Genomic DNA, 71,613 nt, shown 5'->3' with positions numbered 1-71,613 from the left:
GTTTTTCTTTCATGATTGACATTCTGCCCCAATCTTTGTTTGAATACATAATTGAAATGCTTGATAAATAAATGAATGAACATGGTGAACTCAGAATCTGCACTCAAGTTCCTTCTTGACGTCATAATTCTGAAAATCTCATAATTCATGTTACCTGTCTTCATCTGTGCTTGTTTATTTTGAATATTTGGAATGCATTTTCTATTTGTTTCCTGAAGTTTCTACTGCTGTTTTTCAAATTCTGAACTGAATTTCAATCACTTGATTCTCCTTTACTTGTTTTTCTTGGTAAATGCTTGGAGTTGGTTCAGTGACTAAATTACTTGAGTAAGGATAGAAACTATCTTTAAGTCTGAATGGTTATAGGTTCAGACTGTCAGCTTGTTTCTTTATTAATTAATTGGGTTATGTATTATGTGCTCATTGATACTAGGAATTATGTTTTTAAAGCTTTTGTTCCTTAATTTCTGCTTGGATCAAGGATCAAGGTGGGGGGGGGGGGTGTAATTTTTATTTATCTTCTTCTTTTTTCTAGTAATTAATGTTCAAGGATATCAGATTTTGACTTCATGCCAATTTTGGTCTCAACATTTTGCTCGTTCTGTATAATTAAGATATCATGAACTCAGTTTAAATCTAAGAGAGAGAGGGAAAATTGAAATATATGGCAGGTAGTCTCAATTGAACTTCATTGGAGGGGCCAAAACCCATGACAACTTACCTTTTTTGGGGCTAGGTGGTCAGGAGGACTGATGTTGAAATGCTAAAAATCTGAACAGCAGCATTTTTGGTGGTGTTGAGTGACCTAATTTTGTAATAAAAGAGTTTCTTTTGAGGTCCTTGGATGATAGGGTGACTGCTTTGGTAGCATACCCTTGTTATCATTTGTTAATTCTATAGATTTTTTGTTGTTGTGATTGTGTATTCTTTGTGGAGGGATTGATTCACATTTTTGTATATCTTTACATTTTTCAATAAAATTTCTTGTAAAAAGCTGCTAAAAACATATACTGGGAGAAGGGAGAGGGGGGGGGGGGGGGGGTCGTGCATACCATAATGAGTTCTACCTGGATAGTAGTGATGTGAATGGAAGGCGAGTGAAACCGAGGTTATATTGATTTAGGAATAACAGATAGGACATCCTTTTTCTACAAGAATAAGAATAGATTTTGTTAGGATCTAGACTTTTTGGATTGTACTAACAATTACTGATTTTAATGAGAAAGAAGAAAGAAAGAAAAAAGTGATGTTAGTGGTTCATTTGGCCATTGGCTAATATTGTGTAATATGAAGCTCTGAGTATTTGCTTCTACATATTTGTTGTGTGCGTTTCCCGTGTGGTTGAGAATGACTTAATTTGTTCAAGCTTCAGCATACCGATTAGATACTTTTTGTAAGATATCTGCTTTGAATATTGTCTAAGCCATTGATTGAACAGACGTTGCTCTTGTAAAGCATTTTAGACACCTCACAAAAGGAAACCTGCAAAGAATATGCTATTGCTTATTTGCTTCAAGTAAATTGAGAAATCATTGGCGACAACTTAGGTGTTTTTGCCTTGGATTATAATCGAGGCTTCCATTTTCCATGTATGTAACAGAGTTCCACCGGTGCCATTTTGTGCAGCATCATACCTATACAAGAGAATGATTTATGTGGAAAACACTACTTTTTTGGTCCTACATGGGATGACTTACATTAACTTCTTTGATCAAGGAGGAAACTCGTTATCCTGTATATGTATTTGCCCTCTCACATAAGCTTGGAGCTTATATCTATTAGAAAAATGATCAACCGAAAGGAAAGGAGGGTGAAATTCCTACCAGATCCACAAGAAAGAATGACTGGGCTAGCGGATGTCATGAAAAGGCGCCCAAGGCCCGTATGAATCTGTAATTTGAGGAGTATGCTGCAACAAAAGGATGGTCCCCAGAGTGTGTGTGTGTGTGTGTGTGTGTGTGTTGAGGTGGATGCCTCAAAGAATCTGGTTGAGGAGTTTGATCTACTAGTTGATAAGGGCCACAGTGACAAAGGTCCTTTTCCAGCCACTCTCTAATTGAAATCCCCTACTCCCATTTAGTTAAGTCTTCCATATTTACATATGGAGATGGATCCAGATAGTCTCTAATTCTGTGTTCCATGCTCGCATGAAACAAATAGAAGTCGACTACCACTTTATTCTGGATAGCTGCATTTGACATCCTTATTTTGACGACCCTGCTCTCTAGGGGGTCCTTCACCCCTTTCCCTATAATAAAGTGCAAGCCCTCGTAAATACATGTCACATATAGTCACTAGAACAAGTCGCTTATAGAATGCAGTCTTAATGTAACTTCCTAAACCAATAATGCTTTCCCAAATCTATGAAAGGTGAAATATTGAAGACCCACATCAAGTAACATGTCACTAGAATAGCCTCACAAATTGAGNCTGGGAGAAGGGAGAGGGGGGGGGGGGGTGGTGGAAGATGCCTCCCAGAAATCTTCCTTTAAAAGAGTGCTGACTATATAGATTCTATTAGTATGATTTTCATCTATAGGCATTCATTACCTTTTCATGTGTGCATGCATCAATTCTTATGTTCACCAAAAAGTAGACCACTGTGACATCACAGTGACCTGTTAACTGTATAAGAAAGCATCATCTAGTGAGAGCAATGCATTAATATTCTATGGAACTTACAGAATCTCTTGGAGCAACCTATTCTGTTTTTGTTGTCATGAGAGATACCAGTTTGGCATTCCCACTTTTTATTCAAATTTGCATTTAGTTTCACAAAAGGTTCAGTGGATGACAAACAGAAATAAAATAGATGCTGCTGTTGGATATTGCAGGGGTTATAAACGCTTCTTCAAAAGAAGTCTTCTAGAGACGTCAGACTACCTCAAAGATGATTGTCTCATAATTCATTGTTGTGTTGGTGTTGTTAAGACACAAACTGAGGGACCTAAGATTTACTCTATAGCAGTGCCACCTCCCGATATTGGTCAACATTTTGGGAAGCTTTTAGAAAGTGGAAAAAACACTGATGTGACTTTCGAAGTTGAAGGGGAGATATTTTCCGCCCACAAGTTGGTGCTTGCAGCACGCTCACCTGTGTTCAGGGCACAACTTTTTGGTCCAATGAAGGATCAAAACAGTCAGTGCATTAAAGTTGAAGAGATGACGGCTCCAGTTTTTAAGGTTATCTCTCTCAACCTCCAAACATTTGTCATAGTTTTTTTTTTTTTTTTTCCCTGGTTCAGCTGCACATTTAATGCATATCAATTAATAATAGATCTGCCGTGCCATTTATCATAAACCAAATTATTTTTCTCTTTTGGTGTAAACATAAATCAAATTGTTGGGAAGCAGATATGATTACTGATTGTTGTCTAGGTGGAAAAGCTTGGTTTATTTTTTTGGTAAGTAATATAATTTCATTAAATCTCAAAATCAGTATACAAGAAGTATACATCCATTACTTATTAAAATAAAAAGTATACAGGAACTCAGTTCAGTTTCATTGGCTAAAAACTAAAGTCATTATGACTCTGCTTTGATTGTTTTAATATGTCCTCTCATGCACTTGTGTTTCACCATACATGTGACTAAGCATTTATAGCTCTGGTGAGAATTTGTTGTTTATTTGATTCTGCTTTTAGGCTAATAGAGATTTAGAGGTTTTCCTTAAGTTTCATTTAATTTTATTATAATTGCAATAGTAATAGTAAAGCTTGCATGAGTGTAATTATTCTCTTTTCTGTGTGTATTTGATGACTGCAGGTTTTACTTCATTTTATGTATTGGGATGCCCTACCAGACATGCAAGAGCTTTTTGGTGTAAACTTTAAATGGGCCTTTACACTGATGGCTCAACATCTGCTGGCAGCAGCTGACCGATATGCCCTTGAGAGGCTCAGATTGCTCTGTGAGGTTAAACTTTGTGAGGATGTTGCCATAAACACTGTTGCAACAACATTGGCCTTGGCAGATCAGCACCATTGTTTCCAACTGAAAGACGTATGTCTCAAATTCATTGCGCTGCCTGAAAACTTAAGAGGTAAACCTTTCCTGCACAACCTCTGTTTTGGATTTTTCAATGTGCTCTTAAAGCTGTTCTATAGTTCTGTAGGAAATGATGTGTGTATATCCAGATGTTAATATTCAAACCCCACATGCTGTTCACATGAAAAGATTTTGGATAACTGGGCTAGAACCTGACATGTTAGCAAGAGAAGCCTTAAGACTTAATTTTGCGTGGGCAAACATGGTTCTAGAAGCAGTTTTCACAAAATAGAAACATATCCTGAGATTGGCTAGTGATGTTTGTTAATACTCTCTCTTTTTTTGTAATCATTATAACTTGTTCTTTTACTTGTATAGGAGCATCTATAAAAACAATCTTTATGTTGTATGTCAGTTATTTTAACCTATTTGTTACTATATAGCTTCATTTGTGGGGAATTTCATGTATGGTTTGTTAAAAATTTACAAAGTGTACTGTATGGCCAAATTATGCGTGGTCTTGTTTGGCCCCTGGCCAACAGCCAATGAATGTTCTGAGATGTCATGTGTGAGGTTAGTTCAGTGTTAGCCATCTAATAATGTGAAATGATTGGAACCTCTTTCAATTATTAGTTTGACTACCGTAGAAACCAATCCAATAAGGTGTCATCTTCTGATGTCTCAGGAAGAAAAATGCTTTTTATTCATTATTGAGCTTCAAGGGAAAAGTTGTGCTTTATTGATTAACTTGCATATTATGTTGTATTTTCCTTGTTCTTGAAGAATAATTTAAATTAGTCAATTTTTTAGAGTTTTTCTAACCCCCTTTTCTTTATGAATACCAGTTAGTGACTTATGTTGTATTGTTGTTTTTAGCTGTGATGCAAACAGATGGGTTTATATATTTGAAGGAAAGTTGCCCCTCTGTCCTCTCTGAATTGCTGCAATATGTGGCCAGGATCGGTGAGCATTCTGTCAAGGTTCGTGCATACCATAATGAGTTCTACCTGGATAGTAGTGATGTGAATGGAAGGCGAGTGAAACCGAGGTTATATTGATTTAGGAATAACAGATAGGACATCCTTTTTCTACAAGAATAAGAATAGATTTTGTTAGGATCTAGACTTTTTGGATTGTACTAACAATTACTGATTTTAATGAGAAAGAAGAAAGAAAGAAAAAAGTGATGTTAGTGGTTCATTTGGCCATTGGCTAATATTGTGTAATATGAAGCTCTGAGTATTTGCTTCTACATATTTGTTGTGTGCGTTTCCCGTGTGGTTGAGAATGACTTAATTTGTTCAAGCTTCAGCATACCGATTAGATACTTTTTGTAAGATATCTGCTTTGAATATTGTCTAAGCCATTGATTGAACAGACGTTGCTCTTGTAAAGCATTTTAGACACCTCACAAAAGGAAACCTGCAAAGAATATGCTATTGCTTATTTGCTTCAAGTAAATTGAGAAATCATTGGCGACAACTTAGGTGTTTTTGCCTTGGATTATAATCGAGGCTTCCATTTTCCATGTATGTAACAGAGTTCCACCGGTGCCATTTTGTGCAGCATCATACCTATACAAGAGAATGATTTATGTGGAAAACACTACTTTTTTGGTCCTACATGGGATGACTTACATTAACTTCTTTGATCAAGGAGGAAACTCGTTATCCTGTATATGTATTTGCCCTCTCACATAAGCTTGGAGCTTATATCTATTAGAAAAATGATCAACCGAAAGGAAAGGAGGGTGAAATTCCTACCAGATCCACAAGAAAGAATGACTGGGCTAGCGGATGTCATGAAAAGGCGCCCAAGGCCCGTATGAATCTGTAATTTGAGGAGTATGCTGCAACAAAAGGATGGTCCCCAGAGTGTGTGTGTGTGTGTGTGTGTGTGTGTGTTGAGGTGGATGCCTCAAAGAATCTGGTTGAGGAGTTTGATCTACTAGTTGATAAGGGCCACAGTGACAAGTGATCTATGCATAGTCATTCCAGGTCGACAGAGGGAGTAAGAAGATTATGGGAACTGGTTAAAGACATATATTGTTAAGAACGTATAAAAGATAACATGAAAGTACGAGATAGTACACAGAATAAGATACAACAAGCTAAAAGATATTATTAAATTCAACAACTTTTTTACATCAAATATAAGAGACATTGAAGAACATTTTACAAGGGTTTTCTTCACTCTGCCCATTACAAAGACACAAGAGGCCTATTTATAGGCAATAACTCACCGAAGTAATTTACATTCAAGTTATAATGGGTTTTTATAAAGGACAATAGGGGCTGGCTCCTTGTTGACAAATGTTAAAGTGAGTTGACAAATGCCAAACTGAGTAGGGGTCTGGCTCCCTGATGATCTTTATCTGGATATGATTCTGACAAAGGAGTAAATATCTCTGACTACTGAAGATAAGAGTGGCATGCCTGAAGACGTTTCTGGGACTTTTTATATTTATATTTATATTTTTTTTTACAAGCAGCTAAGAGATATTATTAGATTTAACAGCATTTTTATATCAGACATAAGAGACACTAAGGGACATTTTACAAGGACTTTCCTCACTCTGCTCGTTACAAAGATACAAGTCCATGCACCTATAGCTCGATTGGGTCAGCAAATAAGACGAAGATGAATCCACTGAAATGTACCATCGGGTGTCTCAGCTGGTACATTTTTGGGATTCACTGTCCATATGCTGGAAAAATCTTGAAGTTGGTTAAATAACTCGTTGCCCCCATATGCCTCAGTGCTACAAAGCCTGACAAAGACCCATTTAGATTCAAGTCCTTCCCATTTATATATACCTTCCTACAACCTCTGCACTCTCAGATTTCCACAATACCATAATTTCCTGGACTAGTCAGCTCACATAGAAATGCGGAAAATGTTTTTTTTTTTTGAGAAACAGTAATATATGTAAATTGAATATAAATATTAGGGGAATTGATTAACAAATTCTAACTCAGATAGCACTTCTTTCACAATAAAATCAAAATAAACATTTATTTTGTATATTTAATACTTATTGGGTAATTCCCCCCACAAAGGACTGATGTTGGTACCTAAAACCACCTCTCTTCTGGTAAAACCAAAAAAAAAAAAAAAAAACCTACCAAGATATTCATTTTTTTGGGTAATGGGGGGTTTTGTTTTTGTGTGTTTGGGGGAGATGGAAAAAGTGATTCTGCACATATGAGAAAATTACAACAAAAAAATAATTAAAGCAAGAAAAATTCAAACTAAGACAAACTACAAAATTTATTGACCAGTAGTGAAACCCACAAAGTTAGAAAAAGAAGACTCGTAGAAACTGCAATAAAGTTCATATAAGTACAGTAACCAAATATGTTTCTTCAACCCCAAAAAAAAAAAAAAAAAATCGCATCTTTTGACTAAATTATTGCAGAAATCCCTGCTCAAAATGTTCTACTGAGAGAGATCCATTGTTCAGAGTACAAATAACTGAGGTTAAATGATACAACCAATGTCATAGTTATGGAAAACCCAGAAAAAAAAAAAATATATATATATATATATATATAACTAGGAGAATTACTTCAATCTTGCAAAGAATGAGAACGTAACAAAAGAACTTGGAAGTCAATCAATAGCTTAGCCTATTCCTCATTCATGACTAATGACATCTTGCTATATATCTTGGTTTTTGTTATGAATCAGAGAGTGGGATCTAGGCCAGGAGTGCATATGAACCCTTTCTAAACTTCAAAATAATTATGCAAATTGCAACTTGTAGCAATCACTTCACCAACGAAAGTTGTCAGGTGCTATATTCCCAAGCACCTGTGCCAGCTCACAACTCTGATTGAATTATGTCGTCATATCTGAAGAGTTTATAATTGACAGCAGGTCAACCTGGGATGAGGTGTGACTGATGAACCCTTAAACTCGGTAGGATAGAATGAAATAGGTAGTGATCAGCCACAAAATTAACACCATGGTTCAGTACCAGAGACTTCCAGCTCCACCTTGAGCAGCGGCAACTTTCCTTGGCATATACTGAGGAGGCTTTGGCTGAAGCCCGTTAGAACTTTCAACCCCATCATCTTCACACCTCTCATTCTTGCAATTTGGGTTTCTTCTTGGATATGAGCCATTTGAAGCAGTATATTGAGTTGTACCGGCTGCATTTCTAGACATCCTCCGCTGTTCAAGAGCCTCTGCTGTTGCTGCTGCCCCACAATTGTTGTACCGCAACACTGAACCAACAACTTTCCCAGGCCTTGCAGCAACTCCTGCAGGGTAATTCATTCATAATCAGAGTTGGTATACTATGTAATTAGATATGCTAAGTAACCCAAGCGTGAGGTTATCCAAATATCAGAGGGAGGAAACAAGGAGTGAAAGTGAAGCAACATTAAACATTACTAGTTTGGATTAGTTCAAACATATGCTTAACTGTAAATTTGTGCTTGTTAAAAAATTATGAATTAGTTTCAACAAATCCTACTAGAGAATACGAGTATTTTCTAAGCACCCTAATCAGAGGTAGAATGTGAGTGCATAGATTCAAGGCATGCAAGGAATTCTGGGGCTATTCTGGAATGAGGATTGGAATTTGGAATAAAATACTTCCATCAGCCAACTAGTCAGCATGCAAATGTCTCCAAATAATAATATAAAAAAAGTCACGCCCAATGCACAATGCTTCTGCTTATGCAGGGTCTGGGATCTCCCCATAATGACATTATATAATAAAAGTTGGATCCAAAAATCTGTGGTTGTGCCAAGTCATTCTTATTAATTATTAAGATGGTTTACCTCAGATTAAAAGTTATTATCAAAATATCTTATATATTGTTAGAATAGATTACTCTAGGTATATCTATGTATTACACGTAGTAAAATTTGCCTGTTTTTGTCATGTGACTCATTAATTATTAAGATTAATTTACTTTAGGTGAAACTCTATTAGTTTCAAGTGGCTAGCTAATTATTAAGACAGTTTAGATAACATTAGTAAAATAATTTCTTTAATTTAAACATAATTAATATTTTCTTTGATTTACATCCAACTTTTAATTAATTTGTGTATCATAGGGGCAACTACTAGTATTTATTAAAAAAAAGACTCCAGTTGTTTTAGTGCTTGGTGTCATAGATTTTGTAAGCAGCCAATCCCAATCCTAGAGAAAGGAGGGTTGCAACATGTTAACGAACAAAGTAAAAGTTAACTATGAATTTGATCTTTTACAGATATTCCAGAGATTCCATAAAGCCAGCCCCAGCTTTTTTTGGAATAAAGCTTAGTTGATTTCAGTGGAGAGAGAGAGAGAGAAATCAATACAACAGTGATGGTGTAGATTATAGGCAATCATATGCAAAACACACCTTGGATACTTTGGGGTACTTGAATTGGTAGCCTAGTGACAGGGATCCCACTATTCCTGTCCATGTGCGGCTTCTCAACTTCTTTGATACTACACTTAGAAAGATCATCTGCAACCTCTGCTGAATTCTGTACTGAGTTATCTGAATATAATACACATGCCCTGCAGACACAACCCTTTTATCAGAAGACTAGATGATGCAAAATATGGATAGCAGGCAGCTCCAAAAAAAAAAAAAAAAAAAACAACTCTAGGAGGAAACATGAAAAAAGGAATAGCATCATAATTGAAATACTTGCTAAAAATGCACCTGGGTAATGATGCATGTTGCCTCTCAAGTGGAGCAACAGTTCCACCTTTTCCATAATGCTCCTCGAGAAAAGCAAATTGCTTCTTAAAATGGTCAACAGCACTGCATAAAAAGAAAAAGAAAAAAATTCAAATTTGGCTTTAGAAAACCCATCAAGTAAATCAAAGCAAACTTGAAAAGATTTCAAATCTGTTTGGTTGCATAGCATTTTGACATTTGGATTGGTTTTCAAGGCTCTGACCCCAAAAGGACTTTGGTTGCATTACCAATAAATTTACATTGAATTTATATTCGCCAATCACCAAATCCTGAACAATTTATCAGATTCCGTGGTAAATCTAATTTCACAAAATCAAACAAAGCTGGATCTTGATGGCATGTGCACTCAAATTGTAGAGGCAACAAAACTGAATCATTAACCACTAAATCTTAAGAACAAATACTGTCCAAATTGCTCAAATGGGTTCAAGAATTGTGTATTCTAGCCTTCATGGAAGTAGGCAAGGAGAATATCTACATGCTTACAGTTCAATAGATCACCATGAAAGCTTCACATAAGTTCCTGTTGGCTCAGTTTAGTCTGGAGTCGTATTAACCAGTCCTTCCGCATATATCATGGATTGTCACATCTTTTCTAGCTCGTTTTTTTTGCCTCTTTCAGGCTGTATATAAGAAATAAAAGCTACCGTTCACTTGAATGGCTAGTATTAACATCTATAATAGTATTGAGGGTTCAGATTATAAGTTCTGAAACTGACTTGGCTATCAAGCACAATTGGAAAGTGCAAGTGCAGGTGCCCAGTTGATAAAAGTCTGGTGATAGGGCTGTCAAGCACAAGTGCTTGGGTTTGAATCTTGAGAACAGCCATTTCATGAAAATTACTAAAGGGTAGGCTGTATATAGTCCCCTCCCCGGACCCCACTATTGGGTAATGGCCTTTCTAAGAGTGGAAAGCTTTGTCATTTCTTGCTGAAAAGGCCATAATGAGATTGAAGACCGTAAATATAGCAAGATGAGATTGAACCTCATGTCTGGTACAAAAGATACGAATTAATTTTTTTTTGGATAAGTCAGAAAATATGACTAAATTTTTTTTTATTTTTTTGATAAGTCAGAAAATATGACTTTATTTACTGAAAGTAGTTTGCGAAGTTAAAATTGGATCAGTGACTCTGAATAATTACTAATGTGTTCTCTATTCGGGCATCTAAAGAATAGAAGATTCCTACTTTGAATGGAATCAATGTGATACTATACCAATTAATGCATTACCATTCAAGGCTTAGAAGAAAAACTTAGGTGTCCCAGATTGTAAGCCAAGTAAGAAAAATCAGAATAACAACAAAAATTTCCATGGCATTCATCAACAAGACGATATGAAATAGGATGAGACCACAAAATAAAGGCAAGAGGTTCAAGCCACAATCAGTATTAAATTTTAAATGAAAAATTGAAAATACCTTGGATACATGAAGCCTGTTGGCTCCGATCCCTCCAACTGTTCTTTCAGCATCTTTGGATGATACTCCAGAATCTCTCGGTAGATAAGCTCTCTCACATCTTCCTTTGTTATTCTTCGCCTCTCAAATTCAAATTCCATCTTGGTAACTGGTTGTGCAGAAGGCTCCCTCTCAACCTTGGCCAAGCCCTTGAAGTATGGATCAGCAAGTGCCTACAACATGCAATACAATATGCTCCCTAAAAAGAGAAGATACATTGTAAAAAGTACGATGAAGAGGCATGAACATTTACCTCTTCAGCAGTAGGTCGATCCTTGGGTTCAAATGCCAGCATTCTTTCTAATAAACGAAGTGCAAGTGGATCTGCATTTGGGAACTTATGGGAGAAAGGAATGGGCTTCTTCTTTCTCATGCTGCATAAGTATCTCCGAGCCTTTTCATTGCGAACCTGTTCATATTGTATCAACAGTTCAGCACGAATAATCATTGCAAGGACAAGCAACAGAAAAATGGTGCATAATAATATACTCAAATCCATAAGAACAAGTTGATCACAGGAAACAGACCCTGGCAATGGCATCAGCAGATGGCGTTCCCAACATATCAGTCATTAGATCTAATTGATGGACTACGTTTTTCCCAGGAAAAAGAGGTTTTCCAGTCAAAAGTTCTGCAAAGATGCAGCCAATGCTCCATATATCTATTGCTGGCGTATACTGAAAACAAAACATAAGACGATTACAAAAGGAAATTGAGACCACAACATTATAAATTTATAATAGCAATGAAACTGACAACAGGTGATAGTTGATTCATAATATCATTTTAAAACAACTATTTTATGGGCACAAGAGGAAGAAATTAATTTCAGGGATTGGTCAAATTCATAATTCTTTCACAGTATTAAGGTCCTCAAGCAATTAAGTAATATATGTGTATCCACACTTTAAAAAAGGTGGTTTATGTCAGTCATCAAGGGCATATACAGAGTACCATATGTGCTTTGCATAAACCTTTAGGAGTAATTGCCTCAACTGACACCAGGTGAGGTGTTCTTTACATTTATTGTTCAGATCATGGTTTTGCGGGATTGTAAAGCAAGTTTTGTAGTCTTTAACATTATCAAAATCCACTATTCTTCAACTAATATTTTCAAACAAATGCCATGTACCCAAGTGCTTTCAACAATATAACATGTTCATTTTTCCTGATAATCAGATAACAAGGGATACCACACATAAAAACACACCCAACACAACCCACATCTGTGAGGTTGTCTAACTTAGTTAAGCAGAATGCTGCAAATGTTCATTCCTCCCATAGACATAAATCCAACCAAGCGTTTGGGACTTACAAGTGAACATAACATTAAGAAAAGACCACTTGGTGAGGGTGAAGAAAGGCTGTGGTTGGGCTAGTAGTGGAGAACCTGACCAACCCAGCCAGCCTATAACAATCCTTAAATGCAGGGTTGCACATGAGAGCACACATGTCCAGTTAGCACAGGCATGATAACCTGGTCGTATGTGTTAAAGCACATGAATACAATGTTCCAAATTAATTCCATAAACATGAACTGAACCCAGTTATGATCTACTAAATTTAATTAATTACTCGGAACATTCTGAGTCTAAACCTTACAAGTAACTTAAGGACCATTTTACAGACAAAAAGTCAGCTTCAAGCCAGGCCCAGCTTTGAACTAAGAGAAAAGAAAAGCTGGGCTTCCACTCATAAAAAGCATGAATGCCTGGCCTGCCAAATTGTAATTCTTGCCTGTAGGATTGCAAATGGAATCACATCCCTGTGCAAAGGCATGTTGGCCAGTAGTTAAAAACTGTCAAAAGATAGTTCTGCGAAATCCAACAAAACAGAAGTATAACAAAATGCATAGGACTACACATGAACATTTGGTTGAGTTTCTTTTGAAACTTAGTATTTTACTAAAATCTATCTCTAATATAATTAATAGTTTGTCATATAGGTTGTCTTGCTCTTAAAAATGTTCCAGATCTACAGATGACCTTGTAAGTCAAAGCTACAGTGAAAAAAAGGGAGTGAAAAAAAAAATGGTAAGTTCAACTACTATTAATCAAGAGTACCTATCCAAATTATATGGCACAAATCATAACTCAAAGGAGAAGCGTAAATTAAAGGTGTACACAAGATGAAGTTACAAAAGTCTCTTGCAAATATGGGGGTTCAGAGAGAGAAGAACAAGATGAGACAAAAATTTCGACCAAAAAAAAAAAAAAAATGAAAAAGAGTTAATAGTTTTTGCACCTTTGAAAAAAAGGATCCACACAATTCAGGAGCCCTGTACCAACGTGTTGCAACGTAGTCCTGCCACCACAAGAATTTGAAATAATCATTTCTAGAGATATTGTCGAAGAATCAGCAATTTGTGAATCATATACAAGTTAGTTCCAAAAGGCCAATCAAAGAAAAATCTCAGAAGATAATTGGACAAAAAAATTACCGTCCAGAAAATAGCTGTGGGTGTATCATTAAAAGCTACTCTTGCAAGACCAAAGTCACAGATTTTGAGTTTGCAGTCAGCATTTGCTAGGATATTTTTGGGTTTTAGATCCCGGTGAAAGACATTTGCTACAAGATAGTTAAACATTAAGGGAAAAAAAAAATCAGTCACAGAATGATCATAATAAACCCAAAACATAAGTATAATGGAAAAAAAATTGCTCTTGAAATTCCTGTAGTTGAACTATAAGATATGTTTCATTAAAAAAAAAAAAAAAAAGAACTATAAGATTATAACCTGTGTGTATGTACTTCATGCCTCGAAGAAGCTGATAAAGAAAAAACTGATAATGTTCTGGCGTCAAATCGTCATTTGCTTTAATAACCTGGTGTAAGTCAGATTCCATGAGTTCAAAAACAACATATATATCTTTGAATTCCCTCCTGGAAGGTGGTAACAGGATGTGCTTGATCTCCACAATGTCTGGATGACGCAGGAGTCTAAGAAGTTTAATCTCACGAAGGATACGAGTGGCATCAGAGACATGTTCAAAAATGTCATTTATTTTCTTGATTGCTACCTTTTCTCCAGTATGTGTATCATACGCAGAGCAAACAACGCCATAGCTTCCTTTACCAATTACTTCCTCAATTCTGTACCTGCTCCCCTCACCATATTCTGTGAAAAAGTCTACATCCACTGCTGACTGCATCACCACATAAAATCATACAATTTTATCAACATGACACCCTAGCAGAAGCCCGGAAGTACAAATTGTAGTTTACATTATCTGCAACATAAATTTTTTTAAAAAAAAAAAAACTGCTAAATATGTAATTTACAGTCAGATTTCATAAACAGATATACCTTACATCGATAGTCCACATACTATAGTTCAGTTAGAGAGGAAAAGGTCACTGACAACCTATTAGTGGTCGTCATATTTGGTTACACAAACTGTCTTGGCATCCAGCATTAACTAAGTCAATGTTTACTGAGCAACTTGCAATCATGTCTAAATGTTCTAACTTACCAAATTGATTACTAGACTTCATAAGAAATAAATAAAAATGCTTCATAACTCTATTTAGAATAGAATGTCGAAAGCTTTACATCCCCCCTTGATGAAGGATTTAGATTTGATATATACAGCAAACCACAGCAAAGTACATGCAAAGGGAATATGACTTAAAGTGAGTTACCAAAACATAACAATGGGTTCTACAGTAAGTACAATAAATAGTTGTTTTGCATGAATAAATAAATTCAAGGATCCATGATAACTTCAAGACTAATAGAAGTGAAGTAAAGTGGGAAAAGTCAAGAAAACGAAATTAGAGGTTGCTTGTTAAGGTAAGTCAGATGCAATAGGTAATTAAATCAGAAAATCAAGATGTAATCTCTCACACCAGACTAACAGTTCCAACTTTCAATCACTATCATTTAAAATAATTATAAAAAAACCACCCTAACATAAAAAAGAAAAAAAAAATTAAACCCCAACTACGCAATTTTCACATAACATGAGTCAAGAATATTTCAGTGGGACCTTCCACAAGGACCACAAACCGCAAGGGTACATAGCATCTGGCAGAGAAGCTGAGATAAACATGACAAGTTATTCCATTTCATCCAGACACAAGTATAATACCCACAACACAACAAAAGGTCTAAATACAGAAGGACCACAAAAAAAAAAATTAGAGGAAAAAATTTTCAGCTTAAAATTTTATATAAGCAACATAAAAACATTTCTTGAATCTTCAATTCCCACTTAATCTTAACCAAAAATACAAACCAATATATATATATATATATATAGCAGAAATGAGTAAAATTTACCTTTCTTCTCTGATCAGGCTGCATCTTAGCAATAAAGCATTAAATCCCTTCAAAGCAATAAACTAATAGGTGCATCTAACGCCTTGACTTCACGCTCAAAACCCAGATCAACAATCAAAATTCCAATAACCCAGAAGTTCAAATCACTTCAATAAGACTGAACTGGAACTGTAACGTCTAGATCACCAAGAAAAAATTACAAATCAGTAACACACACAAGCTTGAAAACCCAATTTTCTGTGAGAAAAAAAAAAGCAAAAAGGTTGAGCTCAAAAGAAGCCACACCCAGATAAAGTTTTGAGGCAAAAATAGCAACTTTGTGGTTGAAATAAGCAACGAGTACTTACTTTGTCACTGAAAACGAATCAAATGAAGAAGACAGGAAAGGAATATAATAAAATGGACAAGAAATTTAGCGGAAGTCACTAAAATGTGGCTGGGGACAAAGAGGTTACAGATCACAAAGCAAACTTTGGAGAATCAAAGATGGCGATAATCTCTAACGTGTTGAAGATATAAATATTTATATATAGAAATATATATATATATATATAAACTATGAAGAGGAAAGGTTTGGTTTTTTCAGAGAATTCTGGAAGTGGTTTTGTGTTTTGGTGCTGAAAAGTAAAGAAAGGAAGTGGCAGATTGATTGCGGGTTGGAAGGGGAAATTGTAAGAGTGAAAGTGCTTTTGGATCCCACAGAGAAAGAGAGAGAGAGAGAGAGATGGCAAAACACAGTGGTGTGTGCTTGTGAAGTTTTAAGGCTTTTGGAACAGATAAGAGAGAGAAAGCAATATGCGACATAGAAATTCTATTTAAATTAAGGTAAGATAATTAAACATGGGATTGTAAAGAGATGCATTATCTTTTGGGTCCTGATGAAAGACCACTTTGCCACTCATTTTGGACCAATTTTACCATCATTCTTTTTTTTCTTTTTCTTTTTCTTTTCCCACTTTCATGTAAGAAGTCTTCATATAATATCTATTTCATGAGTAACTTAAATGTCTAAGTGGGATTGAGTTAGCAAGTGGTCACTAAATCTAGAAAAAGTATAAGGACATAAATTTTTTCACAACTTTTTATTACAATTACAATGTGACAGAGTGTAATTGATGAAGAAAAAATAGTAAGTTTATATGTAAATGATTGTTGACCACTTACAATTTGCCACGTCAGAATTGTGACAAAAAAATTGTGAAATAATTTATGATTCTTAAATTACTCCTAAATCTAATGTGTAAGATGTCATTATGATTATAATCAGGTAAGAAAATCACCTTTGATCACCCCTTCCCACTCCTTTTTTATTCATTAAAAAAAATACTATCTTATTAATTTTTCCAAAATTGTATTTAGTGATGTGTATTCAGCCTACCAATTCCACAAATCCAGCCCAATATATCAAGTTAGTTTTCATAGGTTGATGGATTGGGTTGGTTTGAATACTAAATTTTTTTGGGAAGCTTGGTTTTGGTTGAGTTTAAATTAACAAAATTTTCAATCAAAAGTCACATCCAAATTTATTAGTTTGATTTATTTTGGATTTTGTGGCTTAGTTTGAATATGTTAATTTGATTTATATTGATATTTTGAGAATTGTTTAATTTGGATGAAATTGGAATAGAGTCTCAATTGTGCATATCGTAATTATTTATTGAATAATAACTCTAATAGTTGAATGAAAATATTATATACATACATACATATATATATATATGTATATTTATTTATTTATTTATTAATTAGGCCAAACTTATTGGCCTCAACCCAATCCATATTGATCTTTGTGGGTTAAGTTAGGTTGTATTGAAGATTTCTCCACTTGAGGAAGTTGAGTTGGGTTAAAAATAAACTCCAAACTTAGCCCAACTCAAATTATGCGTACTTTTTCTTTTTTAGTTAGGTAGGTAGTGAGGTAAATGTAGGGTTCAATTAACAAACACAAGACACCATAAAGAATGTCATGTGGGTTCCAATTAGTTTAATTGGTAATGAATTTTGCCGTCGAATAAGAAATCTAAGATTCAAACCTAAATCATCACGAGTAAAAACCATAGGTTGAAATTTTATCCTATCAATCAATAAGAATGTCATTTACCACCTAGTGATTGTGCTATCCTTATTAAACACCATGCACACCCCTAGTTATATCCTATTAATATTATAATAGAGTACCAAGTGCCTATTTAATTGTGGGTTTAAACTAATCTCTTATTCGAAGGGGTTAAATTTGAATCCTACTTACAATAAAAAGAAAACAATTATATTTGATTTGATAATAAAGAACAATCATCATAGATTTAATATTGTAGGTTTTTTTTTTTTTCTTATTTTATTATGTACAACCTTTTTTTAATTTAAAGCCTCACCTTTTTAGGTACATTAGTATTTTTGTCGAACTAATTTTCTGCATAAAATGTTACAAAAATAAAAGTTATACTAATTTACCAAAACTAATCACAACTCACATATCTAAAAAATAAATGAATAAGTAAAAGAGTTATAAGATTATTGAGGTTATGGGTGATCACATAACAAAGTTAAAAAGAGAGAATGGTCTATAGTTGATCCAATACATATAAAATCATATTTTTGTTTTGATTTGATTTGAGAATAATCGCTATGGCAGTAATTAGTTCATGACATTGTGAATTAACAAAAAAATTAGCCCTAGAATTAATTTTCCTAGCCAATGGTGTTATTATAATTACACCAAATTAATACTAATTTAATGAATTAAGTGACATTGACACTTTGACAGCCATATGGAGGGGTCGAAAGAATTCGTCATTAAATAATGATGACTTGGTAAATAGATAATGATTAGAGAACATTTAGCTGTCGTTTTGACACCAAATAATAGCAATAACAAATAGTTTTAATCGCCGTTTGCGATTGTTCTTAACTTCTTGCTTTTAATTTTTTGGATGAAGTTCCTAAGTTCTTGCTGCCACTGCTGCAAGCCTGTAACTAGCTATCTGCATATTTTTAAGCATTAACACTAGGATTGCCACAATGCCACGTGCTCCAATATATAATTTGTTCCAATGAAAGACCCTCACAGTTCCACGTCCTTTGTGGTGTAGGTTTTTATGTCTTGAAATTATATTTATGTGTGTGTGATATATATATATATATATATATATATATATATGAGAGAGAGAGAGAGAGAGAGAGAGAGGTTTAAGTTACATCTGGTATAACTTTAAAACTAATATTTATTGAGTGGTGTAACATTATTTAGAGTTACACCACTCAATATTTTTTAATTGGATGCAAATTTTAATAAATCTACCGTTAGATTATATTATCTTTATATATTTTCCATGCTTGCAAAATTTCAAAGTAATAAAAAATTAATAGTCATGTCATCAATCAATTTTTTAAATTCAAGTTTTTGTAGTTTAAAATAATGCATAAAAGATGAGCTTATGGATTAAATGGTAAATAACATCTAATTGACATGAAAACTGATTAAGAACATATAGAATATGTAATTCAACGGTGAGATTTTCAAATATGAATTCTATAACAAGTTATTAGGTGGTGTAATATTACTTAGAGTTATACTAGGTGTAACTTAAACCCAACTCATATATATATATATATATATTTATATTGTTTGTATGTGGCTATGTGGCTACGTAACTCTGTATACTTTCATGGATGGTGTATATGATTTCTTGGTTTCTTCCAATTCTCAACGTAACTTGTTGGCCTGAGAGAGACAATGTACCTATTCGTGTTGGTATTAAAAATTTAAAACAATAATAATAGGGAAGAGGAAAAGGTAAAAGGTAAAAGGTTTCACTATTCATTGAATTTCATGAGTGCATGTGCATCACATGGGATCTGCATGTGGGAATCTTTGATTGAATTTTGTAACTATATAATATAGATTATATGGTATAGTTTTATCCAAAATTAAACTCTATCATGCTAAACTACTAGTCTATTACTCTGATAAATTAAACCCGTGATGAGTTTTTTTTGTCTTCATAACCCTATCTTCAGCTCTTTGTCTAATTTTTTGGAGTCATGAGTCATGAGACTCATGACCTCTCTTCTAACTTCTTGCGAATTTATGGGCTTAAATGAGTTAATAGAGTGTTGCTCATTAAATAGGTAAATTACACTAATCTCTCTTAATTCTTTTTTTTTTTAATTTTTTTTAATTTAAAAAAAAAATCTCTCTTAATTCTTGTTGAAATCAGGGACGAAGCTAGAATTTTGAGTTAAAGGGGGCGGCTTTACTGTTGACTGTGTGCAGTGGTTTCAACTTTTGACTTTACTACTATTTAGTTGTTGAGATTTTTTTTTTTTTTTTGTGACGACAAGAACAAAATTATTTTTGTTTAGAATTTTTTGAAGAGTGGGGTTGTTTATTTTAAATAAAATTGATTAATTGAGTTTTTTTTTTTATATAGTTTTACTAATAGTAATTTTTGTTGTCGAGTTATTATTTTTGGGCTTGTATATTTTGTTTTACATTTGAGATCTATAAATTTTTTTTATAGTCACTAAAATGAGAAAAATCTAGTGCTACAAACTTTTTTTATAAATTATTAATGTGATAAGTGGTTACTAGTAAGTAAAAAAAAATGATGTGAGTGACGTTTGCTACCAAAACAATTTGTAAAAATGTTTGTGAGTATTGTATTACTCTTAAAAGAATTAATGATGTTGTTTAATGGGGGGGGGGGGGGAAGGAATTGCCCCCCAGTCCAAAGGTAGCTACATCCCTGGTTGAAATACAATGACAAAGCCACTCTAAAGAGGCAAAATTATAACTAATATACATGTCATTATACAGTTCTCAACATTCATAGATACACATGATATATCCATGTAAATAGTAAGTGGTATTTTAATGTTATAAAATCCATAAAAAAATATAACATGTGAGGACCTTATTTGGGTAGCGAATCCACTACGTGAAAGGATTTAAGCCCAAGAAGCCCAAAGCAATAAATTTATAGAGAATGAGTTGAAAAACTGGGCTTTAGTTTATCAAACAAATATTGGAATAGATTCAAGTAAGAGAATGAATAGAAGTAGGATTATATTGAAGAAAAAACAGTCCTCGACAAGATCTGAGGTGAACTGGTCTTGTTTATTATCCTCAAATTTGGTTACAAGTTTGATTCCTAAATGCTAGTCTTTTTCTTTTGATTTTCGATCCCCTTTCTATGAAGGATCTCTCTCCTTATATAGGTCCTTCTAAAGCATCTTAATCATACACTTATTGATCACCTGCATTACCACTTGAGTGCTTGTCCCATCAGATACTCTCTCTGGTTGTATAGGCTTTGGGGCAGCCAACTTTATACTATTCAGGAGTTTTCTCTACATTAATGCAGTTAGAAAAATAGCTGCAGAACATTAAATACGGTGGTGACAGTTTTCTTCCTAAGATATCTAAAACCTTCTCTCGGTCTAATGTCTCCACAATGTCTATTCATATCAACAGAACTTTATAGGAGGTTCTCTTCCAAGAAGACATTTATTTTCAGCTCGTCTCGTTGAGCTTTTATGGCCAAAACCAACTCTTTTATTCGTTAACATGGTCTCTAATGACGAAGATTCTTTCTCCTCGAACTAGTCCTAATCTTCGGCTTGGGTTGTAGGCTTAATGTACAAACGTATGATGGACTTCTAAGCCTAATATCCCTACATAGCATATTCATAACATTTTATTTATCTGTTTGGTTCTTATAATCCCTGTTGTATTTTTTTTTTTTTAATTATCAAAATTCCAGATTTTACTAATTAAATAAACTTAGGTTAATTGTTGTGAACCTTATAAAATTATTGTAAGTTTTGATAAAAGAGTGCAAATTATATTCAAATAGGTTATAAGTAAATTTAAATGGATTTGAAATATTTTTAGTAGGCTTGAAGCAGTTTTTTATAAGCTTGAAGTAATTTTAAATTGAATAGACACTTGAAAATAAATATAGTTGATTTAAAATCTAATTTTGAAATACTACTGTACTTAATTCGTGCTTAATTCTTTGTTTTTTTTTTAATAAAAAAATTATGAACTTAATTCTTAATTTCTTGGACTCCTACTTTAATATATTATTATTAATTGTATAAAATAATTAAAAAAAAGTTGCTTTTGGCTGTAAATGGGTGGGGTATGGTTGTCCAGCCCCACATCATTAGTAAGCACATGCTGCCAAATACTAAAACTTTAAACGTGTTACAATAGTATATGTAGTCAAACTTAAGTTGATTGCGACTCTAACCAAGTTTTCTTTACCTAGTTAGTCTAGGCTAGCAGCTGTTTAGGACTAACAATTAATATGTGATAGTGATTGACTAATTAATTTATATGTTGTGGTTTTTCTTACTTATTAATTATTTGCATGAGGATTATCAACATTGTTGAGGAAAACAGAGATGAGAAAAAACTCATGGGATAGCAATAAAAGGAGAAGGCTCCAATATTATATATATATATATATATATATATATTGCAAATGACGGCATCTTGTTTTGTAATGCAAAGATGGAGGAAGGCAAAGAAATTCAAAATAGTTCACAAATTTATGAGGAGGTATTGAGGCACAAGTTAGTCTTAGAAATGCAGCTATAGCTCTTGTTTTTTGTAGTGAACGCAAGAGACGTAGTAATTATAAGAGTAGATATAGAAGAATAAGTCCAAGTTATTAAGCAGCATGAAAAAAACAATTGTGGTTGCCTTCACTAATGGGCAAATCAAAGAATGAAGCATTCTTTGGAGTTAAAAGAAAAGAAGAAGAGTAAAACTTCATGCTTGGAAAGGAAATACTACTATTATAGAAATGAGAAGTTCTAAATAAGGTGGTTACACAATCAAGTAAGGCTTTCATCTAGTGCTCTTGTATACTAAATGATATACAAGGCTAACATGTGGTCATTTCAAACACATGTTATGTCGGTGTCGCGTTTAGCACACAAAAACACTAGACTTAGAAGCCAACCCAACACAATTAATCTCAACATACATATACAATAATTTACTTTAATTGTGCAAGGAATTAAAGGTTATGGTTGAAAGTTGAAGCACTCTAGTGGGGACAAAAAAACAAGGGTGAAATATCATTTTCGTCCCTAAACTATCACAAAAGTTCGTTTTTCGTCCCTAAACTTTCAAAAGTTCGTTTTTCGTCCCTGAACTATCACAAAAGTTCGTTTTTCGTCCCTAAACTTTCAAAAGTTCTATTTTCGTCCCTAAACTTTTCCAAATGTATTAATTTTCGTCCCTCTCACATCAGCACACTGTCAAAGCCACGTCAGCACTCCATCAGACGGAGGGACGAAAATCAATACGTTTGGAAAAGTTTAGGGACGAAAATAGAACTTTTGAAAGTTTAGGGACGAAAAACGAACTTTTGTGATAGTTCAGGGACTAAAAACGAACTTTTGAAAGTTTAGGGACGAAAAACGAACTTTTGTTATAATTTAGGGACGAAAATGATATTTTACCCAAAAAACAATTAAAGAAGGGAAGAGGAGCTAATTCTCTAGGCTAAATGGGATTTTTTTTTTTTTTTTTTAAATTTTTTCGTCCCTAAACTTTCAAAAGTTCTATTTTCGTCCCTAAACTTTTCCAAATGTATTAATTTTCGTCCCTCTCACATCAGCACACTGTCAAAGCCACGTCAGCACTCCATCAGACGGAGGGACGAAAATCAATACGTTTGGAAAAGTTTAGGGACGAAAATAGAACTTTTGAAAGTTTAGGGACGAAAAACGAACTTTTGTGATAGTTCAGGGACTAAAAACGAACTTTTGAAAGTTTAGGGACGAAAAACGAACTTTTGTTATAATTTAGGGACGAAAATGATATTTTACCCAAAAAACAATTAAAGAAGGGAAGAGGAGCTAATTCTCTAGGCTAAATGGGATTTTTTTTTTTTTTTTTGAAACAAAGATGAGAGCATTGAGAGGTGGAATGGGGTTTAAGGACTTGGAAACTTTCAACTTCGCATTAGGGGGGAAAAAAAAGGAAACTTGTCAACTCATGCATAATCCACATTCTTTACTATTTATAGTTGTGAGTGATGAAGGCTAGATGTTTTTCCAACAAGCTCTTTCCTAGAGGCCAAAGTGAGCCCATGATGCATATTTTTCATATGCATGGGGGAGCATCATTGAAGGAACTAGGAAGAGAAGTCCTGATATGTATATATGGATATTGATAGAGGATTGGCAATGGTGAAGCTGTGAAGATTTGGCAAAGACAAATGGCTTCCACTCTAGCTAGTGACTACTACTCCCAAGTAAAATCTTAGGGGAAGATGCAAAAGTGAGTGAGTTGATTGATGGCCATACACATGCAATGGTGGAAATCGAATCTAACATATAATAGATTCAGTCTTATCAAATGAAGTAGAGCTGACAAAGAAAAATCCCTTATGCAGTCAACTTCTGCAAGATACTTTGATATGGTAAATAATACAAAAAGACTATATATTCTTGGTTTGGAAATGCTTATCAAGTGGCGTGGAAAGGCAAAAACAAAGTATGCAAGAAAATGCTTAATTATAAAGGTAATTCTGGAGGGTGACTTGTTGATGACAATGCAAGCTCTTATATATGTTAAACATCTGAACCTGTCCATGGCTGCAAAGGACATATAGTGGAGGAAATAAAAACGAAATCTCAGGAGTGTTAGAAAATGGTGGCAATGAAAGGCTACTCACAGATATTAGTTTGATATGCATACATGTTGACAGTGTACATCACAGATATGAATGAAAGAAGCATATGCAATGTTTTTTTTTTTGAGGAACACATATACAATGTTTTACTACTGAAAAAACACATTTAATGTTACATATTTATAGTACTAAGGTGATTCTTTTTTTTTTTTTTTTTTTTTACAAAAAGACTATATATTCTTGGTTTGGAAATGCTTATCAAGTGGCGTGGAAAGGCAAAAACAAAGTATGCAAGAAAATGCTTAATTATAAAGGTAATTCTGGAGGGTGACTTGTTGATGACAATGCAAGCTCTTATATATGTTAAACATCTGAACCTGTCCATGGCTGCAAAGGACATATAGTGGAGGAAATAAAAACGAAATCTCAGGAGTGTTAGAAAATGGTGGCAATGAAAGGCTACTCACAGATATTAGTTTGATATGCATACATGTTGACAGTGTACATCACAGATATGAATGAAAGAAGCATATGCAATGTTTTTTTTTTTGAGGAACACATATACAATGTTTTACTACTGAAAAAACACATTTAATGTTACATATTTATAGTACTAAGGTGATTCTTTTTTTTTTTTTTTTTTTGTGGGCAAATTAGTTAAAGAATTGAACAAAATAAGTCTAAGTAACTCTCAAAGTAATCACTGTACTCTCTTAGTGCGATGGTCACTCCACAAGTATAAGTGCTTATGGAGTGTAAGGGATAAGAGTTGGAGTTCAAGTCTCCGAAAAAAAGTTTTATACACATAATACACTTAAATTAGGTTATAGTGAATTTTTTATCTTTAAAAAAAATAAAAATCCAATATAGCGTTCTTAAAATTTTAATTATCTAATTTAAAATTAATGAATTAAATTTTGTTATATCAATATTAAAAATTGACATATATTAATGTACATTTTTTTAAATATAGGTGACATGACAAAATTTAATTTTATTAGTTTTAAAATGGATAGATAGAAATTTTGAAACTTCATAGTGAAGTTATGGGTACGAATTCCAGAGATTTTTTATTTTATAATATGAAGTGGTTAATGCCAATATCAATTAAAAGTATTTCAAAAAAAATAAAATAGCAATTAAAAAAGGTAAGCAAATTCAGGAATTTTGTTTCAGGCATTTTAAAATTTTCCAAAATAAAAATGGCTTATTTGCAGTAATTCGAAAAAGCAAGGGCATTAAAGTCAGGAAGTGGAAATCATAATAAAATGTGATTAGAATTAGAAAAAGCAGGTACTATTATTATTATTTTTTTTTTTTTTAAAAAGGTACTATAATTTTTTTAAATAATTAAAAAAATAAAAAATTAGTGGGAGGGAATAGAGGAGCTGATTGATTCCACGCGCTTTCCCCATGACGTAACCAAGTGAAACTGTCATGTGGGTTCCATTACCATAGCTGTGCGCCTGCTTTACACTCACTTTATTTGCGCGTGGACTATCCCACCGCGTCATGATTAAAGAGCCTTTTGTGTCCATTAAGCTTTTTCACGTAGAAATAATAATAATAATAATAATAATAACAATAATTTTAGAGGCACATTTTCGCACTTTCACACAACTAGTTTTGTGCGATCGTGAACAATTGACTATCGTGTGAAATCGACAAAAACAACAACGAATCCAATATCTGTGTAAAAAATAGTGGACAAAAAAAAATCCCGTCGATTATGTGGTAGCATAAATCAACGTATTGTGAAATTTAGCGCGGAAATGAGTGTGTTATTAAAATTATTTTAGAGATCCATATAGATTCTGAGGAGACCAAAGTGACCATCCAAATGGGGAAGTACCAGTCACCACTAAAATTTACAATGGTATGGCATCGTTATCAACTCGTAGTTGCTTTCAATGGTTTTTTTTTTTTCTCTCTAGTTGTAATTGCATACATGTTTGCCAATTTTTTTTAATTAGACAAAAGCTAGCAAGAAGCTGTATATCTTCGTGTTGCTAGTAAACGTTTATGGCTGTATCTATGCTGCTATCCATGAAAAGAGAAAATTAAAGAAACGTCTTAAGCTAATTTGTGCTTTGTAGATACACTGGGTCAACATTAAAAAAAAAAATCTAACATAAACATTTAAAGCTTAATTTTTCAACTTCAACTATCAATTATAAAAAATAAAAATAAAAACTAAAACAAATTTCTTCGCTCAACATAACATATTATAGGTAAGATAGGTGGAATACATTTTTAAGTTTTAAGGGGAAAGACTTCAAGTAGAATTTTTAATAATTAAATAATATTATTTAACTATAATAATAATAATAATATTGAGATGCAAAATTACTAATTAAGTTTTAGTATTTAGATTTTATTAACATCTCTTTTATACTTGATAATGACTAATCTACTTAATCAAAATATTCATAAAAAATTTTCTTGTTGTGAAAATTTTAGGGGATTTTAAGAGAGTTTAATTTTTATTGGCCTAATATTGTGGAATGTCTTGGAGGTAGGAGAAATAATGAAAAACACATTTTTATATCTTTTGTTTGACAGAATTTTTTTTTTTTTGGTCCTTATATTTTGGGCCTACTTTCATTTTGGTCATCCAATTTCACAACATTTGGTAAAGTATCTGATGGTTGAATAAGAGATTTGAAATTTAATCTCCATATATAACAAAAACCGATTGGTGTTTTAGTTTAATAATAAAGAATACAATTACCATAAGCGAACGACATATATTGAAACTATATAAAAAAAATTGGTCTTAGAGTTATTAGACTTGTTGTCATTTAGTCCTTGCCGCCATCAAATCAATGATGAAAAACTATTATGTGGCTAACAAATTGTAATGCTGGTATGTAGGTGGCTAAAATAATAATAAATATATAATTGCTACTAGAAAAGCCACATCAACAATTTTAGGAAAAAAAATTCACATTTGAAAAATAAAATAAAAACATGCATATACCTAACTAGCTAGTACTTTGCAATGTCTTTCCCTTTTTGGTGGTTGAAATGCCACAGTGAACCACAGGGGGGGGGGGGGTTTTTTTTTTCACACACACACACACAAATATATATATATATATATATATATAAGCTATTACACATCTTAATAACTTTTTATTGGATAAATAATTTAAAAATCTAACTGTTGGATTATATGTTCTCTATATTCTTAGCATATTTACCAAATTTCTAATTAATTGAACATTATTTACTATTTGATCAATAAACTCATCTTTTATACATAATTTTAAACAACAAAAACTTGCTCTTTAAATTTTTGATCAATGACCTAGTTGTTAATATTTGATTGTCTTGAAATTTTGCAAAAACAGAGAATATACAAAAATAATGTAGAGTCATGCTAACGGGTGTCCTTAGGGCAATTGTTAACAATCCATTTTAGAAAAGTTTTGACATCACTTTTATGGGAAATGGAAAAAAATTGTCAAAACATTCATTGCTTCTTTTTTTTTTTTTTTTTTTCACAAAAACTTTCTTTAAATGGATTATTAATCATTGCCTTAAGGTAATCCAACTATAGATTTGTCAAAATTCTCATACAATAAATTTTTTTTAGTAATATAATATTCCTTAAAGTTATACAAGGTGTAATTTGAACCAAAACATGCACATGCGTGAGTGCACGCGCGCCCACACACACATATATATAAATTAAACTTAAAAGTGGGGAAGGAGGGGGGGGGGGTGTTGTTCAAACATTGGTTTTCATACATAAAATAAATCAGGTAGCCTTCTCCTTATCCTTAATAAACCAAATAAATCAATACTCCCTCTTTGTCTCTTGGATCACATTAATCATTGTGATCTTGTGCCTAACACCCACCCATATTGTGTTATTATCTTGTACTTATCACTTGGGCACATTGTTTTGTTGTGATCCAATCTATGCTCATCACAAACTCAACTTAATGGTGAAATTAATTACTTAAAAGCGGGGTAGGGGATTCAAATATTGGTTTTTATGCATAAAAAATTAGGTAGCCTTCTCCTTAATAAACCAAACAAAGAGGACACCATCTCTTATTGTATTACATGCTAAATTCAATACTCCCTCTTTGTTTCTTGGAACGCATTAATTCATTGTGATCTCGTGCTTAAAAGTTAAAACCCACCCATATTGTGTTATTATCTTGTGCTTATCACTTGGGCTCATTGTTTTGTTGTGATCCAATCTATGCTCATCACCAACTCAACTTAATGGTGATCTACGTTTGTCTCTTAAGAGTGCACATGACTTATATCTTTATTTGTAGTGAAATACCCCGGCCTAAAAATTTCAACAAGATACGGGAGGATGAATAGTTTTTCATTAGCCTAGTCTCAAGAATCTGTCATAGGCATTGTGGATTAGATAAAGCATGTCCCCAAAATCGAAGTCCTCGTGTCAAACTTAGGAAGCCTTATCCAACAAACAAGGTCTTGGAAGCTCCTTATAATTTTTCTTTAGCCGTACTTGAAGTAAGTAATTTCCATTATTAAAAAACCATAAAATAAATAAAGTATATATTAATTTACTCCACCCCTCTCACCCAACAGTGGTTACTACAGCAAAAGCTAGTATAGTAGTCCCTTTATACACTTTTCAAGACCAATAGGAAATACATTGATTACTATTTTCTGCATTGGAGTTGTCCTTAAAATCTTTGCTAAGGTGGCTCGATATATATAAACACAACCTTGTAAGTTGAATATAAAATATAGTGATCCCTCCCCAAAAATAAAGGATGCAACATATGCAGGTTAAACCATAAATAAACACAATAAATTAAGTAACCTGAAGCAATATATATTAATTAATTTAATACCATAATATGGTGAAACTACTAACTATTAAGTTTTTGATAATACTAAACACTTATCTAAAATTCAAGCCCGGCTAAACTAAAAGCAACTGATGCAATCACCACCCCAAACAAAAAGAAGGCTCTACTCGTATATAAAAAAAAATATATATATATATATATAATATTTATCTATATATTTTGATTAAGAACAAATTTTTAAGTTTTTTTATTTGCCAATAAAATGCATTAAAAATTCCTTATTGTATTCTAGAATAAGGTAGACTGCTGACTGCACTACACACTTCACATAGCATATTATCACTGTAGCACATCACAACCACATGGCCCACAAACTATCACTAAAGGCACTAACCTACGGTACCTACCCACTGGACAAGTGAGTTTGAGCATTAAACATTAAAGTATCAAGATTTTTTGAGTTTTAGGTTTTATTAACAAAACATTCTTGAGCCCACCTGCTATACACACATTACACGAATTTCAACCCAAAAAATCTTGAAATTTTAAAAGGGTTTGGCTTAGTACGTAAAACGGTAAAAGGAGTCTCTTTGTTTTAATAGGAACTGTCAGATTATTTATTAATTAAATAAAATATGAGAATTAAAATTTATTAACATTTATTATTATATATTTAAAAAAAATGATATGTTTAATTAAAAAATATTAAAAGTAAGTCAAATTCATTTTAAAACCCAAAACCCAAAAAACTTAAAATTCAAAAAATCTTTAATGATACTAATTTATTGAACCGTATAATAAATTAATTTTTATTTATGTAGGTTTAGACTTTAAAGTATAAAGTGGTCACAATGCTTGAAAAGCGATAATCAGCTTCTTTTACCCTATGCTTCAAATTTTATTTTTACTTAAATTATAATTTTTAATTATAAATTTTGTTTTATTTATTTACAAATATTTGCTCATAATAAAATGTCTACTAAAAAATATTTATCTGGATATGAAAATTTTCAAAAAAAGAAATATTGGAAGAACTTAAATACAAAAATACTCCACTGCCTAAGGCCCCAAAATTGTTGAGCCGGCCTTGCTAAAACTAACATTAATTAATATTCTCCTCATCTTCTACTAGTTAAACCAAAAAAAAAAACTAAATTTTGCCATCGTTTTTCCTTCTTTTGTTGTATTTCCAAAATGAGGTAGAAAGTTGGAGTAGCCCTCTTCTATATATGTTAAACCTTTGCAGATGTTGACAATAATCTCATCTTGTATTTGCACTTACTCTCTTTTCTGCCACTGTGTTGTGATCTTGTGTTCATAACCTTTGCTCATCATATGGAAGAACCACACTCTCCACATATACACCAAGTTCAAACCCACGAGAATAATATAAGTCATCTGACTCTATATTTGAGATCATAGTTCTTTTATAAGACTTGTATAAAAGATTATAAGAATTGTTTAAAAGATTATAGATGACTATTTTCTTTCTGTTCACCTCCATTAAAACATCACCGTTTTTGGTGAAACACAATGGCCTCAAACGCTCCTCAAAATAGGGAATGACAAACAATTTTTCCCAAGATTCTTCCACCCCATATTTCTTCATTACCCAAGTCTCAAAGTGGCTTCCATTGGGATCGTATGTTAGAGAAAGGCATCCACCTAAAACCCCCAGCTCAAACTTTGAATCCTTATCTAACATGCATGGTAATGGCAGCTCATAAAAGTCTTCTTTAGCCGGATCAAAATAAACCAGTACTACGGTTACAGATTTAGAAAAGGCTTCTATATCATATTCTTCACGGCGAAGAACCCAATGGGGAGCTCCATTCAAAGTAACCCCTTGTGTGTCAAAATAAAAATTGTAAGGAAAATCACTGTAATCAATATCTTTCAAAGTATTGGTCCTGAAAGAGTAGTGAGAGATAAAGATAGATTCAAAACTATAACCACTGTTGGGTGAGCCTGGTGGACTTACTAAATGAGATGCAAAAACAGCCTTGTAATCATCAGAGGAAGAATCATAACCAAGTCCACACATGAGCATATTATCCAGGTCAAAATGACTGTAAAATTCAAACATATTATGTGTACCAGAAGATGGGTTCCACAGACAAAGATGAGGACAACAATAAACAAGTAAGAAATCGTTGCAAGAGCCGAAGATCTCAGGGGTTATGCTTTTATACCATGTAGGAAAGTCGAGAGATTTCACTTCGAGCATGAAGCCATTGTAATCTATGATGGAGAAGACACCGGAATTTATTCCTTCATCACTTTGCTCAATGCAGGCGCATCTCCAAAGGGTCATGTTGTTAGGCTCGTTGGCTTTGTCATAGCGTGCTTTGGCAAACTCAGAGCTTGAAATCAGAGAACACCATGGTTTGCATACAGACTTAAATCGCTGTAGAGATTTGACGGGGAGTCTTTTTAGTACGTCGTGCACAATGTCTTCTGCAACGTTTTGTGAAAAAAATCTTGGGTTTTCCATGATTTTCAAGAATCGGTTTGTGAAAGGGTTACTAGGTTTTTGGTTTTTTGGTTTTTTGGTTTTCTAATTTCTTCTATGGTTGTTTCTAGGGTTTTTCTCCATTTTATATGGTGGCGTTGTAACTTTTGAGACCGACAATCTTTGTTTATTTGGGCTTTTTTTTTTAGTGGGTTTGTATCTTTGGAAGTCGCCTCTTAATTTCCTTAGTAGTTTCAATGGCTGAAGATACGAAGCTAAATCCAAACGTAATAGCCCATGGATGCATATGATAGCCCATTTATTTTCATTCTTGATACGAATCCAATTTTTTTTTTTTGGGGTGGGGCGCCTATATATGATTCGTATTTTCATTCTATCTCAATGTTAACACAAACATGATTTGGGACAATTACACCTCCACATGTCGACTGTAGCAAACATTTAGAGGCTGTTTGGATGAATTTTTTTCGTCACTCAATTTCAGTCACTCAATTTTCATCACTTATCACTCATCATTCATCACTCATAACTCATTACTTAATTTTTCACACCCGTTTGGCACTATCACTCATTTTTCATTACTCAATATTTTTCACACTATTTGTGGGTCCCATGGCCTGTCACCCAGAGCATTTTTTTTTTTTCAGTACCCATACTCACTGTAAAAAGAAAAAAAAAAAAAAAAAAAGAAGGAACCGAACAGCCAACCAGGAGAAGGAAAAAAAAAAGAAGAACAGACCTAGAAAAGAAGAAAAGAAGAATAGAAAAGAAAAGAAGAAGAAAAAAAAAAGAACCAGGCCCAGAAAGTGAAGAAAAGAAAAGAAAAGAAGAAGAAGAAGAAGAAGAGGAGGAGGAGCAGACAGTCCCAGACCCGTGAAAGACAAAAAGAAAAGAAAAAAAAAAAAAGAGAAAAGAAGATAAAGAGGGAGCAAAAATCTGACTGTGAGACCGGATTTGTAATAGTATTTACAAGTTTGTCACTGAAAACTGAAAACAACCAAAAGTTATTTTCAGTTTTTACAACTCATAACTCAAAAAGTAGAGAATTTAGTATTGAAAATAGAGTTATGAAAATAGAGTATTGGTGCAGGCAAATGAGTATTTTGCTACGAGTCCCACCATTTTTGAGAATTGAGTTATGAAAACTGAGAATTGAGTTATGAAAATTGCCAATCCAAACAGCCTCTAAGAGAGCCACCAAGGATGAGAAAGTGCACACACACTTTAGCTCGCAAAAAATTCTAACTTATCAAGCCAAAAATATTATCCCAATACAAAAGGAATCTAGTGATGATGGCATGAGCATGCATCAATAAGCGCCTTACCACATAACACAATACTAGTGAGAGTGTAAACTCTGTTATGTATCGTTCATTCTTTCATCAAGAAAACCAAGAAAAATACTCTGAGATGAAACAAATGCTAAAAGTATGAAATTTAGGCTAAAAGGATCATGGTTTTATTCCAATATGTACAAAATTAAATGCAGCCTAAGCCAATCAACCCTCAATAGAAGAATGATGAATCAGTATTTGTTCTTCCTGCCTTAGATTGAGAAGTTAAGGCCCGCCATACTATTTCTAGAGTTCGGGTGGAGCAGTTTTCTCAATCTCAACTCCTAGTACTGCAATAGGAACCTTATCCCCTGAAATAATCTCCAATATTAAACAGTTAACTATGACACAAAATTGTTAATTTTTTTTTTCTTCCTTGCACTTGTACCCTTAATAGAATAATTTAATAGATAAATTTAGTAAGTCCTGGTTTGCAAGCAACTTGAAGCTAGAAAAAAACAATTGGAAAAGCAAATGATTTCCCGAAATCAAATAAAATGCGTAATTATAGCCAAAAAAAAAAAAACTGAAGTTAATCAATGCTTTGTTTTTTGGAACACATAATAAGGAGCTTAATATTAATTGAATACTACAATAAAATAAGTTCTTGACAACGGTCTCATCTTGTTCTCTTTTTTTTTTTTTTTTTCAATGTTGAGTTGTGATCTTGCAAATTCTTTTAATGTGAAGACAGTCAATCCAACATACAGAAAAATGATACTTCCCACTCCCACATATTCACCGAGTTCAAACCCTTGATTATTATCTGGCTTCATAAAATCCACCATAATTCTTTTACAATTGTTTTGAAGATTGTAGGCATCTATTCTGTTGTTTATGTCCATTAAAACTTCACCATTAATTTGCAATGAAACACAGTGGCTTCAAATGCTTATCACAATAGGGACTAGTGGGGGATCAAATGATTCCCAGCTGATCACAACAGGGAATAATAAACAATTTCCCCCAAGACTCTTCCACCCCATATTCCTTCATTGCCTAGGTCATAACTTTTTGCCACAAGGGAGACATCATTTATCGAAAATTTTGCCACAACTTGATAAGATGGTTGATGTAAGTGGTGGACAGCCACTTTAAACTTATCATTTTTTTCCATCACTTGTAAATTGACCACCTCATAATGGTAACTCTGAAATGGTACACTCATATCAATTGGTATCCAAACATTTTGTTCTCCTAGCAAAACTGAAACGGACGAAATTAACTCCCTTGCTTACATGACCAAACTGAAAATAAAATAAAACTTACCAAAATGTAGTTGGGTGTTAAGTGCTAAGACCACAACATTTCCCACAATTTTCATCTCAATTTATTCATGTGGCAAGATGTGAGTGTTGGAGTAAAAGTGGTGGGTCCACAACTCCACCACTTGCGTCCTGCCATGTCAGCAAGTTGTGGTAAAAGTTGTGATTCTAACAGTACTCTAATTTCCATGATTACAAAACCATAAAATAAATAAAGTATTTATTGATTATCTATTCAAATTTACTAATTGATAAACTATTACTTTGTCAAAAAAAAAAAACTTGAATTGATAAAAAAGAAGAAAAAGAAATTACATAGCTATTAATGTATTCCCTATTGGTCTCGAAAAGAGTATAAAGGGATCACTATTCTTGCTTTTGTTGTAGTAACTACTGTTGGGTGAGATGGGTGTAGTGATATGATGATAGGGCAACCTAAACTCTAGTACCCTTGGTAGATATGGATTTCAAATAAGGGAGATGATAAGGATACTAATGAAAAAAAAAAGGAGTTACAAATCTAGCTAGATCTGTTGAATTTGCAAGCTACATGAAGGCATATATATGAGTCCATCCTCAAGAAATTAATTGGGTGTGTTATGTAACTTACAACGGAAGATTTCATATAAAATAAGAAGTGCATGAAAAAGAATTTAGACCCCATAAGGGTTCGCCTCCTTAAAATCTTTGCTAAGGTTGCTCTCAATATACACAACCTTGTAAGCTTAATTTAAATGGTGATCCCTCACCAAAAATAAATAATGCAACATATGCACTTTAAACCATAAATAAACACAATAAATGAAGTAACCTGAAGCAATATATATTAATTAATTTAATACCATGACACGATAATACTACTAACTATAAAGTTTTTGATAATACTAATTACTAAATACTTATCTAAAACTAACATTAATTTGTATTCTCCTCACATCTTCTACTAATTAAACCCAAAAAAAAAGCCTAAATCCTGCCATTGTTTTTCCTTCTTTTGTTGGACTTCCAAAATGAAGTTGAAAATTGGAGTAGCCCTCTTCTAAATATATTAAACCTTGCAAACGTTGACAATGATCTCATCTTGTTTTTGCACTTATTCTCTCTTTTCTGCCTTTTCCCATCACTGTGTTGTGATCTTGTGCTCATAAGGGACCCACCAAATTCTTCTGATTCTGTGTTCATTGCTAATTCATCATTGTGGTGAAAAAGGTTTAACCTTTGCTCGTCATATGGAAGAACCATACTCTCCACATTATATACACACCATCCAAACCCACAATAATTTGACTCTCGGATCACGGTTCTTTTAGAATTGTTTAGAAGATTGTAGATGACTATTTTCTCTCCGTTCTCCTCCATTAAAACATCACCGTTTTTGGTGAAACACATTGGCCTCAAATGCTCCTCAAAATAGGGAATGACAAACAATTTTTCCCAAGATTCTTCCACCCCATATTTTTTCATTACCCAAGTCTCAAAGTGGCTTCCATTGGGATAGTATGATAGAGAAAGGCATCCACCTAAAACCCCCAGCTCAAACTCTGAATGCTTATCTAACATGCATGGTAATGGCAACTCATAGAAGTGTTCTTTAGCCGGATCAAAATAAACCAGTACCATTGTTAAAGATTTAGAATTGACTTCCCTATTATATTCTTCACGGCGAAGAACCCAATGGGGAGCTCCATTCAAAGTAACCCCTTGTGTGTCAGAATCAATATTGTAAGGAAATTCATTGTCATCAATTTCTTTCAAAGTATTGGTCCTGAAGGAGTAGGTAGAGATGGATAAAGATTCAAAAATATAATCATCATCGTTGGGTGAGCCTGGTGGACTTACTGTATGAGATACCAACACAGCCTTGTAATCATCAGAGGAAGAATCATAACCAAGTCCACACATGAGTGATACACCACAAGAATCATCCAAAATATCATAGTCTAATTCAAACATATCATGTGAACCAGAAGATGGGTTCCACAGATAAAGACAATAACAACAATGAACAAGTAGAAAATTGTTGCAAGAGCCCAAGATCTCTGCCGTTTCGCTTCCAACAATAAACAAGTCGAGAGATTTCGCTTCAAGCATGAAGCCATTGTAATCTATGATATTAAGCCAGGCGGAGAAGACACCAGAATTTACATCTTCACGTTGCTCAATGCAGCCGCATCTCCAAAGGGTCATGTTGTCGTTAGGCTCGTTGGCTGTGTCATAGCGTGCTTTGGCAAACTCAGAGCTTGAAATCAAAGAACACCATGTTTTGCATACAGACTTAAATCGCTGTAGAGATTTGACGGGGAGTCTTTTTAGTACGTCATGCACGATGTCTTCTGGAATGTTTTGTGAAAAAAATCTTGGGTTTTCCATGATTTTCAAGAACCTGTTTGTGAAGGGTTACTAAGTTCTTGTTTGTTTTTTTTTTTTTTTTTTTTTTTTTTGGTCTCACTATACTATTTCAGTTAATTTTTACCTATATTTACAGCATTTTCAACAAAAAATTTTAGTCTCAGCAAAATAAGCAAATCTCAATCAGATCCTTAATGTTTTGCTACAGTAGGACATGGCATAAGTGTCCCAAATCATAGGTTCTTGGAGGTATTGGGGATGTTTGGTGACGTCGTTTGATTTTTTGAAAATACTTATAAGTAAAAAAGTATGTGAAAATACGTGTAGTATTGTTTAAAAACTGAAAATAAGTATTTAAACACATGTAATAAAGAGGCCCGTAGTGTCCCAAATCATGTTTGTGCTAACCTTTCAAATATTGAGATAGAATGAAAATAAGAATCATATATGGGTCTGTTTGAGATCTGCTTATTTTGCTAAAACTGAAAACTTTTTATTAATAGTACTGTAGATAAAGGTAAAAGTTAGTTGAAATAGTATAGTAAGACTTATGAATAGTATCAAAAAATACGGTGAGACTTATGAATAGTAGCAAAAATAAACTGAATAGTAAATAAGCATGTTGTTTAATTTAGAACCAAATGAAAACATAGCTTCCAAAAAAACAAAATTGGATTCTTATCAAGAATGAAAATAAATGGGCTTTCACATGCATCCATGGGCTGTAACGTATAATGTAATTAGATTTAGCTTTGTATCTTCAGCCATTGAAACTACTAAGGTAGCCAACCCAATTAAAAAAAGCCCAAATAAACAACGATTCTTGGCCTTAGAAGTTACAACGCCGCCAAATAAAATATAGAAAAACCCTAGCATCAACCATATATAAGAAAAAAAAAAAAAAAAAAAAAAAAAAAAAAAAAAATTAATAACCCNGATCTAAAATATATGACCTTAAAAAGTATTTACATTAGAAATCCTTATTCTAGACCATAGCTAGCATTAGCAAGAAATCACTCAGTCCTCTTTAATGGAAAAATTGTGAGTTCTAGTTAGCTCAACTAATAAAGTATTTAATAGTTGAATAAGAGATTTATGGTTCAATCTCTGCTTACTCTAAAAATCGATTGGTGTTTTTGTCTAATGATAAAAAACTATTATCAGAAGTGAACGCTATATGTTAAAATTCTCTTAAAAAAATGAAAAATTATCTTATGAGACGGTCTTATAAAAATATCGTTCTTTAAATATTTATGGTTTCCATGCATGTGAATCCCACATGTAAGAGAAATGTCTGATGAGATTGTCTCGTGACAGTCTTATATATTACAATTCATAATTAAATCTTTATTATTCTTAACATGTCCCTTTAGAACACTTGCTAGCAAGTAGCATGGCCCAGTTTTTATTTAATGCTAATGGAAGGTGCATTAAAAAAAAAATGATTACAAAAATTAGGGGTTGGAGGTTGGAATGTAGCAATATAAAATTATTCACCTCAAAGCTCTGTTTGTTTCACTTTCTAAAACATTTTCAATAAAATTTTTCAAATATTTAGTGTGAATTGTAAAAATTTTCAAATACAAATCACAAAAACTAGTGGCTTAATCACCGTAGTTGCCAGTGTCAGAAGTCTGGTGATCAAAAGCCAATACCAGCAGCTCTAGATGTCGGATTGTCAACACCAACTATTAGACCAACAACCCAACCATTAGATGGGGGAGATCCTCTGTGTATTTTTATAAAATGTTTTACCAAATTTATAAAGATAATACATTTTACAACATTTTACAAAGAATTTTATAGTTATTTGGATTGGTCAAATTTTAGAATGAAGCCGGTAAAGTGCTATAAATATTTTTTGTAAAACATTTTACAATCAAATAAATAGAACAAAAAATACGAAAACAGTACACTGATTATTCACTTTTAAGTAGATGGATTGTCTAAGTGCTTTGTAACTCAGCTACGGTTTGTAGCACTTTCTAGTGCTTCTAGCGGAAGGAAAACTATTGTGTATTTTCGAAGTATCATAGATGCGTATTTTTTCTTCTCACATGAATGGTGGGTCTCACTAATTAAATTCATAGTGATACTCACCATTCATGTGAGATAAGAAAATACACATTTATAATAATCCGAAAGTACCTAATAATTTTTCCCAGCGGAGACTTTGGCACTTTCTACGGCTTCTTGACTTAGACTTCAGCCCTTTTTACTGCTTCTAACGGAGACTTCAGGATTTAAACCCCTGCATAGCTATAAAATTACTTTTTTTTTAAAAAGAAGTTGGTAAATTTATCACATTAATTAGTACAGTCCACTTTTGAGTCCAATTTGCACGGGAATCCTAAATTACTCGTCTGCTTATTCTCACCCAAAAAAAAAACAAAAAAACTCATCCACTTACTTAAATAATGATTATGATTGGAGTTTTGACCCGTCATTGAAGGTAGAGTGATGTTTGAGTTCAGGGGCCCTCCTTGAAGTAGTCTATATAGACTATTACACTCTCGCTCCATTCGGCATGTCATTGTGAATAGTGACTACAGTGTGTCTAGATTCATTCCTGACGAAGGAGGGCAATATTGTTGGGATGGCATTTTTTTTTGTTTGCTGAGAAAATGCTTACAAATAGATGACAAAGTGATTTGAATTCTGGATGTCATAGACACATTAAAAAATGTTAACAAGTTGAGTTATAATGCTCTTAACTTAGACTTTTAAATCAATTTTTTTATGTTTATCACATGCATTTTTAACTAATTCATATCATATCATATAATATATAATAAAAGTTACAAGTTACGACAAACATGTTGTAATTAAACACTTAAATTACAAAAAAATAAAAAAAACAGTTTCATTTTCTTTTTCCTTTTTCCTAATGCCATGTAGATAATCCTTTTGCTCTTTTATTTTCAATTTATTAGCCAATTTATCTCGTTAATATCTCTCAATCTTTTCATATTCTCCTTTTCTTCATTTTTAAGTTCTAAGAATATACATTTGGTTATTTGGTTCCCCCAAATTATAAATATCTCTCTTTTTTGCTTAGATGTAGTCACATTTGAGGTAACATCGTAAACATTATGTGTTTCTTTCACTTTTTAAGAATTTCTAACTCAACTTGTTAACATTTTTTAATGTGTCTATGACATCCAGAATTCAAATCACTTTGTCATCTATTTGTAAGCATTTTCTCAGCAAACAAAAAAAAATGCCATCCCAACAATATTGCCCTCCTTCGTCAGGAATGAATCTAGACACACTGTAGTCACTATTCACAATGACATGCCGAATGGAGCGAGAGTGTAATAGTCTATATAGACTACTTCAAGGAGGGCCCCTGAACTCAAACATCACTCTACCTTCAATGACGGGTCAAAACTCCAATCATAATCATTATTTAAGTAAGTGGATGAGTTTTTTTGTTTTTTTTTTGGGTGAGAATAAGCAGACGAGTAATTTAGGATTCCCGTGCAAATTGGACTCAAAAGTGGACTGTACTAATTAATGTGATAAATTTACCAACTTCTTTTTAAAAAAAAAGTAATTTTATAGCTATGCAGGGGTTTAAATCCTGAAGTCTCCGTTAGAAGCAGTAAAAAGGGCTGAAGTCTAAGTCAAGAAGCCGTAGAAAGTGCCAAAGTCTCCGCTGGGAAAAATTATTAGGTACTTTCGGATTATTATAAATGTGTATTTTCTTATCTCACATGAATGGTGAGTATCACTATGAATTTAATTAGTGAGACCCACCATTCATGTGAGAAGAAAAAATACGCATCTATGATACTTCGAAAATACACAATAGTTTTCCTTCCGCTAGAAGCACTAGAAAGTGCTACAAACCGTAGCTGAGTTACAAAGCACTTAGACAATCCATCTACTTAAAAGTGAATAATCAGTGTACTGTTTTCGTATTTTTTGTTCTATTTATTTGATTGTAAAATGTTTTACAAAAAATATTTATAGCACTTTACCGGCTTCATTCTAAAATTTGACCAATCCAAATAACTATAAAATTCTTTGTAAAATGTTGTAAAATGTATTATCTTTATAAATTTGGTAAAACATTTTATAAAAATACACAGAGGATCTCCCCCATCTAATGGTTGGGTTGTTGGTCTAATAGTTGGTGTTGACAATCCGACATCTAGAGCTGCTGGTATTGGCTTTTGATCACCAGACTTCTGACACTGGCAACTACGGTGATTAAGCCACTAGTTTTTGTGATTTGTATTTGAAAATTTTTACAATTCACACTAAATATTTGAAAAATTTTATTGAAAATGTTTTAGAAAGTGAAACAAACAGAGCTTTGAGGTGAATAATTTTATATTGCTACATTCCAACCTCCAACCCCTAATTTTTGTAATCATTTTTTTTTTAATGCACCTTCCATTAGCATTAAATAAAAACTGGGCCATGCTACTTGCTAGCAAGTGTTCTAAAGGGACATGTTAAGAATAATAAAGATTTAATTATGAATTGTAATATATAAGACTGTCACGAGACAATCTCATCAGACATTTCTCTTACATGTGGGATTCACATGCATGGAAACCATAAATATTTAAAGAACGATATTTTTATAAGACCGTCTCATAAGATAATTTTTCATTTTTTTAAGAGAATTTTAACATATAGCGTTCACTTCTGATAATAGTTTTTTATCATTAGACAAAAACACCAATCGATTTTTAGAGTAAGCAGAGATTGAACCATAAATCTCTTATTCAACTATTAAATACTTTATTAGTTGAGCTAACTAGAACTCACAATTTTTCCATTAAAGAGGACTGAGTGATTTCTTGCTAATGCTAGCTATGGTCTAGAATAAGGATTTCTAATGTAAATACTTTTTAAGGTCATATATTTTAGATCTTATTTTATGTGGCAATTATTTGGGTATCAAAAGATTCTTCTTTTTTGAGAGCATATGAGCATATCCAATATCTTCTAAAAAAAAAAAAAAAAGAGAGAGAGAGAGAGAAAGGAAGAAGAACATGGATAGAACTAGAATTTTATGAATGAGGGCCAAAATAATTATAGGAAAAAATATAAAATTGAAGAGTTTGGGAGGGGGGGCTATATAACCATATTTCTTTTGAAAATTTAGGTAAATTTAGAGGTAAAAATCTAATATTTAAGAAGTTTGGGGGACCAATCATATATTTTTTGAAAAATTTAGGAAGCTTTAGGGGTAATTTTATAAAATTAGAAAAGTTTGGAGGGGCCACCCTTCTAAGGGGTCCTCCCCTGAAGAAGAAGAAGAAGCCAAATTGGAAAAAATAACAAAATAAAAATGAATTCTTAAAAAGTGAAAGAAACACATAATGTTTACGATGTTACCTCAAATGTGACCACATCTAAGCAAAAAAAGAGAGATATTTATAATTTGGGGGAACCAAATAACCAAATGTATATTCTTAGAACTTAAAAATGAAGAAAAGGAGAATATGAGAAGATTGAGAGATATTAACGAGATAAATTGGCTAATAAATTGAAAATAAAAGAGCAAAAGGATTATCTACATGGCATTAGGAAAAAGGAAAAAGAAAATGAAACTGTTTTTTTTTTTTTTTTTTGGTAATTTAAGTGTTTAATTACAACATGTTTGTCGTAACTTGTAACTTTTATTATATATTATATGATATGATATGAATTAGTTAAAAATGCATGTGATAAACATAAAAAATTGATTTAAAAGTCTAAGTTAAGAGCATTGTAACTCAACTTGTTAACATTTTTTAATGTGTCTATGACATCCAGAATTCAAATCACTTTGTCATCTATTTGTAAGCATTTTCTCAGCAAACAAAAAAAAATGCCATCCCAACAATATTGCCCTCCTTCGTCAGGAATGAATCTAGACACACTGTAGTCACTATTCACAATGACATGCCGAATGGAGCGAGACTGTAATAGTCTATATAGACTACTTCAAGGAGCGCCCCTGAACTCAAACATCACTCTACCTTGAATGATGGGTCAAAACTCCAATCATAATCATTATTTAAGTAAGCGGATGAGTTTTTTTGTTTTTTTTTTTTTGGGTAAGAATAAGCAGACGAGTAATTTAGGATTCCCGTGCAAATTGGACTCAAAAGTGGACTGTACTAATTAATGTGATAAATTTACCAACTTCTTTTTTTTTTAAAAGTAATTTTATAGCTATGCAGGGGTTTAAATCCTGAAGTCTCCGTTAGAAGCAGTAAAAAAGGCTGAAGTCTATGTCAAGAAGCCGTAGAAAGTGCCAAAGTCTCTGCTGGGAAAATTTTTTAGCTACTTCCGGATTATTATAAATGCGTATTCTCTTATCTCACATGAATGGTAAGTCTCACCATGAATTTAATTAGTGAGACCTACCATTCATGTAAGAAGAAGAAATACGCATCTATGGTACTTCGAAAGTACACAAAAGTTTTCCTTCCGCTAGAAGCACTAGAAGGTGCTACAAACCGTAGCTGAGTTACAAGGCACTTAGACAATCCATCTACTTAAAAGTGAATAATCAGTGTACTATTTTCGTATTTTTTGTTCTATTTATTTGATTGTAAAATGTTTTACAAAAAATATTTATAGCACTTTACCGGCTTCATTCTAAAATTTGACCAATCCAAATAACTATAAAATCCTTTGTAAAATGTTGTAAAATGTATTATCTTTATAGATTTGGTAAAACATTTTATAAAAATACACAGTGGCTCTCCCCCATCTAATGGATGGGTTGTTGGTCTAATAGTTGGTGTTGACAATCCGACATCTAGAGCTGCTGGTATTGGCTTTTGATCACCAGACTTCTGACACTGATAACTACGGTGATTAAGCCACTAGTTTTTGTGATTTGTATTTGAAAATTTTTACAATTCACACTAAATATTTGAAAAATTTTATTGAAAATGTTTTAGAAAGTGAAACAAACAGAGCTTTGAGGTGAATAATTTTATATTGCTACATTCCAACCCCCAACCCCTAATTTTTGTAATCATTTTTTTTAATGCACCTTCCATTAGCATTAAATAAAAACTGGGCCATGCTACTTGCTAGCAAGTGTTCTAAAGGGACATGTTAAGAATAATAAAGATTTAATTATGAATTGTAATATATAAGACCGTCACGAGACAATCTCATTAGACATTTCTCTTACATGTGGGATTCACATGCATGGAAACCATAAATATTTAAAGAACGATATTTTTATAAGACCGTCTCATAAGATAATTTTTCAATTTTTTAAGAGAATTTTAACATATAACGTCCACTTCTGATAATAACTTTTTATCATCAAACAAAACACTAATCGATTTTTAGAGTAAGCAGAGATTGAACCATAAATCTCTTATTCAACTATTAGATACTTTATTAGTTGAGCTAACTAGAACCCACAATTTTTCCATTAAAGAGGACTGAGTGATTTCTTGCTAATGCTAGCTATGGTCTAGAATAAGGATTTCTAATGTAAATACTTTTTAAGGTCATATATTTTAGATCTTATTTTATGTGGCAATTATTTGGGTATCAAAAGATTCTTCTTTTTTGAGAGCATATGAGCATATCCAATATCTTCAAATGTTAAAAGTAGATAGAGAGAGAGAGGAGTTATCTTATCAATTTTTCACAAGTTGATGTTTTCTAGTTGAACACAAGAATAGAAAATGTTATCCTTCATTATAATTTATAAACCTTTCTTTTTTTGATACTATATATATGTTTTTTTTTAATACTATATATATATTTGATCCTTTCGCCAGAAGCATTTAAAAAAAAAAAAAAAAATCACTATTTTACTCATCTATTGTGTTCAGTGGTTGTACACTGTTGATCCCATTCAAATAACTCTTCCACTATATTAGGGAAAGACCTATTCTTTAGAGTAAATGGGGCCATCCCCAACCAGCACCTATACGCAAAAAGTTTAAAATTTAGGTCAAAATTATTCCTGTTCTGTTCCCTCTCAAAAAATGAAAATTAACCCAAAGAACCAAAAAATATTTAAATTAGTTAATTGACACATTTGTATTTGCCTCCCAAAACAAAATTGATATTTTACTTCTAACCAATCCCTAAAAGTTAAAAAAAAAAAAAATCATAAACCTTAATACTTTCAAAAATAATAATATCTCTATCCATAAATGCTGCAATATATTAGCACTCACTAAGTGTATATTTGGTTCCAATTTGAGAGCCCAAAAAGCATGTTTTCAAGCCCAAAACCCAAAATGTGTGTTTGGTAAATTATTGTCATCACCAGTTATCAAAAGTGGCATTTTCAAATACGAAGGACTATCTGCATTTTCATATTGGATCAGCTGCAATGCAAAAACACAAATAGGATTTGTAATGTTACCGTTGGTCATTTTAAATATTATACCTAAACTACCCTTGTTTTGTTTTGAAATTCCAATTTTACCCATATCTCTATAAATAAATAAATTAAAAATACCATCATGGAGCTAGAGAAGAATTTCTCTATGCTCCCTCCTCATCAATTGCAAGAAGCCCGAGACCCACGGTAAGGTTCAATGAAACGAAAATCCCACCGTGCCGGTAGTAGTGGTTCTTCTTTCTTTTCCTTTCCTCCAAATTCAACCAAACAGACTGCAAAATTCAAAATCAAATGTGCAATTTTCAATTCCAACATAAACCCATAAACCCACTGCTGTTGGGGGCTTCTTCTTCTTCTACTCTGCGGTTCTTCTTCTTCTTCTGCTGCGGTTTCTTCTTCTCTCATTTTTGTGTATATATCTCTTTCTTCTTGTCTTTTGGGTGAAGAACCGTCTTTTGGCTGAAGATGAGTAACTGAAGAAGATAATGTATTTGTGTGTGTGTGTGTGTGTTTTTTTTTTTTTTTTTAAATTATAATATTTTATATTTTAAAAAAAATACAAATAATTATTTATTTCTAGTGCCTATTTGGCGAAGTAATAACTGCAGAGTTTTAGTAATAGAGCTTAACGTAAAACCTCTATATATATATATGAGCCCATGATGCCACCATCTGCTTTAACTCGTAAAATAATGGAAATAATTCTATCACAATATTTGCAAGGATAGCATGTATGATTAGGCATACACAGTAAACCTGTGAAGTGAAATGGAGACTGTAGCAAACATTAAGAGATCCTCCCACAATGAGGCAGGAATTCGGCCATTTATAGAACCTCAGAGGCAAGCTCTCCAGCTTTTCTTAGCCTCTGATAGCTCAAAGGCATCAGCATTGATCTCTTTTGAGATAATACATATGCAATAATGACATGGTCACATGAACCAATTCAAAGCATTCAGCAAATTTATAATCTATATTGAAGCATTCAGTCAAAACTCATCAGAATTAATCCAGTCACACAGATTTTAGAGCCGCCGAGACAACACTTTCAGTGCATTATAGCTTCAGACAGCTCAAAGAGCCAAAGGCACCGATATTGCCATGGACATAGAGAATGCATGGCGTAATGACAACCACATGAACCACATACACACACATTGCTCTCACTACAGCCACACTTTCAGATAAAGCATGCAATTTTCACCCTTTATTCATAAACAAGTTCATTCAAATTCTTACATACTACAGATTGAAGTCTAGCTACTCTCAACACTTTCAGTGCATTACAGCCTCAGACAGCTCAAAGAGCCAAAGACACCGATATTGCCATGGACATCAGAGAATGCATGGTGTAATGACAACTACATGAACCACATACACACACATTGCTCTCACTACAGTCCTACTTTCAGATAAAGCACGCTATTTTCACCCTTTATTCATAAACAAGTTCATTCAAATTCTTACATACTACAGATTGAAGTCCAGGTTCTCTCAAGTCTCAACCACATGAGAAAACTAGCATTTTACTGGGTCCACACTGCTACTCATAATATTATAGAACCAAGACATATCACAGAAGTATCTAATTTGACGATTTCACTTCACATACTTAGCAAACCATTCTAACAAGTTCTGATGGGCCTCCTCAGCAGACTTCACAGCTGCCACATCTTCAACACTGTACCTGACTGTCCACCCATGTGCAACTTTCGGAAATATCTTAACAAAGCAATCCACCTGAAAAGAATCAAAACATTATTTTATTATTATGAAATGCAATATTTGGAAAAAGTTACACCAAGATGGAAGCATTGCATGGGCAAACCATGGCCTGGTTTCGAAGATAGACCTCAGGCATTTCAAAGACAAGATGATGAATCACCATATGAACATTTAGTCATTTGTTCAAAAAGATTGATAACACTTACCCCAACCCCAACCTATCTCTTTACCACCAGAGCCAAAGCCAAAAATGCTATGACGAACATTCATCAAATGCCAAGGCCAAAAAATCCATAATAAATGCAAAATTTGGGAAAAGATGGGGGAAGAAAATTCTACTTATTAAGTCAAAAAACCTACCCGAGGAGTCATCTACTCATTAAAGAAATGTGCAAAAACAAAGCTGAATAAATAACATGACCAAAAAAATATTACTCTCTAAAAGAAACAAATGCTAAAAGCATGAAATTCAGGCTAAAGGGCTCCTGGCTATATTTTAATATGTAAAAAATTAAATACAGCCAATCTGCCATCATTAAAAGAATGATGAAACATCAATATTAGATTTCCTTCTTTCTTATATAAAGAAAAGAAGCTTTCATAATTAGAAAGGAAAAGGCATTAATTATAAGATTTCATTAGAAAATAAGGATTTGGTTTTCCTACCTCAGGTTTAGCAGCTAAGGCCTCTTCAAACTGTTTCAAGAGCGGAGGTGGAGAAAGATGGTCATTTTCAGCTCCTAGTACTGCAATAGGAACCTTAACCCCTGAAATTAATTCCAAATATTGATCAGTAAACAATGAGACAATCCATTATTTTTTTCTCTTGCACTTGTACCAAAACAGAAGAAATTTAAAGTAGAAAAAGTCAAAAACAACATTGTTAAAGAAATGATTTCTGACAACCAGAATGTATTTTTAAAACAGAAAAGGCATTAAATAAGATTAAATCATTGCAAATCAGTATGCCAGTAGCAAAAGAAAAAAAATCCATTGACCCCAAGAGAAAGGGAGAAAAAGCAACTTATAGAGTCAGATACTTGTAATTTCCGCCAACATTTAAATTGATAAGAGTATTGATGAGAGCTAGAAATTTTTTCCTGAATGTGCTAAAGACATTTTTAATTTCTGAAATTGCAAACTAATAATCTAATAAAACTAATATCAAGCTTTAGCACATTTCAAGCACTAGAATCCATACCCTTGATATCATCTAGAGTGACAAATGAAGGATGACATAGCACAGCAGCTTGGATAAACTCAACTTTTGCAAGTTCAACCACAACCTTGGCTGAGAAGAGCACAAAAGTTCAAGTATCAGCATTTTTTTCAATCAATAAAATGCTATCTGACTTAAAATGTTAGAAATTTAGAATACTTAATCAAACTTGTTTTCAGCAGAAAAAATAAAGAAACTTAGTCAGGGGAGGGAGGTATAGTGAAACTATGAAGACACACAAAACCAATTCTTCCCTAACAAGCAATAACTTCTGCGCTAGGGTGCTAGTTTGGGAATGAAGAATTAATGATAAAAACTCACCACCCCAGCAAAAGCCAGCAGCCCCAACTGCAGAAACACCTTTACTTTTTACAGCTTCAATTACTGGCTTTGCCTCCTCAAATCCCTTATCCTTTAGAAAGAATTATAGAGCTTCAGACACTATTAGTGCATGCTAAAAATCACATAGTAATTAGCTGAAATCTGCAATATCAGGGTCATCAATTTCAATCAAGGCCACAAAAAGTTTACACAGCTAGGTAGTTTAATAATTTATGAAGTAAGAACAATCTGTTACTTTCAGTAATAACGATAAAGAAGTTATGCAGCTAAATCCACACACATATTCAGACAGCCTAATACATTGTAAAATACCAAACTCACAATCTCAAATGAAAAATGCAGCAATATTTTCAAGTTTCACAAAAGGGTCCACCATGAGAAAATCAAAATTATAAACAACTTCCATGCAAGTATTAAAAGATAGAACCAACCGTTCCATGATCCTTCAACCAAACTTGTATAGGCCTATTAGCATCATCAGGCACAAAGGGATCTCCATTAAAGAAGTCAGGAACTACCACTAAAAATCCAGCAGCTGCAACCTTGTCTGCAAGCTTCCTTTAAAAAAAAAAAAAAAAAACAGATAAAATTGGTTTTCAGAATGTTACAGATCTGCGTGTCTAAAATGTGTAGAGTACAACTCCAACTTTTAACAGAAAAATCTTTATTGCTGCACTTCTTATTCAAAATAACATGGCATAGCTTCAACTAGAGAATTACAATCATCTATGTACTCCACTTCCAAATTGGAGAAAAATGAAAGTATTTTAAAGTGCCTAATATTTGACCGAATTAAGTCAGCTAAGTTTCACACTGATGGCTCAGAATTTTAAAGAAATATATGTGTCACCTAACCTAAAAAGTCATAATGTAAAAGGAGTTCACCAACACATAAACACTGTTATAACAACCTAATCTGACAGACTATGCAAAACCCATAAACTAAACAAAGAAAAGAGAGATGAAAGTTAGCCATACCTCAGGTTTGGAGCCTCATATCCTGCAGGAAAACTCAAACATGTTAAGATGGAATCATGGAACATGATACTGCTAATGAATTAACATAGCCTATTACATATTTTATAGCAGGTACATATGCATCCTCAGCATCTATATCAATTGTTCAACAAATCCATTCCCACTGCTTCCTTAATACTCATTTTTTATATCCCAACCAAGAGCAACACAGACAAACATATAAATGGCATAAAAGAAGGCAAGAATATATTTTCCATAAATGGCTAGAACAAACACCTATCATCAAGAACAGAATACGCTAAAGATTACCAAAAATAAAATTTAAAGCTTTTCAACTAAACATATAAATTCAAAGGACAACTGAAGGCGCTAATCAATTTTCCTCAAGATTCATAAATAAAGCTAATATACATATATATATGTATATATATATATATATAAGTGAAAAAAAAGGAAAAATTCAGCAAAAACCTATATTAATCCTCAATCACAATTCGATTGCACTTAAATTTGTTGCATTTTGAAACCTCAGGGTCTCATTTGTTATTTGTTACAATCCTAAATTATAGAGTTCAAAATGTAATTTTTTTCCAAAAACTTAAACACCATTTCCTCCACCAATCACCTAAAATGAATGTAACAGCCCCCCAACGGTATCCTCACAACCCAAAATCCAACACCCAGATCACAGTTTGAAGTGAAAATTAGAGCACACCACAAAAGCAAGCAAAAAAAGTGAATTGTCAAAGAAAACTGTAGGTACCATAAACGTCAGAGATGAGAAGGATGGCGAGCTTGGAGTTGGGAGAGCCAGAGACATAGGTGTTGAGTCCACCAAGCTGTTCAACATGGCCAGCTCCAGCATTTGGGTTCAAGGTTGGTGGGTTTGAGCAACACTGAGGACCAGACATTCTTATTCTCTTTTTTTCTCTCTTTCTATGATCAGCGAACACAAAACAGAACACAAATATCCAGAGCCTTTGGAGTTTGGGATTTTATAGAATGTTTGATAAAAAGGAACCTTCTAGTTTCTCTAAAAAAAAAAAAAAAAAAACCTTCTAGATTCCCCGTCACTACAAATTATGCAGTACTCGAATAATGCACAGAATATGCCTTCTTTTGTCACACAATAAAATTTGACCATATTTTTTTACATTTATTGAGTTGGCATGATATTTCTAGTTCCCCTTGACCTATCATTGACATTATTTTTTTTACTTACCACTAATAATATTTTTTATATACTATTAATAATTTGCCACTTTAGCTTAGTGTTAATTTTTTTTTTGTCAAAATTTGTATCTCTAGACTTTCTATAGATTTAATTAATAATAAATTTAAGTAAATACTCAATTTCGTAATCTAATGAAATGGTCAATGTAAATGGTTGATACTCTACCCACCACCACCACTACCACAAGTTTCCACACTGAGTTTTGCTATTTTATGAGCGAGTTATGTTATAAGTTGTGCTATTTTATGTAGTACTAACATTACTCTAGCACATTGCAAAGTTTAGTATTGGTTTTTAATCAACGGGTATCATTATTAATCCAAAAGAATGGAATAGCACCGTATCTTTGTACCTGGAGACTCAATTTTATGGGAAACTAAATAGTTTAGTTAGTAGTTACAAAAAGAAGGATTTGAACCCTAGTGAATAGTTACTTAATTTTATGGAAGACTAACAATTAGTTAGTTACTAAGGTGGATTTGAACATTGATGTCTTCCTTAGCTTTCAAAATATTATTATTTTATAAAATGTCATATATATATATATATATTACTCAACAAAAATGGCCTCATAATAAGTAGTAGTAAATGTTGGAGACCTCATACTCTTAATAGCTTATTATAAAAACCAACTGTTATAGGATAAAGTTGGTATTTAACAAAAATGGCCCTATTTACTAGTATTTATGAATAATAAATAGTAGTAAATATTGGACACCTCAGACTCATTTTATAGCTCAAAACCGTTATAGGATATAAAAGTTGATTAAGGTGAAATTTTACAATTTGTCCTTTGCTTTTTTATAGTGTACTATAACAACTTTTTCCCCCTTAATGAAAGAAGAGTGCTAGAGCCAGTAAAATGTACAGACTTTTTCATCCATCTCATAAGGATTCAACTCATCTGGACTCCACCACAATACAAAAACAATAGGGTGAGAAAATTTCAGGATATATTTTTGGTGCCCCTAGCAATTTCCTTAATGAAAAATGAGACTTATTTATTATACTTTTGGTTCAAAAAGAACACTTGGGGCATGTGATAACTTTTATCATCTTTGCTTAAACCTAGGCCTCGTCAAGTGAAAGTGGTTATTTCAATTGGCTTTTATTAACTGTTTAATATTGATCATGTCTATCTTGTGTTTTATCCAATGCATTGGACAAAAATGCCTCCCTTTTCAATATATTCTATTTTTGTTTCAAAAACATTTTCTTGAAATTAGTATCTTTGAAATTTGCTATTTACAAAACTTTTTTTTTGAAATATTATAAAGTTATATTTTGTGAAAGGTAAGTTGTAATCAATAATTTGGACATATGATCGATACATTGGATTATTAAAGAAATTCAACCCTTAAAAATACTTAGGTAGAGAAATTTGAACAAGGGAGAGGTTCCAACTATTTTCAAGAGGAAATTACTGGAAGAGTTCAACCCTCAAAAATACATAGGTAGAGAAATTTGGACATGGAAGGGACTATTTTTCAAAAAGAAATTATGAGCTTCAAGTCTCAATTGTTATTAACATTTTTAATTTTATCAATCTCAAAAAATCATTGGCTTTCATAAATTGATTTGTATTATTCTCTTATAAACATAAGTGCTAAGTTCTAACAATACTACTAGTGAAAACTCTATATGGGAAAATGATCTAGGTATTGTAACTTAGGTTCTCTAATTAAATTCAAATATGTGGATTATATTGACCAATGAAAAATGCAACATTTTATCTTTTTCAAGGACAATTAAATTTAATACAAGAAATTTAAAAAGAAAAGAAATGGCAAGAGATTCAACAAAGTGATGGAAGGGAAGCCAAGGTGGTCTTGGATGATGAAATGACTTTTCTTCTTCTTCTTCTTCATCATTTTTTTTTCTCTTTCTTTGGAACGCAATCCAGATCACTTTGAGCATGCTTTTCCTTGGAGCTTGAATCCTGGGATTGTAGGACTCTCGAGTTATTCCCTGTGGGTTGAGGGGTAGTACATTTTATATCTAATGACCATTGTAGGACGCATGGAAAATCTTGCTATTTGTACAAATGACTAGTACAACAGGTTTCACTTGACATATAGTTAGCAATCACGACCTTTAGCATGTGTAACTAAACGACTTGTACCACTCAAGGATTCCACCTCCAAACCAAAACAAGCAAAATCACATCTCTATGTAAATCCCCAGACAAACAATACTACCACCCAAAACTGATTTGTATGATGAAGCCTTTAGCATTTCTTAGAATCTTTCCTACCATATAAACCTCTGGATCCCAGGCTCATGGTCCCAATGGAATGGCCGGAACAAAAAAATCATCATTGTGAAGACATTGAAGGCTAGATATAGAAGTCCCATGAGAAGCCAGCTTTGATAATCATTAATGTGGGAGTGAAGTACTATGAAATAGAATGGAATCGTGTAGTATCTGAACTCAATCAATGGAGCAGGTACCAGAACTGCAGCAGTAGCCAAGAAAAAAGCTAACACCCATATCTTCCTCTGAACTCTCCCTGCCAATGAAAGATATAAGCACCCTTAGTGATGCAGAAAGAAACTACGAATGGAAGGATGCAAAGATTCAATAACCATATCTTCATTTGCTCCGTTTTCAGTAAATGTTGGAAAGAAAGTATTTGTGACAAATATTGATAGGAGCTTGTACTAACCCAATGTACTGAAGATGGAAAACCATGAATAAACATAAAGCGGGACTAGAAGGTATTTCATTGACCAATGAGCATTGATGACCTTCCGCCAGAGATAGAATGGGTAATGCCGATTATCAGCAATAAGATAGGGATGAGCTATGCTGAAACAGTCATTAACCATGTGAGGAAACAGTAACATAAACTAAAAGTACGTCAGTTTTTGCAATCTACTAAAGTAAAAAATACCACTTAAACTTTCCCCCCTTGGATTAGAGAAAATTGTAAGAAAAACTTTTACAGGACAAAAAGGGTCTATAGAAGGTAAGTGAGATTGCAAAAGGCACTCAAAAAATAACCTTTCATATAAGAATGCTTTGGTAAATCCACCACAAGTAGTAACAAAACCCAATTCACACCCATAAATTTACAGATCAAAACCAGGAATAGCATTCTCTTCAATTAAGTTTATGCTAGTATTTCTCTAGAAGCATCAAGTTCAATTAGGTGTAGCAGAAAAGTAAAAAAGATCCCTATAGCAATTTGCTCAGGATACTAACTGATTCTCTGACCTGAAAAAATGTACAGAGTAGAAGCCAGCAATAACAGCTACGAAAACTTGAAAGAAACTGATGGGCCTTCTCTTCCAAAATGACTGGAACAAGTCTACAACTTGACCTTTGCTGCAGTGTAAAGGAGCCACAGCAAGAGCAGAAACCAAACCAAAATACATGATCTGTGCAAAATGTGGAGAAACTGTATGAGCTTCTTTTGCACCTGCCATATCAGGACAAGCAGTGAGAGACAAGCAACAAAGGCCCTTCATATGCCTCAAAGTTAAAAGAAGCAACATGAACAATACCTAGAACTACACTGCCATTCCAACGGATAAAAGCCAAAAAAGCCACAAATACCGTGAGAAAAGGACTAAAGGAAACCAAAAGCTCCCACTTCATATGCCATAATGCTAAAAAGATGACCTTGACCTCATCAAGTAAACCTGCAACACAGTGCCAGTAACTGAATCATAAGGAATAAGGATCAAGAACAAAAAAGTACAGATAGTGAGGGAGAAAGAACCAATTTGGAAAACTACCATATCGGCAGGCTAATCTTCCATTACTTATAGAAAATGGAGAGTAAATCTAGTAAATTAACTTTCATCATAACAAAAAAGTACAGATAGTGAGGGAGAAAGAACCAATTTGGAAAACTACCATATCGGCGGGCTAATCTTCCATTACTTATAGAAAATGGAGAGTAAATCTAGTAAATTAACTTTCATCATAACATAACACGATTACATATATTACAAATAACAAACCTGATGAGTGGTTTGTTGAAACCAAGCTTGCACTAGGCATAGAATGTTTATCAGTACCAGGGGAATTACTGAACTTTCGCAGTCTCAAATTTGACCCTGATGTAACATCATCATTGGAAGTTGTTCGATTAGACTTCCTGATAGCTGTGTCGATATCATTTACTTCGACATTATCTCTTGGACGGACCAGAGTAATATTTATAACCCCAGTGCATGCAACGAAAAGCATCCAAACTATATTTGTCTGTCGAATGACAACAGCCAAGGCACCAAGCTGCATATAACAAAATGAAATTAGTTTACCGCTAGAATGAAGTTATGTATTTCTTTGTTTAAGTATGTAATCTATTGATTTTCAAAAAAAATTAATGGTTAATGAAAAAAGACTTAAGCTAAGTACCTTACCACTGCACTTAACCAGTAATTCTTCTTCAAACATGCAAGATACATAGCAAGCACTGCAGTAAGCGATGCAACATCTGTATAATAGAGAAAAGTGAAGAACCAGTGAAGGGGATATAAAGCTAGGACCACTGCAGAAATTGTTGCTTTTCCTTCGCTAAGAGTTGGTCTCAAGAGGGTAATAATGTCATACACAAGAATACTGCATAATACTGCCAAAACACCATTTACAGATCGAAGAATCGCAGTGGTGCAAACTTCAGAAAATGATGAGGCTGCTTGTACTATAGACATGCCTGGAAACAAAGAAGCAACATGGACAAGTGAAAGGTAGTACCTGCAAAAGTTTTAAATCGCATGTATCAACCCCTTTATCAAAATATTTGTTCTGATTAGGACTAAGCTAACCCAATAACTTACTGAGACCTAAACAGCCCTTGTGTGTTATTCTGGTAAGGCATTTGGAAATATATGGAGCATGGTAAAATCTTCATTTTAAACCCCTCAGCTGAAAATAGGCGGTATCCTATCACATGCACAAAATGATATACCAAAAGAAAATCATTCTTGGAACAGCTTAAAGGTCAACTACTATTTCCAAGCAGCTTACTGTTTCATCAATAAATAGTCACGATGAAAAAAATATTATAATATATAATACCTATAAACCCCACTTCCATACAACCTTTTCTTTGCTTTGTACCCTTAATCCAGAATACAAGTTTGAGAATAGTAGAAGCCACATTCAAGCTAATAACCATAATTTCAAAAGCAAGGTACAAATTTCACATTGTAACACCAATTAATGAGTGGAAGTTAAATATGACCCACTTCAATCTCTCATTTTATTAAATCTTTCATTGTCAAGTTGTCCATTCAAGGTAATCCCCAATTCAGCTATCAACTAGTGGAAGTTCAAATTCCTCAACAAAATTATTAAAATTTATAAAAAAATAAAAAGAAGAAATGCAAAAGGTTTAAGAGGACGTACAGGCCAGGAGGGGTGGTAATCATGGGATCCCAGCTTCTGAAATTGCCAATGCAGTACTGTTGTGCCTGAGGTATGTGGAATATTTCATCCTATGCAATCAACAAAATAAAAATCAGCCAATTTTTCAAAAACATTCCTATTCTTTTGGGTTTAGGGTTTGGGGCTTACCATGTAAGGCTCAGGAACTATGTGATTAACAAGGATAGAGATAGAAATGACCCACAAACTCACAATCACTGCCACAGCTACTTTTCCCATTTCTCTCTCTCTCTGTAGCTGTCTCTTTCACAGGATCTTTGGAGCTATAAGAACTGTGCTGGGCTCATCCTTCCTTTCACTCCCAAGTCCCAGTCCAGCTCTCACTCATGTACGTTCAAATCAAAACTGGGTTCTGAGGTATTGTAAAAGAAAGTCAGGCTTTTTAATTAAGAGGCAAAAGGAGAAGCTAAGCTCTCTGTTTCAGCATGGTTGTATTCAATCTGATCCTTTCATTATTATTATTTTTTCCTTTTTCTTTTAGAATATGCAATAATGAATTTAGTCTGATCCTTTTCATTTTTTCCCCCCTCCCCTTTTTACTCTTTAAGATATGTATTTCAAGTAGATGCACATCAATGCATTCTTAATAGTGTTAGCACAATCTGAGCTATATTTAATACCATAGCTAGTATCTGCAACAAATCATTTTGGAAACTCCAAGTAAAAGTTTTGAATAACTTGAAAAAATTTATTAGAATTAAGAAAATGTAAAGAAGTTTGCAGCGAAATAAAATCATTTTACTTTCATTGGAAAAGAAGGCTGGCTGCATATCAAGTAGAATTTGACAATGTACCATGTCTGCCAAGTTATTTTTAGCCAATTCAACTAGCTATTGCATGTAATGGGATTCAACTAGTGACAATATGTCATCCTTATTTTGAAATTTTTATGGAGCACATCGTGTTAACAGTTAGCAGTATTTGGAAAATGGGGAAGAAACCCAATCCAAATATTTTCCAATTTAACAAGTCAACATTCATAAGCAATATTATCATTTCATTCAAGAAACACCCATACAAAAAGGTCACAAAGAGAGGATAAAAGAACCAATCCAGTGAAGGGGGGAAAAAAACTCATTAAGCGGAAGACAAGATTTTCAACAACAATTCATACCACATAACAAAGAGAAGATAAGATGAGTCAAAGTCAAAAATATAAAATGGGAAGTAACTTAACAATCACATGAAAAGAAATTCAAGAGTACCAGAAAAAAGAAAAAAAAAGAGTAAAGAATGATGAAAAAGGGAAAGAGTTCAAGAATTATATTCTTGCCCATGAACACCATCAAATTAACAACCAAATATACCTGACAATGACATGAAAGAAAAGACTTGAGAGAGACTACTAAAAAGTAATAGCACAAGGAACAATCCCAAATCAGATTGAAACCAAATGGGAATGTAAATTAATTTCTAAAAGCATACACTTGAGCAAAGCACTGCCTACTAACTTAAGAACAACTAAATGAAAGAAAATGTCCTAAATTAGCTACACACACACACAAAACTTCTTACGAATGCAACCCAGATCACCCAAAACAGTTCATTTCCTCTGTTTTCTAAGTGGCAAATCCAAAAACTCCCGAACTAACACACACCCCAAAGAAAAAGACCTTAGTGCCTTAAGCCTTAAAATAAATCTGGAAAAATATGCAGTTTTGCATTTTCCACCATAATAAATATGAAAAAAAATTTGCTCTACACATTTGTTGCACGCATATGACTTAAAACCAACATATAAGCATATGAATCCATGATAAACCCAAATTTCCTCCAAGCATATTGATATATAAATAACACACACTTCATCAACAATGACACAGATTATTCAACCATAGAAACGTAGAAAACTGCATCTTAATAATATAAACCAATCAATTCTAACAGGCCCAACTCAACCAAATGATGTTCATAACAATGCCTATATCTCATCCATAGCCAAAGCTTATGCAGATAAATAAACAGCTAAAACTTAAGTTTTTTTTTTTTTTTTTTGGGTGGGGGGGGGGGGTGTGGGGGGTGAAGAAACAGGCAAAACAACTAATTAGTTACCTCTCCATTTGAAATGGATCCATTTCATGGTTCAGATTAAATATTAAAAATTTAAAGATGCATATAGTGCCACGCCATTTCAAAACTCTCCATTTGAAATGTATCCATTTCATGATTCAGGTTCAGTATTATAAATCTAAAGGTGTATACAATGTGGCACAGCATATAAAATCTTAATTGCGAAATGAACTCTCTTTGTTTCAAGTGAAATGGAGAGGATCACAACATTCAAAATCATTAAACAACCTCATACAACCAAACCTATCACTTGTAAAATAACACACAAGGGTTCCAGTTCCCTCAACTAGTAAAGTCACTTGTCCTCAAATAACACACACACACTCACACACAGTGTTCACCAGAATAACACAGCTTCACCCATCACAAATTTTAAAAACAAATACCCCAAAAGCAAAATCCCTGAATTACCAAACATAGTTTTAGCAATACAATCGAAAATAGCTTAATACATATACAGAAACATCTAATGCAAACCAAAAATGAAATGGGCACCCTAAAAGAATAAACTTGGCTACAATTAACTCATTGAATATCCTTGATTAATTAAGTTTTATATCAAAGAAAACGAAATTTTAAAATTTTTCGAAAATAATAATTTTTCTACACATTACACACCGCATTCCATTCAAAAGTGCGAACATGTGATGGTAATGGCAAGTGGGGAATGAGAAATCTGGAGATTTTGGATAGCATTTGATACTAAATAACACAAATTGAGGTTTCATATGCTTCTGTTCGATAGGTTTATTAAACAAACAATAGAATAGATTAACAAAATTTCATACCCTTTTGGCCTTTGAACGATGCGAAGCTAAGCTAAGCGAAGATGGCAGTGAGTGGGTCGAATAGCTATCAAGCGTTTGTGTTACGGACTCTGAGAGCGAGAGAGAGAGAGAGAGAGAGAGAGAGAGAGAGAGAAGCTGTGTAATAAGTTGGGAAAAAATAACATGGTTTTTACTTCCAAGTGGCGAAAATGGGTTAATAAATATCCGACTATATAGTTAGAAGGTAATGTTTATAAACTATATTTTTTATTAGCATTTTGAGTTTAAGAAATTCAATTTTAGTCTATAAATTGAGTCTCAAAAACTTGATTTTTATGGTCTAATCACGTTTGATGTGGCATCTTTTTTCATTTGGCGACCACTTGAAAATCAAGTCTTTAAGACTTGATTTATCAACCAACAAAATTTTAAAAAATTTTAAGTCTCATGCGGCCTCACCTCACCATATCAGATCAAATGAGAGAGAGAGAGAGAGAAAGACAAGATCAAATTAGAGAGAGAGAGAGAGAAAGAGCTCACGCGGCCCCAGGGCTCGCTGCGACCCACGTGGCCTAGGTCACGCCAACCCTAGGGATCGCCACGACCTGGGTCGCGTCGGCCCTGGGGTTCGCCGTGGCCTGGGTCTATTTTTTTTGGCTTCTTTTTTCTTCTTCGGCTTCTTTCCTTCTTCTTCGGGTTTTTTTTTTTTGGCTCTGATTTCTTTTTTGCTAGTGCTGCTGTTTTGTTATATATGGGCTTATAAATCGAGTCTCAGATACTCGATTTTCATGTGGATGCTACGTGGAAAAAGTGCCAACTCAGACCCGATCAAAACATGAAAATCGACCCTCAAAGACTCGATTTATAGACCCTAAATCGACTCTCTTAGACTCGAGATACTAGTAAAAAATATAGTTTGTAAACATTGCCTGCTAACTATATAGTTGGATATTTATGTTTAGTTACCCATTTTTGCCTGTGTGGGTCTTACATTGTGTGTGAGAGTGGTTAGTGTGTGTGTGTGTGTTTTATAAGGAAAAGATAGAGAAGTATGTTCTCCTTTTTTTTATTTATTTTTTATTTTTTAGATTACCATTTTCAACCTATATCTCTCCACGGGCCCACGGTAATGATGATTAACTTTAAATTTTTTATCCGATGATAAAAAAACTTTACCATTAAATTGTTTTAAGAATTGAAGAAACGAGAATTTGGTATTAACTCAAATTTTAAGAGAACTCACATCATGATAATACATACATAATAGGATGAGATTGATGAGATAACTAAATTAACCGTAATTGAGTGCTCAATTAGCATTGCCCATAGTGCAGATTGTTGTAGTTTCTTAAATCTTAATAGCATCTTAACATTTTATTCTCATCGATTACATATTATTTGCCTTTATAATCGACAGAGCATTGTTGACGTAGTTACCATCAATTTGAAAGAATCACCCTTAGGTGTTATTTGCTGATTTGCATGGTCATTGGGGTACCACATGTAGCCGAAATAAATATAAGAACGTGAAGCTCTTTTGATAAGTAACAAAACAAGCTGCAATTAAGAAAATAATAATTTGTCTACACATTACTTACCCCATTCCATTCGAAATTACGAAAATTTGGTAGTAATGGCACATGGATAATGAGAAATTTGGAAATGTTTGAATAGAAAATATATTAAATAATACAAAATTGAGATTTCATAGGCTTCTGATCAATAGGCTTATTAAATAAACACACATTATAATAGAATAGAATCAATATGTTAGTGTATAGATTAAGCTAGATTAGCCCATTGGGCTTAGCCCAGTATATTACTTGTACTGCACTAATGTTACTTGTACTGCACACATACCTAGCCTATATAAGGCTCTCTTTTGTACATTGTTTTATATATATTATTATACAGACTATTCAGTCATTCTCTCTCTCTTTATATTGTTAACATGGTATCAGAGCCTTTCCTCTGATTTTTTGGTTCCTATGGACATCTCCGGCGTTCTTCCGCTGCCCTCGCCTTCATCCAGTAGTCACTGTCAGAAGCGAGTCATCGCCGTCACGCCCACAATCCTAGAACACTCGGATTTCGTCAGTTTATTGATCAAACCACCAAAGTAAAGGCACACATTGACAGATCTGACAGTCCCGAGCAAAACCCAACAAAAATCTGCCAGAAACAACCTTCCACGTGCCTCCACACGCCGCCAGAAGTTTCTGCCTCACGAGCACGAGCCACCACGCGCTGCCACGTGCCACCACGCGCTGTCTCTCCCTTCCACGCGCCTCACGCGCCACACGCGCCCTGCTCCGTTTCACGGACTGCCACGTCAGCCCTAGGTGACGTCACTCCGCCACGTCAGCATCCACGTCAGCGTCAGCCGTTGACCATTTACCAGACCGTTGACTGTTGACTTTGACCAAAGTCAAAATTTTTCAACAGGACCTATCTTGCTCAGTTTTTCGCGTAGATTCCGATTTTGGGCTCCGTTTCTACATTTGAGGTCTCTAAATCTCATTTTTTGGTCATTTTCTTCATTATGGCTCAACAAAATGAACGCGACATCATACGTCCTATCACCATTATGTTGGATGGTCCTACTAGCTATCATGCATGGTCTCAGAATATGACTGTTTTTCTTAAGGGTCGTAAACTGTGGAGATATGTGACTGGTTCAATTCCTAAGCCAGTACCAAACCCTAAGTCCAAAGTCACAGCTGCTGAAGAGTCTTCCACGACTACTGTTACAACAGATGATTATGAAGATCGCCTAGAGGAATGGGAGAGTATTCAGAGTAAGATCTTGTCTTGGTTTATTAATACCTCTATTCCCTCCATTCATAATCTTCTTCCTCGTCTTGAGACTACTGAGGCTGCTTGGAAGTTTTTGGCCGATCGCTATAATTGTACTAATGATTCAAGTTTGGAGTTCCACATTGAATCAAAACTTTATCAAATGCGCCAAGAGACAGGTCAGTCTATTTCTGATTTTTATTCTCAGACTTCTACTATGTGGGAACAACTTTCTGCTGCAGATCCTCCACTAGTGTGTTCTAAGGACATTGAGCTCTTTGTCAAATATCAGGATCGCCGTAGATTTATGCACTTCATGATGGGTTTGCGTGAGGATTTTGAGCCTACTAGGGCTTCTCTGCTTAGTCGGTCTCCTACTCCTTCTCTTGATGCTGCAGTCAAGGAGCTCATTTCTGAGGAGAACCGTCGGCCTACTCATCACATGTCATCATCTGATCATGTATTGGCTACACCATCTCCACAGCCTCCCATTGCTGCATTCACTGCTACTCCACGAATAAACTCTGGGCGTCCCACCTCTCAGTCTTCCAAAGGTACTCGCTACGAGTTTTGCCGTGTTAAAGGCCATGACATCTCAGTTTGTCGCAAACTGCAGAAATTTGTGCAAGAGCAGAATAAAGCTTCTCTTCCTCGGGCAGCTGCTGTATGTCCTTCAGATCCATCGGTTTCTACAGGTCCATCTTTGACTTCCTCACTTACTACGGCTGATATTGAGGCAGTTGTTCAACAGGTTTTATCCCGCACTTCCATTGCCCTTTCTGTCACCTCAAGTAAACAACCTTGGTTTTTTTGATACTGCATGTTGTAACCATATGACTCCTGATGAATCCCAATTTTCTGATAAGGCACCCTTAGAACATCCAATCACCATTTACACTGCTGATGGTACTCCTATGCCTGTTAGTCATAAAGGAACAATCTCTTCTCCTTGTTTATCCCTTAGTGACACTTTTCATATCCCAAAGTTATCCCTTAATTTGCTTTCTGTTGGTTAACTTTGTGAATTAGGCGTAGATCTTCTCTTTACTAATCATGGTGTGGATGTGCAGGATCCCCAGACGGGTTAAGTGCTTGGGACGGGCCGTAAGGTTGGTCGCATGTTTGAGGTTCATGACTTGAAGATTCCTTCACAAGTTGTTTCTGCAGCTGCTACCACCACCACCTCCTCACCTGATCTATGGCATGCTCGTCTTGGTCATCCATCCTTATCTTGTCTTCAGTTGTTAGCTTCTCAAGGTCATTTAGGTTCAGTTCAGTTTCAAAAATTTGATTGTACTTCCTGTCATTTTGGCAAACAAACAAAATTGCCCTTTAATAATAGTGACTCATTTTCTTCTGCACCTTTTGATCTTATACATTCTGATATTTGGGATCCTGCACCTATTCCTACTGAGGGGGGATCTAGATATTTTGTTATATTTGTGGATGATTTTTCTCGATATACTTGGATTTATCTGCTTCATCATAGGTCTGAACTTGTGTCTATTTACCAAATATTTCATAAAATGATTGAAACACAGTTCAATCGCACCGTTAAAGTTTTTCGATCAAATAATGCTCAAGAATATAATGATAAATCTTTCCTATCCTTTTTAGACAATCATGGTACACTTATTCAGCGGTCTTGTCCTTACACCTCTCAACAAAATGGTCGTGCAAAACGAAAACATCGTCACATTCTTGATATTGTCGGCACCTTTCTCATTTCTGGCTCTCTTCCTGAGCGCTTTTGGGGTGAGGCTGCACTCATTGCTGTATACACTGTTAATCGTATCCCTTCACCAACTACACACAATAAATCACCATTTGAGCTTCTCTATGGTCAAACCCCCGACTACTCCTCTCTTCGAGTTTTTGGTTGTGCTTGCTTTGTCTCTCTTCCTCCTCATGAACGAACAAAACTCCAACCTCGTGCTCGTCTCTGTTGTTTCCTTGGTTATGGTGTATCTCAAAAGGGGTTTCGCTGCTATGATCCCATTTCTCATCGTCTTCGTGTCTCCCGTCATGTTGAGTTTTGGGAACATCGTCCTTTCACGAGTCTTCAGCAGTTTCCTACATCCTCTTCCTCTGAGTCTCCCATTTTTACTGATCTTTTCCTCTGTTTTTGGTTGTGCTTGCTTTGTCTCTCTTCCTCCTCATGAACGAACAAAACTCCAACCTCGTGCTCGTCTCTGTTGTTTCCTTGGTTATGGTGTATCTCAAAAGGGGTTTCGCTGCTATGATCCCATTTCTCATCGTCTTCGTGTCTCCCGTCATGTTGAGTTTTGGGAACATCGTCCTTTCACGAGTCTTCAGCAGTTTCCTACATCCTCTTCCTCTGAGTCTCCCATTTTTACTGATCTTTTCCTCCCTCTCTATCCTGAACTTGTGGAGGATTCTTCAACATCGACTGCCTCTCCAGACGACTTATCTCCGGTTCTGTCCCCGGCATATGACCCGCCTGTCTTGGATCCTGCGGCACCACCCTCTCCTAAGTCTCCTGATGGTCCTGAACTTCGTCGTTCCACTCGGGTAAGCATTCCTCCCCCTTATCTCTCTGATTATCATTGCTTTTTTGCCCTTGCCACCCTCTATGAACCTCACACCTATCGTGAGGCCCATACTGACCCTCTTTGGGCAGCAAGCTATGAATGATGAACTAGATGCCCTTCATAAAAATCACACTTGGGATATGGTTGATTTGCCTCCTGGTCAGTCTATAGTAGGTTGTAGGTGGGTTTACAAGATCAAGACTAAGGCTGATGGAACTGTTGAACGATACAAGGCTCGCCTAGTTGCTAAGGGCTTTACCCAGGAGTATGGCATTGACTATGAGGAAACATTTGCTCCTGTTGCTCGTCTTACATTTGTCAGATGTCTCATTGCTGTGGCTGCTGTTTGCCGTTGGCCTCTTTATCAAATGGATGTGAAGAATGCTTTCCTCAATGGAGACCTTCAAGAAGAAGTGTACATGCAACCACCCCCTGGCTATCCACACTCAAGCAATCAAGTTTGTCGCCTTCGCCGTGCTCTTTATAGCCTCAAGCAGGCTCCTCAAGCTTGGTTTGAGAAGTTTAGCTCAGTTGCTGATCAGCAGGGTTTCACTTCGAGTCCTCATGACATTGCTCTCTTCGTCCGAAGATCCTCTGTTGGTATCACTCTTATTCTTCTCTATGTTGATGATATGATTATTACTGGAGATGATTCTGCAGGTATCCGCTCTCTTCAGCACTTCCTTAGTCAGCATTTTGAGATGAAAGATTTGGACACTCTCATCTATTTTCTTGGGCTTGAGGTTACCTTATCCTCTGATGGATACTATCTTTCCCAAGCTAAATATGCTTCTGATCTTCTCTCTAAAGCCGGTATCACTGACAGCAAGACTGTTTCCACTCCTTTGGAATACAATGCAAAGCTCACACCCTTGGATGGTGAATCTATATCTGATGCTACTCGCTATCGTTAGTTGGTTGGTAGTCTGATCTATCTCACTGTTACTCGTCCAGATATTTCACATGCCATGGGTATGGTTAGTAAGTTCATGGATGCCCCTCGTTCTGTCCACTATGCTGCTGTTCTTCGGATTCTCCGATATGTCAAGGGCACACTATATCATGGTTTACACTACTCCTCTCGGTCTTCTCTTGAGCTTCATGCTTATTCAGATGCAGACTGGGCAGGTGATCCTACTGATCGATGCTCTATCACAGGTTTCTGTTTCCTGTTGGGTACCACTCTTGTCTCGTGGCGTAGCAAAAAGCAGGATGTTGTTTCCCGTTCCAGTACTGAGGCTGAGTATCGTGCCTTTGCCGACACCACCTTCGAGCTTGTCTGGCTTCGTTGGCTCTTGGCTGACATGGATGCTCCACAACCCACTGCTACTCCTCTTTATTGTGACAATCGTAGTGCTATCTACATTGCTCATAATGATGTCTTCCACGAACACACCAAGCACATTGAGATCGACTGCCACATCACTCACCAGCATCTCAAGAAAGGCAATCTCAAGTTGTTCTCCATCTCATCTGCTGACCAGCCTGCTGATATCTTCACCAAGTCTCACCCGCCTGGTCGTCTTTGAGATCTTATATCCAAACTCTAGTTGGCTTCCTCCTTGCCACCTCGAGTTTGAGGGGGGATGTTAGTGTAGAGATTAAACTAGATTAGCCCATTGGGCTTAGCTCAGTATATTACTTGTACTGCACTCATGTTACTTGTACTGCACACATACCTAGCCTATATAAGGCTCTCTTTTGTACATTATTTTATATATATTATTATACTGACTATTCAGTCATTCTCTCTCTCTTTATATTGTTAACACAATAGATCCTCTTTTTATACCCTTTTCCCTTTGAAGCGGAGCAAAAATGGCAATGTGTGGATCAAAAGCTTTATTGAGTTGCGGCTTGTTTTACTTTGTTAATGATGAAAAATTATCATATGAGATAGTCTTATGATTTTATAATGTCAAGGTCTCAAGTATAAATAGAAGTTCACATCCAAAGAAAAGACACATCCCGACTAATTTCTCTTGATGTTTCACTCGTAGCTTACTAGTTTAGGGTTATATGTTGTCTTACTAAGCTATTTGATGCAAGTAAGTACATATGTATTCTTGTAATTTCTTAATTTGATTTTATAATGTCATTGTAGCTTTACATTATGTTTAAAGATTAGTATTGAGAGTTTAATGACATTATCTTGTAATTAGAATTGCCTATAATGGTTTCTTAATTGCATCTTAACATACATATAGTTATTTTTTGTCTATTTAATTAGTATTTCTTAATATTTGCCTTTTCTAATCCACATAACGTTGTTGAAGTAGTTTCCATTAATTTGAAAGCAATCGCAAAATCAAATGCTTAACGCTAGCCATCGACACAACCTATGATCAAATCAATGCTTAAAATTAGAACAAGTACAAATAATCATCATAGTGGAAATTCTATCCCATGATCAATTTAGCAAATTTATGACCCATTTCCAAGGATTCAGTCATCAAATTAATGCACAGTCGATCATTGAGAGACACCCATGCCAAACAATCTACAAAGCCTCCCACAGTGTGGCAAGACCCTACAGGAAGTTCACCATTTTCAAAGTCCCCTCTATGTCATGGAATTCATGATTTTATGATAACCAGATGAACCATTACAAAGCATTATATTCAAAGAACTTTTATAACTTAGGTGAAACCATTCATTGGTTAATAGTGAAATTATTCAGTGCATCTGGTGTATTGCACTTTTCTCTCGCCTAACTTATATATGTGTCTTACATGTATTACCCATGTTTATATGAGAGAGAGAGAGATGTAATACAACTAATGTATTGAATAATTTCTCTAGAAAAAGACACCATACTCTCATCTATATATCTATATATAAATAATAGGTGAAGCTGAGAGAAACTCAAATTAGAATTCTAAATTGAAGTTTCAATTTTGTGTCATGTGTACTAGATTATTTATTTTTAAAAAGTTTTATTTCTTAATTTTAGAATCAAATGTAGGTCCACATCATAAATATTCATACAAGTGAGTTATTAAGTATAAAAACCAAAAAGTCTAGAATAAATAAATCGTAAAAAAAAAAGTGTTTTACAATAATTAAAAAAAATGATAATTTACATAATATCCTTACAAATTTTTTTAAAGAGTTAACAAAATATAAAAATGACATCAATAGTATTTAAATTATATATATGAATTATATTATGCATCTTATTGTATATTTTTAAGTGTATCCATGCATATACATGGGGTTACAAGCTAATTACAAGATTAAGCATGCAGATTTTAGCAACGTTTTGGAGCCGAGGTTATAAAACACCATGAGACATACCTGGGACTACCTTCCTTGGTGGGTAGATCAAAGAAGAACACCTTCCGAGCACTAAAAGAGAGACTTGATAACAAGTTGTCTGGTTGAAAAGAGAAAATGCTCTCGCAAGCGGGGAAGGAAGTGCTCATTAAAGTAGTGGCCCAATCCTAGCCTACACTATGAGTGTCTTCAAGCTTCTGGATACGCTTTGTGATGAAATGACTAGCATGATCCGTGTTTTTTGGTGGGGACAGTCCAATGGAAAAAAAAAAGGCCTGGCTATCTTGGGACAAAGTCTATACTCCTAAGGAAATGGGTGGTTTAGGCTTTCGCAATCTCAAATCCTTCAACTTGTCACTCCTCGCCAAATAAGGATGGCGACTACAAACCAACACCCACTCTTTGGTGTCCCGTGTTCTAAAAGCCCGATACTTTCCACACACTGATTTTCTACAAGTTGAGTTAGTCTCCAAGCCATCCTTTGCATGGCGAAGCCTCATCGCAACACAGTGTGTGGTTAAAGAAGGTTGCAGATGGTAGATAGGCAACGGTGAATCTGCTCAAATTTGACATGATAGGTGGCTCCCACAACCATCCTCTTTTCGCCCCACAACACCACCAAATACCTTGCCTGGAGATGCAAGGGTCAGTTCACTGTTGGATGAACTTACAGGCGAATGGCAGAGTGACTTGGTCAAGTAGATTTTCATGCAAGATTACTCCGATGTGATCCTCAGCATGCCACGCAGCCATAGTCAAGCCGTTGACCATTTGGTATGGGCCTACACTCCAAGAGGCACCTTCACGATTTGTAGTGCCTATAAGATAGCCCTTTCATTATCAGATCATACCCATGCGGTGAGAGCTTCCAATGATGAGTCTCAACACTTGTTTTGGCGCACTCTATGGAGTCTCAACGTCCCACCAAAACTCAAAATATTTGCATGGAGAGCCTGTTGCAATATACTCCCTACCAGAGTCAATCTCTGTCATCGCGGGGTTATAGAGGAAACCACATGCGAAGCTTGCCACCTTGGGGAGGAAACTAGTGGACACATGTTCTGGGAGTGCACCAAAACTCAAGACACATGGACAGCTACGGGTCTACCACTGGACACTAGAGGCATGCGCTTCAGGGAATACGTGGACCTTCTATGGCACCTTATCTTCATTCAACACACAGGTAAGGATATGCTTGAATTGATAATCGAGATTTCATGGTGCATGTGGTATAATAGAAACAAAACTCGACTTGGCTCTCCTTGGCAGTCCAGCCATGACATCATAATGAAAGCCCGTTCCATGCTACATGCTTTCCATCTTGCGCATTTTTGGTACTGTAATCCCAGTTTTGCAATAGAAGTCAGGTGGACCCCTCCTATGTTCCCATGCTATAAAGTCAACATGGATGCTGCGGTCTTCAAGAGCACAAAGTCGGTCGGCATTGGGGTCATTGTATGGGACCATATGGGTGACATGCTTGCTGCTTTGAGCACGCAACTTCAGCTGCCTCTTGGTCCACTTGAAGCTGAGGCCAAAGCAATGGATGTAGCCATCACTTTTGCAAAGGACATTGGCCTACAAGATGTCACTTTTGAGTCAGATAGTTCAGTACTTATTGGAGCTCTCTTGGACAAGTCAAAAGTACCCATTAGTATTGAAAATATCATCACAGGTATCCACGCCAAGCTACAGCACTTTAGGCAACACCAAATGCTGCGTGTAAAGCGAGAAGGAAACACACCAGCTCACCACTTGGCACGCCCCGCCAAAGATCTTGATCACTTTGTAGCTTGGATAGAAAAAAACACTATCTTTTATTGAATATGCAGTGATTCAAGATGCTTTGTTATTTTCTCATTATTAATAAAATTCACGTATTTCTCATCAAAAAAAAAAGCAGGCAGCTTTTATTTACCCATAATTGATAAAGTTTTTACATTCCACATATTAATTTGGCTGGGTTCACACTTCACACTGTTACTCATATATTAATACAAAGCCAAGACACAACACAAAAGTATCAAATTTGACAATTTCACTTCACATACTTAGCAAACCATTCTAACATGTCTTGATGAGCCTCCTCAGCAGACTTCACAGCTGCAGCATCTTCAACATTATACCTGACTGTCCACCCATGTTCAACTTTCGGAAATATCTTAACATAGCCATCCACCTGAAAATAATCAAACATTACTTGATTACTATGTGGCAAACCCAAACAATAATCAAAATGCAAAGAAAGACATAAAAGAAATCAATCAAATCATGATATAATACGGGATTGGCCCCATATAGAGGTAAGGCAAAGATTCAATTCATGTAACCAACCCCAAGTTTTGGTGTTTCATTGTATCTACAAGTAACACACCTAAAGTATTTGACACATAGAAGAAGGATGTAATCAAGCATTTAAGAGCAACTTTAGCTTGCAAATTTTTTTTTCTTATCAAGCAAAACATCCTACGTACCTCATCAGATTTAGAAGCTAAGACATCGTCAAGCTGTTTAAAGAGTTTGGGCTTAGAGTAGTCGCCAAATTCAGAGAATAGTATTGCAATCGGAACCTTCATCCCTAAAATTAATTCCAAATATTGATCAAAGCAATGATACAATCCATTGATTTTGTTCTTCCTCGCACTTGTACCAAACCTCAACATAAAAATAAAAAAAATAAAAAATAGAGAAGGCGTTAACTCTTAATTAAGCAGTAAAATGTATTATCTTCTCAACAACAAAAAGAAGGTAAAATGTATTATTATACCTGTGCGGCATCCAAACCGTTGGGCCCACTCAGCCCCTAGCCTCCGCTCCGAATGCACAGTAATTGGGCCCAACTCTCATTCACCCTAAAGCCCAGCCCTCACTACCGCAGTCCGGGGGCCCGAGCTTCGCTACTAAAGTTATGCTCGACATATATTTACCGAGCATGTTCAGAAAGGTCACTGAACGGTGCGTCATCTTTGTTTTGCTCAGAGAAGTCCCTCTAAGCGCCGCTGCCGAGCTCTAAACGGAAGTGGGCACCAAGTCCCAAAGCCACCCAAGCCTAAATTCTCACTTACCATCCCCCTGATTGGACCCTCTGTAACACTAAGCGCGCACCGACTCTGCCGAGCTGCCGACGGGGGTGGGAACCAAGTCCCAAAGCCACCCATACCTGACCTCCCACTTATAGAAAACCTTACTGGACCCTCTATGGCACAAACTATGAGAGCATTGATAACCTACGTCTGAGCTAAGAACTATAAATAGGGGGAGAGGATAAGAGGGAAGGGTTGGTTGAAAAGAGGGTGGAGAAGAGAGGGAATAGAAAAGTCAAATGAAGAGAATATCTTAGGGGAGGAAGAGGAAGCAGTGTGTTGCCGAGGAAGAGAAAAGTGATCTCATTGAGCCTTTAGTTGGAGAACGACCCATAGTAGGAAATTCAGCCCAACAAACAAATAAGTTGTGAGCCCAAGTGGGGCTGAGCCCATAGGCCTCTCTTTCTAGTAATAGAGGGTTGACCTCTCTTTCTTATGCTAGAAGTCTTTTCCTTATAGGAATCCTCATGAGCGTATATTGCAGAATCCTTTCCTTGTAGGAGACTAACACTAAGCGTGGGATACAAGATATTTCCTTATATACTCATGTGTGGTGATCAAGACAAACCACGTTAGGGTCGTCAGTTTTGCCTATTCCCTTCAGCTTTAGTAGCGTCAGTTACCCATCTTCATTGCCTAAGGTCAACTTGTCGGTTATGCGGTGAGCTTCGTGGACTCCCTAACATTGTCACTTACTAATGGATCCCGACAGAGGTTTGCTTACCCTCTTCAGCTTGTTCTCATCAGCTTCCTCTTATGCTTACTGTCTTTAGCTTATTATCTTCAGCTTACTACCTTCAGCTTATTGTCTTCAGCTTACTCTTCAGCTTACTATCTTCAGTTTACTCTTCAGCTTACTGTCTTCATCTTACTCTTCAGTTTACTCTTCAGCTGCCTTCAGTTTATTGCCTTCAGCTTACTGCCTTCAGCTTACTCCCCGTCAGCTTTTCATTCTTTCCGGGTGTAGATGCCATCAGGTCGTAAGATGAAGTCGTCAGCTTAACGGCTTCATCTTGTGTGAAGTCTTCAGCTTAAAGACTAACAGCTTCATCTTGCGTGATGTCTTCAGTATGCATAATAGAGTTGACGGGTCTTTAGAGATCAACAACTTTTATTTTTCCAATTAAAAATTCGCCTTATCAATCTTAATTGCTAAAGTTCTTTTTTTTTTTTTTTTTGGGAAGGTGCTTCAAAGGACACTTTTGAAGTTCTGAACCTGCAAACTAACAATCCAGTGAAACTAATATCAATCTTTGGAGAATTTTTAAGCATATAAATCCATACCCTTGATATCATCAGGAGTGACAAATGAAGGATGTAATATCACAACAGCTTGGATATGCTCATCAGTTTTTCCAAGCTCAACCACAACCTTGGCTGAGAAGAATACAAAAGTTCAAATGTCAATATTTTTCTCAAGCAATAAAATGCTATATTATATAATATGTTAGAAATTTAGAATTGATAATAAAACTGCAAAAAAACAAAAAATCTTCCCTAACAAGCAATGGTTTTCTCT

At 34.5% G+C, this 71,613-nt stretch overlaps 7 protein-coding genes across 10 annotated transcripts in view; 1 reads left to right on the top strand and 6 right to left on the bottom strand.

The window, feature by feature from the left end:
* Positions 1-5,292, top strand: part of LOC112003761 (BTB/POZ and MATH domain-containing protein 2) — a 9,902-nt gene extending 4,610 nt beyond the window's left edge. The window contains exons 2-4 of the mRNA XM_024035971.2: positions 2,835-3,183; positions 3,766-4,042; positions 4,864-5,292. Coding sequence (XP_023891739.1) covers positions 2,835-3,183; positions 3,766-4,042; positions 4,864-5,045 — 808 coding nt within the window. The 3' untranslated portion in view covers positions 5,046-5,292. The remainder of the gene's footprint in view (positions 1-2,834; positions 3,184-3,765; positions 4,043-4,863) is intronic.
* Positions 5,293-7,366: 2,074 nt separating this feature from the next.
* On the bottom strand, positions 7,367-16,236 carry LOC112003753 (mitogen-activated protein kinase 15). Of its 2 annotated transcripts, none has more exons than XM_024035961.2 (11): positions 15,725-16,236; positions 15,440-15,616; positions 13,895-14,303; positions 13,598-13,725; positions 13,402-13,461; positions 11,685-11,834; positions 11,411-11,566; positions 11,119-11,330; positions 9,658-9,759; positions 9,349-9,509; positions 7,367-8,252 (listed from the first exon to the last, which is right to left on the bottom strand). In XM_024035961.2, exons 2-11 carry the CDS (start codon positions 15,461-15,463, stop codon positions 7,960-7,962), a joined length of 1,695 nt encoding a protein of 564 aa, XP_023891729.1. In that variant the 5' UTR covers positions 15,464-15,616; positions 15,725-16,236; the 3' UTR covers positions 7,367-7,959. The 2 variants fall into 2 exon arrangements, with proteins under 2 accessions (XP_023891729.1, XP_065633821.1); XM_065777749.1 differs by having other exon boundaries at positions 15,787-16,236.
* A 13,833-nt stretch (positions 16,237-30,069) lies between these two features.
* Positions 30,070-31,661, bottom strand: LOC112003750 (F-box/kelch-repeat protein At3g23880). Its single transcript, XM_024035956.2, has one exon. It carries the CDS (start codon positions 31,390-31,392, stop codon positions 30,214-30,216), a length of 1,179 nt encoding a protein of 392 aa, XP_023891724.1. The 5' UTR covers positions 31,393-31,661; the 3' UTR covers positions 30,070-30,213.
* A 2,974-nt stretch (positions 31,662-34,635) lies between these two features.
* LOC112003751 (F-box/kelch-repeat protein At3g23880-like) lies at positions 34,636-36,369 on the bottom strand. The gene has a single exon (XM_024035957.2). The coding sequence runs from the start codon at positions 36,338-36,340 to the stop codon at positions 34,937-34,939; it is 1,404 nt and encodes a 467-aa protein (XP_023891725.1). The 5' UTR covers positions 36,341-36,369; the 3' UTR covers positions 34,636-34,936.
* A 9,460-nt stretch (positions 36,370-45,829) lies between these two features.
* Positions 45,830-49,908, bottom strand: LOC112003755 (endo-1,3;1,4-beta-D-glucanase). The gene is made up of 7 exons (XM_024035964.2): positions 49,679-49,908; positions 48,916-48,937; positions 48,369-48,495; positions 47,917-48,007; positions 47,578-47,667; positions 47,043-47,143; positions 45,830-46,391 (listed from the first exon to the last, which is right to left on the bottom strand). Exons 1-7 carry the CDS (start codon positions 49,824-49,826, stop codon positions 46,251-46,253), a joined length of 720 nt encoding a protein of 239 aa, XP_023891732.1. The 5' UTR covers positions 49,827-49,908; the 3' UTR covers positions 45,830-46,250.
* A 1,896-nt stretch (positions 49,909-51,804) lies between these two features.
* On the bottom strand, positions 51,805-58,582 carry LOC112003757 (dol-P-Glc:Glc(2)Man(9)GlcNAc(2)-PP-Dol alpha-1,2-glucosyltransferase). Of its 3 annotated transcripts, XM_065777748.1 has the most exons (10): positions 58,409-58,582; positions 55,680-55,902; positions 55,512-55,600; positions 54,714-54,857; positions 54,519-54,597; positions 54,119-54,392; positions 53,657-53,794; positions 53,367-53,571; positions 52,816-52,958; positions 51,805-52,659 (listed from the first exon to the last, which is right to left on the bottom strand). In XM_065777748.1, exons 2-10 carry the CDS (start codon positions 55,767-55,769, stop codon positions 52,400-52,402), a joined length of 1,422 nt encoding a protein of 473 aa, XP_065633820.1. In that variant the 5' UTR covers positions 55,770-55,902; positions 58,409-58,582; the 3' UTR covers positions 51,805-52,399. The 3 variants fall into 3 exon arrangements, with proteins under 3 accessions (XP_065633820.1, XP_023891734.1, XP_023891736.1); XM_024035966.2 differs by having other exon boundaries at positions 54,524-54,857; XM_024035968.2 differs by lacking the exons at positions 55,680-55,902; positions 58,409-58,582 and having other exon boundaries at positions 54,524-54,816; positions 55,512-55,601.
* Positions 58,583-68,498: 9,916 nt separating this feature from the next.
* The window catches only part of LOC112003752 (endo-1,3;1,4-beta-D-glucanase-like), a 3,946-nt gene continuing 831 nt past the window's right edge, over positions 68,499-71,613 (bottom strand). Inside the window, exons 3-6 of the mRNA XM_065777770.1 lie at positions 71,379-71,471; positions 69,486-69,589; positions 69,063-69,190; positions 68,499-68,589 (exon numbers count right to left, since the gene is read on the bottom strand). Coding sequence (XP_065633842.1) covers positions 68,514-68,589; positions 69,063-69,190; positions 69,486-69,589; positions 71,379-71,471 — 401 coding nt within the window. The 3' untranslated portion in view covers positions 68,499-68,513. The remainder of the gene's footprint in view (positions 68,590-69,062; positions 69,191-69,485; positions 69,590-71,378; positions 71,472-71,613) is intronic.

Source organism: Quercus suber, unplaced genomic scaffold (assembly GCF_002906115.3).
Source record: "Quercus suber isolate HL8 unplaced genomic scaffold, Cork oak 2.0 scaffold_163, whole genome shotgun sequence".
Classification (NCBI taxonomy): Eukaryota; Viridiplantae; Streptophyta; class Magnoliopsida; order Fagales; family Fagaceae; genus Quercus; species Quercus suber.
The sequence above is the reverse complement of the archived record's forward strand: the minus strand, read 5'-3'. Positions and strand labels throughout refer to the sequence as shown.

Bases quoted from the DNA above. Each gene is read 5' to 3' on its own strand.
- LOC112003753 (XM_024035961.2), bottom strand. From the start codon at position 15,463: ATGCAGCCTGATCAGAGAAGAAAG. The intron at 11,567-11,684 runs GTCTGTTTCCTG...CAATATGAACAG, and splicing joins CTGCTGATGCCATTGCCAGG to GTTCGCAATGAAAAGGCTCG. The intron at 9,760-11,118 runs GTATTTTCAATT...CTTTTTATGCAG, and splicing joins ACAGGCTTCATGTATCCAAG to TGCTGTTGACCATTTTAAGA.
- LOC112003750 (XM_024035956.2), bottom strand. From the start codon at position 31,392: ATGGAAAACCCAAGATTTTTTTCACAAAACGTTGCAGAAGACATTGTG.
- LOC112003751 (XM_024035957.2), bottom strand. From the start codon at position 36,340: ATGGAAAACCCAAGATTTTTTTCACAAAACATTCCAGAAGACATCGTG.
- LOC112003755 (XM_024035964.2), bottom strand. From the start codon at position 49,826: ATGTCTGGTCCTCAGTGTTGCTCAAACCCACCAACCTTGAACCCAAAT. The intron at 48,938-49,678 runs GTACCTACAGTT...GTTTTCCTGCAG, and splicing joins TCTCATCTCTGACGTTTATG to GATATGAGGCTCCAAACCTG. The intron at 46,392-47,042 runs GTAGGAAAACCA...GATTCTTTTCAG, and splicing joins CCTTAGCTGCTAAACCTGAG to GTGGATTGCTTTGTTAAGAT.
- LOC112003757 (XM_024035966.2), bottom strand. From the start codon at position 55,769: ATGGGAAAAGTAGCTGTGGCAGTGATTGTGAGTTTGTGGGTCATTTCT. The intron at 53,572-53,656 runs GTATTGTTCATG...CTGATATGGCAG, and splicing joins GAATGGCAGTGTAGTTCTAG to GTGCAAAAGAAGCTCATACA. The intron at 52,660-52,815 runs GTTAGTACAAGC...TTTCATTGGCAG, and splicing joins TTCCATCTTCAGTACATTGG to GGAGAGTTCAGAGGAAGATA.